The following is a 72,089-nucleotide window of genomic DNA, read 5'->3' on the forward strand; positions in this document are numbered from 1 at the left end:
GTGTGACATTCCCTGTTCATCACAAAGTGTTACTCACATTTGCACTCCCTGTTCATCACAAAGTGCTGCTCATATTTCAGTTTTCCCTGTTCATCACAAAGTACTCTATCTTGGTACTCACTGTTCATCACAAAGTGCCTTGATCTATCCTAGTCTTCCTAGAGGACCTACTTGAGTGTATCCTCTCAGCAGCTTATCCAATCGACAGCGTATGTTCATCACAGAACTGTCGATTTGACCTAAAAGACTAAAACCATGCATTTAAACACACAAACGCACTTTTTCAACACACACGCGCTTTTAACTCATAAATGCGCTTATAGACTGCATACACGCGCCTCTGCAACACAGACGCGCTTTATGAACACAAACGTGCCTATGCCAGACACAAACGCGACCAGGGAACACAGACGTCCCTACATGACATAAACGCTATTAAAAATCACAAACGCTGCTACATTTCACAAACGCGTCCGCATTCAACACAAACGCGGTTCCAGGCACAGACGCGCCTGGACCCGACACAGACGCGCCTGTTGGACACAGACGCGCCTGGCGCTGACACAGACGCGGTTGCGCGTTTTTGCACTTTTTAAATATCCTATTCCTAGCACATTTATTGCTCCTAAACATGCATTTATGACAAAACTCGAAATGCGTGAAAGTACGAGGAGGTTTTCGGGTACTTACCGGCTCTCCTGCATCGGCTGGTCGCTGGAATCGGCAGACACGGTCGAATCTATGAATGAATGCCATCGCTGCTGACTGCTGCTGCTCTTTTCTCGCTCTGCACTGTGATCTTCTCGGGGTGTGGATGACAATGAGGATGTCTTCTGCCCGTGGTCTATCTTATAGCCTACCCTAGCCCTGACCTTCATTTCCCGAGTCAGTATTCTGCATCCCGTGACTCTGTCACTCTATTCGCTCACCCATTCTCTCCCATCTTTCTTATCGAGAGATTGTCTGCAATCTTTTCAGACATTTTCATCCAATCTCTCGAGGGGGCATATAATTCCCATACTGGGGCAACTTTGTATCAGTTCATCTTATCTTCTTTGAAACAACGCGACAAGCCGCATTGTCTCAAAGAGGGGCAAAATGTAGACACCTAAAATTGTCTAGTCTAATTAAATAAATATTTTATTTATTTAATTATCTAAGCCTAATTCTTCTATTAATTAAATAAATCCTTATTTATTTAATTAATTCATTTAACCTCTTCTAGCCTTATTTCTCATTTAAATAAATACATTTATTTATTTAAATTATCCCTTTCCTAAATTAAATAAATATCTTATTTATTTAATTGATCCCACTTCTTCTATTAATTAAATAAATCTTTATTTATTTAATTAATTCATTATCTTTTTCTACACATGACACATGTCATTCATCTCTTAATTCATACACTACCTACCTCTTTCATTATTTTGCTATTTCTTTTACCTACCCTCTAATCCTAGCCGACCTCTCTTTTTACACCTCTCAATCTTAACCCTCCATTTCTTATTGTGTCTTCTATTTAAGGAGATGCTTTCTTCATTGTCAAACCCTAATGACACATGCTAATGACTGATTTTGGAGGACTTGGCTACACTACAATTCTACTTGCAACCACATTCCGTTCTTTATTGAGCTCTTGTGCATACAAAAATCTGAGAGCAAGCATATCAAACAAGATCAATGGAGATAGGAAGAATGGAGATCAAAACCCTAGTGGACATGTGATGGTATAATCTTTGTGATTTTGAGTTATTTGCATTGTCTTAGGTTATCTTCATATGTTATGGTGGATCTTTGTTCATTGTTAGGCTAGGGTTTGGTGGTTGAATCCATTTTAGTCTTTCAATATTGTTGTTTATTGCTATCCATTTTCACCATATACAACTATCTATGTTGACTATTTCAGTGAACAATATCTTTGTTTGGAAATGCATGTATGCACCGAATATGTAATGGATGGCTATATGGATTGTAGTAGAATGATTATGGTAGATTGATATCAGTTTTTCAGTTGGATGGGTGTCTATGATCAGTGTTGGTACAGTTTCAACAGTGTTTAGAGGAACGCATTGCATTCCTCATCTTGCTATTGCCTTGAGGTTTTTGTGGATCATTAGATATTGTTCCTAGTATATCATGCTTCTTTCGTGATGGAACACTTATATATATATATATATATATATATATATATATATATATATATAAGTAAATCACTGGATTGGTTTAGCACCCATTATATTAGATCAAAAAAAGTTTTACAGTGTAGTAGAGCAGAGCCTATTACAGTCTAAAAAATGAAAAACCCTTCCATTACGAGTTCAATTCCACCAGCTTCCAAAATGGAGAAAACTGACCATCTTAACACAATTCAGTTATAGACATATACCATACAAAAACATGACACATACTTATACCAAAGCAACAAACATACACTGCATTAATTTTTAACCAAATATCAAAATTGGTCCTCCTCCGAGGACCCTGAAAAATATCTAAGCACCTGACCATGGCTAGATGCCAACCTCTACATGCCCTCCAGCCGCTTCTTCTCTTTTCATCTCCAATTTCACTAGCCAGTCGTGTCTAGCTTGTTGAACTGTTAAGCAATTATGGCCACAGTTGGCATGGACCTCAGACCTGGCAATATCCTCCACATATCGGTCATTATTTTCAATCCATTCTTGTCCTCGGCCTAACATTAGAGCTCTCACTATCTCCATTGCATCATCTGCATCAAATTGAACTTCATCCAGGAACCCTTTTGTGGTCAAATAATCCCAATGCCATGCCTCCTCTTTAGGTTTTTTTATTATAGTCACGTACAAAAGGAAATTGATGCTTTGGTTGATTTCATTCCAACAAGCCTACAACACCTCTAGTTCCTGTGTAGTCACAACTCGATATCTTCATGTTTGGCTCAAGTAATATTTATGTGGGAAGGGAATGCACAAATTTGCATCCAAATTGTCCAATGTTGCATCCATATCACCCAGGAATGAGTGTTTGAAAACCATTTGGGTGAGCTTCTTTCCCCACCCCTTTGAGACACGGGCATATACAAACGCATGGCTAGGAAGAAAGCAAGGATATTAGATCTTACCCAGTATATGTGGTAGGCCAACATGGATTCCCTTCCCAGAATTGACTTCACAACATGCCTAATGTACTCACGATTGTTCTCCAAGACTTTGCCTAACTGTTTATCAAGATCTCACCAAAAAAATCCATCTATGGTTTTGTGGCTTCAAGGACGATGGGTGTATCCATCATGCCCAGTTCCAACGCAACGATATCAAGTTTGAGAGTGTAAGGCATATTCATCATAATTTAAAGAGTAGATATCGTGCCTAATACCACCCCAATTCAATGAAATTAATGTTTCATCAAAGCCCCTGTAACATCCCACATGCAAATGTTTTTTCAATGAGTCGAGGTATTAATTAGAAACACTCCCAAATTCCTTTTTAGTGAGTCGTGCAAATGAGTTGGTATTCATATTTCTTGCTTGGAATCCTCCTAAGTTACTCATGCCAACTCCTCACACTAGTGGGCATACAATATAATTAGATTTTTCAAACGTCTATATCTCAAATGAAGATGTCATAGTGTCTTGGCATCATACTAACACAGAGCCCCAACTAGCCAACCAAATCAACCAACCAACAATGCCATGTGGATAAGCTATCAGTTCTCACTGTCACCGCCAGCACATTGATTACATACAACTCTCTTTTCCAAATCATCTATCACAGTGTTGCCTTATATGTATATATGGCCAACCTTGAAATATTCTAGACCCTCAATTAGCTTTCTAATTTGAACAATCCATTTGTTGAGCCTCCAATTTGGTGTGTAATTTTGCCGAATTGCATTAAATGTGATCAGTGAATCACCCTCAAGATGAATTTTGATGGCATTTACCTCCCTTCCAAGCTCGAGGCCACACAAAGCATCACAAAATTCTGCTACATTGTTTGTCAATACCCCAATATGTTCAGAGCACTCTGCAATGGTTTCTCCATATTCATTTATCACTACATAACCAATCCCACAAGGGACAGGGTTCCCACTTTCCGCCCCATCAAAATTTACTTTAACCCATCCTAGTTTCGGAACACACCACTGCATCTTGTTCCTCAATTTCCTCTTCCAATTACAGTCTCTATCACCCACCATAGTGGGGATAATTAAACCTTTGAAGGTTTCGGCCATATTATCATCCCACATCGTGAATGCACTGTTCTTGGTGGATTTTGACTTAGCCAATGCATTTACAAGCTCGATAATAGAGTCCTCAATCTTCTTGATCAGCCTGTCTCTAACCATTGATTGCTCCTTAAATATTCTTTTGTTCTGCTCTTTCCACACCTCCCAAATAACAGTCAAAGGTATAACCTACCATAAACTTCCAAACACACACTTTGGATTTCTCATAGGCCACATACAGAATCAGTCTCTCAAGCATATAGGTGATGGAGTTTGAAGATTGAGTTTTTGTAGGAATAATTTCCAGTAGCTCTCTGTATACGGGCAATGTAGAAATAAATGGTTGGCATCTTCTTCATGATTTTTGCATAGGTACATCTACCAGGCCCAAGAATTCCTATTTTTGCCAATTCGTCCTAAGTTAGGATTCAATTTTGAATAGCCAACCATGAAAATGCCCCTACCTTAGGCAAAATAAATTTACCCCAGGCCACTATTGATCTTCCAAAATGGCCTTTTTTATTCAATAGCCCATCTTGACCTTATACTCCCCATATTTGATGCACACCACCCAATTTTATCATCCGCCCTTGTCCAAATGATGCACCTACCTCTAAGTAATTTGGTTAGCTCATCTTTCCATTCTTGTGGGGCATTGATTGCTTCCAAGGACTTCCAACACCATTTGTGCTTTTCATTGATATTGCCCACATAGCCATAGTCACAGAGTCTATTCCCCCAAGATCTTGGTGTTTCTTCCTTGATAATGTCTAAATGAGGGAAGGAGATGATTTTAGGATGCTTGTCCCATGACTCGTCCCAAACAGAAGCTCTCTGGCTGTTATTCACTTCCCATATAATATGTTTGGTAATGATGTCTCTACATTCCATAATGAAATTCCATAAAACTGATCCTCTAGGTGGGTTTTGTGTGTTAGGGATCCTAATCGGTTTATTCAAATACAAATATTTGATTTTCAGTATTTGTTCCCACCTCTGATCTCTAGACTAGACCACTTTTACCCCCATAGCTGAATTCATGATATGAAATTTCTTGAGGCTTACCCCTTTAGCTCCAAGAGGTTTACATATCTTATCCCATGACATCAAAGGAATTTTGTGATTACCTTTTGGCCTGTTCCAAAAGAAGCATCTCATTAGTTGAGTCGAGATGTCTTCCACAACCTTGAGGATCTTCATGCATGACATGGAGTAGATAGGAATAGTCGCTAGAACTACTTTTAACAGTAGTATCCTACTAGCCAATGATAACCATTTCCCTTTCCACAGTTCCAATTTTCTTTTGCAACTATTGATTAGTTTTTTTTTGAAACATTTTTTGTTATACCCATCAAATAATGGTATCCCTGAGTATCTTCCTAGGAGGTTGACAACTCTTAGTCGCAAAATTCTACCAATATCTCTTTGCAAACTAGGTTGAACATTCAGGAAGAAAACCTTCGGCTTCCTCCAGTTGATTGACTGTCTTGAGGCTTTGTTGTAGTTATCTAGTAGAGTTTTGATTCTTCTAGCTTCCCTTCTTCCCAAAAAGGATCATGTCATCTGCGAATTGTTTATGGATTACAGCATCCATCCCAGGTGTGATTTCTATGCCATGTCACTGCCCAGTTCTTCTGAGATGAGATATTGTCCTTCCTAAAGCTTCAACCATAATTATAAAAGGGAATGGGGATAAGGGGTATCCTTCTCGTATACCCCTAGATGACTCAAAAAAAACATGTGTCACACCATTGACAAGTACATAAAAGCTTTGAGTGGATATGCAATTGGTAATCCATTAAACCCACCTTTCTCCAAAGCCAAACTTCCTTACCACACTTAGTAGAAACTGTCTATCCACCAAATCATAAGCCTTAAGTATGTCCAATTTGGTCACCATACTAGGATGCCTAGTTTTCCTCACTGTGTGAATAGCCTCTTGAGCAATGATAATTCCTTTCACTATAGGTCTTCTTGGAGAAAATCCACTTTGCTCATCTGAGTTGATCTTCTTTAGCACTTTTTTCAAGCATTTGGCAATAATCTTAGTTACTATTTTATATGCCATGTTGCATAGTGCAATGGGCCTAAAGTCCCCTATACAACACACATCCTTCTTTTTAGTAACAAGTGCAATAAAGGTATGATTGAGAGTACCAATCATCATTGATCTCCTTCTAGACTCCTCCATTGCCTTGTGTAGATCATTACCAATGATGTCCCAAAAGGCCTGAAATTTTTTTTCAGGGAAGCCATCAGGCCCAAGAGCCTTGTCTGTACCAAGCTAGAAAGTGGCCTCCTTCACTTCTTCTAGGTTGACGGGTTTGAACAATTCCAAGTTGTCATCCTCACCAATTAGATTGGGGATGTGACTCAAGAAGTCCTCCCTTTCCATGTTGTGATTTTCTATAGCCTTATCCAAGATTGTTTGGAAGCAATGTATCACTTCTATATTTACCTCATCCAAAGATTGTGCTTTTGAACCATCTGCTCTTTCTACTTCTACGATTTTGTTCTTACCCCTATTGGCAATTGTTGTTCTGTAAAAATATTTGGTATGCTTGTCCCCCTGTTTTAACCAGATCTCTCTTGATTTTTGACGCAAGTATATTTCTTCCTTGGTCATTAGCTCAGTGAGCTCCACTTTCCGACTTTGCTCTTGTTCAAAGCCCTCTTTCACCATTCCTCTCTCAATGACTTTCATATTTAGAGCGTGTATCTCCTCTTCCATCCTGGTTTTTTCCTCAAATATGTTCTTAAACTAAATTTTGTTCCATGATTTTATCTTATTCTTGATACGTGTTAGCTTTTGGCTGAATAAATATAACCTATAATCGCCCCCCACACTAACCTCACTCCACCAAGAATTGATTAGTCTATGTAATTTAGCATCCCTTAGCCACATATTTTTGAATTTGAATGGGCTATCCCTCTTCGCCACCTGTGCATTCATGATCGGTTGAATCGGGAAATGATTTGAGCCAGTGAATGGCAATATTGTGGCCTAAAAGGTATCCCTCTAATGCTCCCAATTCCCATATAGCATGAGCCTGGAGGTGAGGAAAAGTGTTAGATCACCCAAATGCATAAAACAAACATGAAAACACCAAATAACTCAATAGACATGCAAATGAGGTGATTATACCTTCCTTCTCCTTCAAATTGAACCTTTGATGACGTGAAGACATTCCTTTATTCCACTTGTTTGGATTGGTTTTTGAATTGGGATGTGGAATGCTCTCCGTTACAACAACAACAAAGGATTTTTGATAGATTGGGATGATGGTGGGTGAAATTGGTTGTGTGGGATAATTTTGGTATAATAAGGGTATGATGGATGATTGATAAGCTCACTTGGACAACATAAGATTGATAACTTGGTGGATGCGTAAATGAGGGGAGAAGACCTCAATTTATAGATTTGAGGAGGACAAAATGGAAGGCCAAGATTGATTTGGAATGAAGGGTGGACATTGAAGGAAAGTGATGGAAAGTACTGAAAGAAAAAGGTGTGGAGATAAAGAGATTTGCCGTAAAGGCATTTCTTGTATCCACACTTCTCAAGGTGTATGGGGAAGAGATCCCTGGGCACATGGGATGAATAAAAAAGAATTAAAAATTCCTTGGGAAGGGAAAAGGGAATTAAAAATTCCCAAATAATGGATTGCATGGGATGAATAAAGGAGAAGAGGAATTAAAAGTTATGTGGGAAGAGAGGGTATGGGAATGTGCAAAGGATTTGAAATCCTTTGACATGACCAAAGTAGGTGCATTTAAGGTTAGGAAGGTGAGATGGAAGAGCCATTTATGGCAAAGAGTTGACTTGTTCTTAATCATGGTGATTAGGAATGTGCAAAGGATTAGAAGAATGATTAGGTGGACTAAATGAGTGTTAGAGTGCAAATGGGAAATTTTAGGAGGATGTGACACGAGGAGAGAGAATGAGTGGAGGAATATAAAACTAGAGAATAATGATAAGCATGATTAAGGAAGAATTAATTAGGCTAGATGGAAATTAGAGAAAGTGATTTGTAGGAATCACTTTAGGTTAAGTTGATTAATTAAAATCAATCAACTAAGTGGGATTTAGAAAAATCAATGATTTGGATGATTTTAGAATAATAGGGAAATAATTAATTTATTGACAAATTAATTATTGGACTATAGTGACAAAATTAATTAAATTCAATTTAATTGATTTTGAGAGGAATAAGGATAAATGTAATTTAATTAATTAATTATGTAGAAAAGCTAAATTAATTAAAATTTTAATTTAATTAATTTTGGACGTCTACATTTTGCCCCTCTTTTACGTAGCAACAAAATTGGCAATGGGTAAAAGACAGGAAAGATACCCAAGCATGAAGACACAGGCGATGCATGCCCCCTCGAGAATTTAATTGAAAAAATTAAATTTTTTTTGAGAGAATTCTTGAAAAAAAAAAAAAATAATGGAAGAAAAGGAAGAATAAAGGAGAATGCAGAAAGAAATTTGGATGGAAAAGGAGGAAGAATGGAGAAAAGGTGAAGGGAGGCCCTATATAACCCACATGGGGCCCAATAAGGGGTCATTGTCACACACACAGTTCAGAGAACTTATAGAGATCAAAGTGAAGGAGATTCATGGCCCACATTTCACACCACGAGCACCACATAGAGAAGGTCTGCCAATACCAGTGAATGGCCGAGTATGACCCACTAGTATGTACCTCGATCCTAGCTTTTGATTTTGGTAGGTTAGCATTTAATATTGGCATTAAATGAGGAAAAAACATGGGTGAGGCACAAACATCGATCATCGTTTCAGTGTTTCCAGGGGTGATTGTCGTTTGTGGAGATGATCGCCATCCGCGCAAATGAGTAACGTCTGCATAGACGCTGATCCAAGGATCAATGTCTTTGCTACGAGCAGTGAGGGAAGAGAGGAAAAAACTGGAGAACGACATCTCCACACTACAGATTGATGCCTAGGTGGTGGATTTTGCGTCTCCGCCTGGCCTGAATGCCATCTCCGCCATGGGAGAGGGGGAATGACTATGGAACGTCATCTTTGCACTGTAAAACAACACAAGGGATGCAGTTTTGGCATCTCCACTTGGGGAAACATTGTCTCCACATAGAAAGGGCTAAAATGGAGAATGAAAGGGTTAGTCAGGGTTACCCAACTTAGCAAAAATAATAATGGAACCAAGATACTCATGAATATAATCAATAAGTATCATATCCAATAAATAAATGAATTAGGATCACCATCAACTCAATCAATCTGTAACACATCTTCCAGAGCACCAAAGATTCTGATAATGCATCTTTCGGACCATTGAACATAAGAAATCAATCTCAGATAAATATGTTGAAATCAATGACAACCATTAATGACAACCATCAACATCACATTTTGTGACAAATTGTACCACCATGAATGATATTGAACCCCCAATAAATATGCTAGCAATGTGACATAGTGAGGAGAAACAAAATAGGAACTTAAATGTTATGTAGAGGGAATAAGATGAGAGTCCAACTTATTTTCATCAAGTATTTGAATGATACCAGTTACAATAAGCTGTTGAATTTTATATGCAAAATCATGACATTCATTGGTGGAATGGCTATGGATTTGATGATACTTACAAAAAGAAGGATTATGTTGATTTTTCTTACGATTCTAACTTTGAATTTTTAAAGGGAGAGTAATCAAAGTTCCCTTTAAGAAACTTATACAAAATACTCTCTTGTTGTGATGATAAGTTGCAAGACAACATGGATGTATTAAACAATGGGGGAGGGGATGTCGACAACGAAGGACTTTGGAAACCTAGACCTTCTTTGGAAAAGTGTGGTGTAGATTTTTCTTGATCTTCAAAACTTTGTTGTACACATCCTAAATAATGTCCATTGTATCCATGTTTAGAATTAGATATATGTGTTGAAACGTCTAGAGGAGAGGGTTCATTCTTAGTGTCAAAATCTAAAGAGCCCCCATCATCATCAAGACGTGTGTTGGAAGGAGAGGTGGGAATTGATTTAGAAGAAGCTTGGATAAATGACAAAAGGCTCCTTCAAGGCTTCATACTTAGATTCATAGATCTTATATCCATTAAAGGAAGGCATAAAGTCTAATGTACATCCCAATTCCTTGCTAAGGAAGCGTCATTGAAAATAGCTTGTGTTGTTTAAGGAATCATAGTATTAAATGGAGAAATGCATCCTACTTTTTCATGAACAAAATCATAAGAATTAGGATCAACCATGATTGCGTGAATTTCATTGTTATATATGAATTTGATTATGTGATGAAGAGTAGAAGGGATTGCTTACATAGCATGAATCCATGGTCTACCTAGAAGAGGGATATAATTAAGATGGTTGGGCATGACATGAATAGTAGTAGGTAAAGTCACGGGTCCTACTTTGATAGGTAATATGACTATATAAAGTGTCTCCCTAGGAAAATTATCAAAGCCATGAACACAAAGAGAATCAGGTTGAATAGAAGAACAATCCCAACTTATTTTATCTAATAAGTCAAAACAACAAATGTTAGGTGCTGACCCATTATCAATTAAGGTACCTCTTATGTTTTGTTCATAAACGTGAGGAGTAATTATAAGGGGATCGTCTCTATTGTTAACCACTACAAAAGGCAATTCATGTTGTGAGAATGTAATATTATTTGGTTTAGAAGAAGAATGAGGATCCACCTTTTGTAAGGATTCTTGGATCAACTTATGGTATGAAGGTGAAGTTTGAATCAAATCCCAAAGAGAGATCTTAGCTAAGATATCGTGGAATGTCTCAACAAGATTAGGTTCCTTGTCAACATGTTTCATAGGATGAGGAGGGAAAGGAAGGGAAGTGAGAAGAATGTTGGAATGCAGCTTGTTTTTTCTAAAGTTAGACACTTCAATACCATATTTTTTGCCAGTTTCCTTTCCATAACACCTCTTTCACATATGTAATTTGCAACTTTTAACATGTTAGGAGGTCTCTTTAGTTTGGTAGTATCAATCATAGAGTGATTTTGAGTTTGAGGAAATCTAGGTTTGCCATTATAACAGATGGAAAATTGGGAATCGGGGTTTTACTATGTAAATCCACTAAATAACACAATCATCCACATTACATTGAAATAGGGTTTAACCCAATATATCTAGTCTTAATCCCAATGGGAATGAGACTAAAATTTTAATTGGATTAACTAGGCTGGTTATGATTAGCCTCTTTCTTAAGTTGAATTGTAATGTAATTATGAAATTAAGGTAAAACCATGAAGAATTGAAGTAAATTGATAGAAATGGTAAGCTATAGATGTCCATTAAGCCACCAACTTGGATTTGGGAAAAAAGAGATGTTTAGAACCTAGTCTCAAAAGTTTGGCCTAATTTTTCAGGACCAGGTAGCACAGATCCACCCTTATCCTTTGAATTTTTTTATCGTTGAAAACTAAACTTGTTTGTCACTATTGACTCTACCAGATTTCTTGAGTACAGATCCACACTTGTTTCGTGCACATAGAAAGAAAGGGAAATATGTTGGAAATAGGGGTTTGCCTTAGGTCAAAACCTAGTTTTGGAATTAACCATGAAATTGAATTGACAAATGTAATGAAATATTGCAATAAAGTACTTTCCTTTTGAGGGAAATATTGAATCTGAATTATAATGCTTGAAACCACAATGTTTACCTTGATGAAGTTTTATTTGTCTTCACACAAAACATTTAAGGTTTCATGTAGGATGTCTTCATAAAACATTGATCATGAATGCCATATTCAATGCTTGAATTTGACTTCATTTTTACTTCAATGCATGATGAATGGCTGATTGCTCGCTCATTTGAATTTTTTAGAGTGTAGATTTTGATTTTGGTTCGTTAGATGATCGATTAGGTTTTAAATGAGAGGGGTAGACCTTCTTTTAAACTTGACTGTTGAAAATCAAATTGAATTTTTGCAACAGGCTGACACATGATCCAAATTCCTGCTCACTAATGATGACTGTTATGAAGGTTCAATTCGGGGCCCAATTAAGATGCACATGGCATGGTATGTTGTGGTCCTAATTTAGGACCAGAGCATGGTACGCCCTGGTCCCGATTTGGGGCCAAGGCATGGTACATCCTAGTCTTAGAAATTAGGACTTCAATTCAGGGGTAGCACTCCGAAGAAGATGAAAATGTAGAATAGATAGGTGGCGCGAGTAGAATTAGCATTGCAATCAAGCCTTGGAACCAGAACACCAAAGTGAGGCCTAGGTAAGGACAAAATTGTAGGTGAGTACAATTTAGGATGCTATAGCCATAGCTAGAAACATGAATAGTATTGACTTGATTAATCTCTTTGTTGTCCAAGGATTCATCATTAGGAGGGAATGTATGCTTGAATGTAGATGATTATACCTTCAATAGGCGATGCAATTCTCTTAGGATAAGTCCTCCATGTTTTGATATAATAACATGATAAAACACATAAAATCCATCATGAAATCATAGATGAAACGTAAATGGAAGATGCATTAATGTGGTTTGTTGCTCCTTGAATTAAATTTGCTCTTGAAGTGTTGCTCTTGAGTTGGAATATTAGCCTAATGATGAGATGTAGCTATATTGGTGAAATGAATTGAGTTAGATGCCTTATACAGGGATTTCACAATTAAAATAATCTCTAGTCAACTTATATTTGATATATTTTCACATGGAGTAATATTTTCATCCACTTGAAATTCAGAGAAAAAAGTGCAGGACCAGGTAGCTCCCATTGACTCGGTCCCGACAAATATTTTTCTGACTTTCTAAGAATGCAAGATAATGGGGTTCTAATGCTAATTCCAACTTAGTGGCTCAAACTACAATGATATTCAAAATATGCTTTGAAAGTTGAAATTGGGGTAAGATTACAACTAAATCAAAATGAAATGATCAAAAGGGGCAGACCTAAGATTAAGTGCCCAATTTATGGAATGATAATTGATTAAAAAGGACTTAGATTTAATTAAATTGATAATTAAATGCCAAAGGAAGTCCTATGATGCATAGAGGAAAGAGAAATACTATTAAAATAGGTGCTAGGAGAGTGTGAAATTGGACACACTAATAAAGGTGTATAATTTACAACGCTACACGGTTATTATTGCTCCAATTGGTATTTTATGGTTGATTACATATTGTAATTATCACAAGATTGTAATTGGGATTTATTGTAAAGGAAAATATCTATTTTGAAAAAAGCGAATAAGATGAATGTGGCATCCCATGAATAGTTTAGTGTACATAAGATTAGTTAAGTACTAGTTGTTTTTAGTTAGCAATAAGAAGGGAGCCTCCCCTTTTCGAGAGGAGAGATTTAATCTCATCGTATTGTGGCTGATATAACCATTTTGTAATCAGTCAGTTGATTACAAAATATTCACCCAACACATTGTAATTGGATTACATCATATATATTGTTGTAACTTGGTACATGGCATTGTCATAGAGATATCCAAGACCTAAATTATTTGGTGCAATAGTCTTGGGTGAAAGATGCAACATCTCACATGTACAAGACCAAGACTTGATTTATAGTTTGGCATGATTGATCACTTTGGCATTAGGATATTGGAGAATCACATTTACAATTTCTCAAGGACAAGCAATTTTGAGAAGGGGGATTCGTCATGTTCCCTTTTCTAAAAATAGTGCTTAGTAAATATAGTAAGTCCCCTTTGGCCAAAAATAGCAAGTCAACTCTAATGGGATACATTGGGAGAAAATATCTATTTAATGTATGTATTGCTCAAGATTAATTCATATCCCTTTGAAAAAAAAATATTAAATTTATTATTATCATAGTGGAGCTAACTCAGAAGGCATTGATTGTTATGACAGTTATGACAAATTTTATGTTAGGATGTCATAGTGGGAATTATATATTGTTTTTAGCCAAGAATCCAAATATGTTTATAGAAACTCTTTATGAGGCATGTTTTGAGAGAGAATAATTTGAAAATATCATTAATTAATATTTATTTTAGTCTCCTGGGTTGTGGGAATCGGTGTCCCAACTTTTATATAAGCCAAAAAGCCTTCATAGTGGAGTTTATGCTGTTTTTCCTTTCTTTGACAAAGTTTTAGGCTTATTGTTCTTCAGTTGCTGATAAACTAATGGAGATAGAGATTCTTTGAGCAAGACTCTCATGGTTTCTAAGAAATCTAAAATTGAGAGGTTGAGGGTTGCTAAGAGTAATCTCATTTAGAGGCTACCATTGTGCAAAATGGTTACAAGTTGTTTTTACAGTTTTAGTAGTTTGGTTGCAATGTGTGATTGAGAAGTTTGCAGTGTTTTCATTTATATTTCATTTTGTATATTTTATTTCATGATAAGTGGACATGGATTTGTTGTTTTTACCTATTCATGCCCTCTCCCTTGGTGCCAAGGTCTATTGCGCAAGTTTGGAGATTTCTCTTTGAGATTTGACAAGTTGTAGGCGAGGATTTGAAGTTGCAGTTTAGTTTTTGAGTGTTCTATTTGTTGTAGAAGATTTTGGAAGCCTTGAGGCCATGGATTATTAATATCTTGTTGTATATTTAATTATTTTATAATAATAAACCTTTGTGTGATTATTTGGAGTGATTTCCTAGAAGCTTGTGTAGTTTGCAACGTGTTTTGGCTTCATTCTGGCTCTCTATTTTGAGTATAGTTGCAACAGATTGTATGGATTGATTTCAAAAGAATATTTTAAATAAAATGATGTATTTTTTGTCTCAAATTTGTAGACAAACATTATTCTTCATTTTGAGAAGATGTTGCAAAATTGGGCTATCTCATCTTTGGTGCATTGTTTCAACAAAATAGTGAAATTTTTGTTAAATCAATTTATTGTAAAAGTAGTTTGCAAGTTTTTCATAGAAAGTCTTTAAAATTTTTTAGGTTTGACATTTTATTTGATAAGGGACATTACCCTGACACTAACCCTAACCCTAGCCCTAATTCTATCTTTAATCTTATCCATTACCATAATCCTACCCTAACACTAAACCTAATTATATCTTAAACCCTAACCCTAATTCATCCATTGTCTTAACCCTAAATTTACTCTAATTGTAATCCTTATCGTAATTCTATCTCTAACTCTAACTCTAATCCTATTACTAAATCATTCCTTAACCCTAAATGTAATCGTACTATTAACCCCGAGGTCATAACCCTATATCACTAATGCTAACCCTAACCCTTATTGTAACCCTAACCTTGACCATAATCCTAAACCTAATCTTAACCCTATCTCTAACTCTAATTCATTTATTGTCTTAATCACAATTCTATTTCTTACCCTAACCTTAACTATAATCCTAATCATAATTGCTTAATCTTAAATCGAACCTTATTTCTATCTCTAACCTTAACCCTCACCTTAACAACAACAACAACAATATTATTATTAACATAATATTATATAATTTAATATCTAGTAGATATTTTATAATAATAATATTATTTAGATTTAATTTTAAATTAACATTATATTATTTGAAATAATTATATTCCATATAATTTTTATTTATGAAAGAAATTTAATATTCAATAATATAATAGTATATAAATATATTCATTGGAAAATATAATACATAGATAAAAAAAATAAAAATAGATAGATAAAAAAAATTAATTTCTCACATAAAAATATAATATATTATATATATATAGATAGGTATTCTTCGAAATAATTTTGAAAAATATTTGCACTGAAATAAAATTGGCTTCACGTTCTCCTTAAACCTTTACTGTTTAAGTTAATAATAAACCTAGAGTTCTACTGTATAAGAAGTCCAAAAGTGCACATTATAAACCCTAATTTCTGTGTGGGGTGAAGGATAGATTAGGGCTCAAAGCAGCCGCAGAGGTTGTTGTCGAAGACAGGAGAGGCAAAGATGGTGCAGAGACTAACATACCGCAGGCGCCACAGCTACCATACTAAATCAAATCAAACACGGATTGTGAAAACCCCTGGTACAAAAACATCCTCGTGTTCTTGGTTTGACAGAGGGTTTAGAAATTTCCATTACTAGCATTGGGTCTATTTGTGTTTTTACATGTGTTGCTTTATGCTTATTTGTATAGGCGGGAAGTTAATCTACCAGACCGCCAAGAAGAGGGCCAGCGGACCCAAATGCCCGGTTACTGGCAAGAGGATTCAAGGGGTAAGATCCTTTTTACCTTCATTTTTTAGTTCTTTTCGCTTATTCTATCGCTTCCTGTAGGATTTTACTTTTCAGCGTAGAGTGAGGTAAACCGTGAAGGCAAATGCATTTCTACGGGCAGATCTGATTCGTGTATAGATGTTTTCGTAACCCACGAAATCAATTTTTAGAACGAATAAAAAACCATGACATTTCTTATTTTACAATTTTCTTCAAGGCCGTTTTTTCTATTATTTTGCAATTTTTATTAGCTGGATGTTTATAAGTAGTGCATCTGTTATGACGTGCTATATTGTGATTGTATTATTTTTGTTCGGTGAAATCTACCTAAGTAAGGTGCATATCATCTCGGTAGGAACTTTTACATTGCTGATTAATTTAAGAAGCTATCAGCCGGTTTATTTTGAACTCAAATCTTTAAGTTTTTGATGCGTTGATGCCTTACAGATTCCGCATCTCAGGCCTGCTGAATACAGGGTGAGCAGGTTGAAAAGGAGCAGGAGGACTGTTAGCAGAGCCTATGGCGGGGTTTTGACTGGTTCAGCCGTACGAGAAAGGTAAATTATCGCGGTTGTTGCAATATTTTTTCTATGTTATTATGTTTCTACTTTTTTCCTTGGCTAATATATTTTCTAATTGTTTAGATTCTTCATATTGTTTTCTCTATCACTCTCTTTGTAAACATCTCTTCTGAATGCTTTTTTCTCCCTTTAAAAGCTTTTATTGAATTCGGGCTTTAAAATAAATGATTTTAAATGATTCTGTTGGCAGTTTTCCTCAAGTTTTCCTGTAATGTTTGCTTTGTAGATCTTTCTTCATTTTAGTGATCGTTGTTTGATTGGATTTTTTCCCCTAATTTTTATTGGGTGATGATAATCATTTATTCCATAAAATCTTGATAAGAATTGCATCTAAGGGTAGCATTCTGTCAGATTTTGCTCGACTTGTACTTATTCTCGTCTAGTTAATCTGTCCATACGCAATATGATTATGGTGCCCATGTGATCACCGAGAGTGTGTTTAAGTTTGAATGGATTGTTAACTTGTGTATATTGGCCCTAAAGCTAGATCATATAGCCTTGAGAAATTTTTGGGGTTCAGGAATATTTGTAAGGTTGTATTTATTTTGGTAGAAGTAAATGTGTGTTGCAGTGCATTCCTATTCTGCATTTCTTAGTCTATAATTATTAATTTATTAGTGTTGTTGGTAGAGCACCTTGACATAATTGCTCTCTGTTTCAATGATATTGCAGGATCATCCGAGCCTTCCTTGTTGAGGAACAGAAAATTGTTAAGAAGGTTTTGAAGATCCAGAAGTCTAAGGAAAAGACTACTAAGAGTTAGAATTGGGGATGTTATAGAATAGCAAGTATAACATGCAATTTTCCCTAATCGAGATCAATTGTGGAAACCAAGTATTTTGGTAAATGTTGAGAAAAGCAGTTTGTTTTTGTTTTGCCTAATGAATGTATGGGTAGTTGTGATCATACTTATTATTCCCTTTACTCATGGAGGGCTTGAGCCTTCCTGTTAGTTTGAAGACCAACATGTTTTTGTTAATCATTTACATAACTATTTTTTTAATTTCAAGTGGGTTTGATGTGTTCCATGCTTCATGTTCAATTGCATACTGTTAAACGTTTAAAATTGCTAATTGATGTCTCAGAAATTTATCCTTATTAGCCTTTTGTGGTTTACATTTTCATTTTTCTGGAATATGATTTGCATTAAAAAATTGCAGAACTATAAATCAAATACAGCGAATTTGAGCATGAAACGAATCAAATAAATCACAAGCTGTAAATTGGAACAAGATTCAAAGCTCAGGCTTGAACTGTAGATAAATGGTTGGAGGGGGTTAATTGAGACAAAAGGTTCTAAGTGCATACAGAACTGTAGAGAAATGATTTAAGGAGCAGTTCAAAAGGCCAAACAGCCAATTCTAGTGTGATTGCGATGCTGAGTGAATGGACTTATCTGGGATTTACAAGCAAACCCAATAATAGAAAAAATAGTACACAAACGTGGCAGTCTAGAATTGATATAAATCTAGGATAATATATTTATATGTTAACTATATTTATGGCCAAAAAGGACACATCTTGGCGTATTATGCTTGAAACTTAGAAGCTGCTAGGGAGCAAAGGTGGTTTAATGATGAAACATTAGTAAAACAAATAAAACATTCACTACTTCGTAGGACATGACTATCCCTTAAATGCAAAGCGTAAAAAAAAAAGTGACTTCTAATGAGAATTTTAATGCCTACATTAGCTCGAGTGTACTCGAGCTTCACTTGCCTTTTGCAGCCCAAAGCTTCAGTCGATTTTGCACTAGTTAACCTTTATATGTGTGGATGCTGGAGTCCGTGGGAGTGTGATTCTGATGGCATAATTTGAGCCTTCATAATTTGTTTTACATTGTGATGGGGCACAGTTTGAATCTTCATAATTTGTTTCAGGAAATGCTATGCATTAATCTGTGTGGATAGGTATATGCATATATATTAAAGTGAATGGATGTTTATTTCACCACGCTCTTGGAGTAATATCTGATCTACATTACTTTCACTTGTATAAGCGTAACAGTCAACATGAGGCAACTGTTTCTTAATTTTTCTTCTTTTATTCTTGTAAGTAAACAGTTCTATCTAGTCTGAAGCATTTTAATTACCTGGATATTCTTTGAGCTTGGCTAAGTAGAGTCTTAGATAGGAGTAATATTTGTTATGAGGGATCAAACTGGGTCAAAATTAGCCCTTTTTGTATACAGGAAACATAATCTAAATGTTGATTTGTAGTTGTCACCTAACATGTGCAGGAGTACTGCTATTTTGTAATTTGTTGCATTCAATACTAACAGGTTTCCTTTTTTTTTACCGGACATCCCACTGATCTGAATTTTGAATTTTCCTTTTATGTTCCATCGTTGGAAATATAGTGATAGTTTTGGGTTCAAAGAAAATAGTGATATATGGTCATGGTCAACTTCAAAGCCATTTCACCTGATTATATTTACAGTACAGGGATCATTCATTATTGAATAATTTTATAGCTGTAAGAGGGTATTGTTCTTCCATCGTTGGAAATGTAGTGATAGTTTTGGGTTCAAAGAAAGTGATTTATTGTTAACTTGAAAACCATTTCACCTGATTATATATACAGTAAATGGGATAATTCGTTATTGAATAATTTTATAGGTGTTAGAGGAAAATTGTTCCATGATACTGTCTTGCTTGCTCGTCAGAATTGACTTGCATTTGGCAGGCAAATGTTATACTTAACAATTGCAGTTTAAATGATGCGTTTTTCTGAGACCAGCATAATTTAGTGATTTACCTTTTTTAAGATCATCAGAATTGACTGTATATGGCGGGTAAAAGTCTAATTCATTGGGAAGATGTGTATATTTAAACCTGCAGCAAGATGCATGTTACAAATGATACGCATCCGATGGTATATTGATTTTTTTGAGTAATCAAAACAGGTTTGACTTTTAGTATTTTTAATAGTGTATCTGATGGATCTTCGATGTAAAACAGTTGGGATATGATGCACATTAGAAACCCTAATTATTAGATGATAGGCTTTCTTTCAAGTGGACTTTGCCCACAATTCACCACCAGACCTTTTTCATGCCTCAAAACAACTGTACAATCATATTAAGGTCATCAGGAAGTTGTCGTGTATAAAGGTTGTAGTAAATTTCTCACCCGAAAGCTGTCTTACAGCTGTAAAAAAATGTATCAAATCTGCATTATACAAAAAATCTCATGTTGAGCTCAAGAATCTACTCCCTCAAGAAACCCAATATTTTTAGTTGTACTTTTCATTTATAGTTAATAGATTGAAGCATGGACGAGGCAGAATATACTCCAAATGACCTCTGGACCTGGTTTTCTTAGTCATTCTGACGATACATTGATTCTCTCTTAATCTATACCCCTTATTTCCATTCAATGGGATTTTTTGCGAGCAACCAAATGGATGCAGCAGTTATGGATCATATGGGTTTCTAATCAAAGAAAGAGGGCCACATATATAATGGGGTAGAATTTCTTTGAAACTCACCTCAAAAATGCAACTGTCAATGGGTATTAAATGACAGATGATTTTTTGTGTAGGGCTACATGTATGATTGGGTAGATAATCTTTGAAACCCACCTCAAAAACCCAATTGTTGTTAATGGGTATAAAATGACAGATGATAAATGTGGCTCTATGGCAAATCTCCAAATGGATGTGTTGATGAGAATGGATCTTGTGGGGCGTGCAAGCAAGCAAGAGGACTCTGAGCAGGGTGGGGTTGTTGAGCCAGGAGCAGCAGGGGATGATTGAGCATTATGTCCACATAAGAATGACAAGTCTTTGCAACACGCTTTCTAAGCTTGAATTTGTTGGGCACCGAATTTTAACTGATTTTGATAACTGTCATGCAAGCACTAAATGAGGTAAAAATAGGTTGTGTATTCAGGCATGCAAAAGACATGTAAGCCGAGGGGTGCTTTAAACACAGGAGGGGGAGATGATTGCGGCATGTGAGATCTTCACAGGTAACTATTAACAATTTCAGTAACCCTTTTTTAAAGCCCATAGCAAATGAAGATGAGTTTGTAGACAATCTCCGTATTCTTCGTGCTAACCCTATTGTGAATGCATGACACAATAATTTATCATGCAAGTAATCCAAGAAAGCAAGGGAGCTGCGAACAGAACAAGGTTGTGAAGCCAGGGAAAGCAGGAGATGATTGCTGCAGAGGGTCCTACCCAAGCAGCAATAACAATCATTATATCTTTTAATGTATTTCTGAGTCCAATATCTATATAAGCGAGTAGATGATTTTATAAATGTTGAAGATATTACTTCATGGTTTGTATAAGATTGAACTCTTTTGTCAAGAGGATTGTGAATTTGTACTGGACAATGGGCCCTCGTTGACGGGGGTAGCAGGCCTGCCTAATTTTAATCCCCAAAATCCTGGCCCATTCAAAAATTCAGTGTGGATGAATCTCCATCACCTTCCACTTGAGTTTTGGAACGAGGATTCCTTGATCAACATCTGTAAGGTTAGGAAGGTCTTGCAAATAGCATAAGCACCATTGAAATGAACAGTTGAAATTTTGCCGTCAACGTCTACCTTAAGGTGGATCTCAAACGGCTGGTTGCATCGGTTGATCTTCATTGTAAAGGAGTGAGTGGGACACAGGTCTTGGATTACAATGTGATACTTAAAAAATTTCAGAGCTTTTAGGCTTCGGGCACGATATGGGAAAGGCAAATCTGATATGGGAAAAGTCGGCAAATCTGATATGGGAAAAGTCTTCTGGGGATGATTGGGGCTAACAAATTAGTCACGGAAGGTTATGTAATTAAAGACACATGGGCACCTTGGGATAAAAGGAGGAAAAAATTAGAGTAAAAATTGCTTGCAGGACACCAAGGATAATCAGAGTTGTCTAATTGTGAAGAATCAAAATTTGATGGGTTAAAGGAAGGAGAAATCTAGAAGCTTGGTAGCAGTGGCAGTTCTCGAAAAAAACCTGTTTCTCTGTGAAATCAAATCTAATTGTTGATCTGTGTATGATGTTTCCTTGGTTCTATAATGACATGATTTTTCTGTTCTTATTACACATGGACGTGTATTGCTGTGTGATATAGAGGAACCGGCAAGAAGTGATGGGATTGCTACAAAGCTTTGGAGCTCTCTCTAAGTTCATAGGTTTATGAGACTACCTCCTAGTATGAAACTCTCGCACTGTTCCCAAGATCGGAAGATTGCCTTTAGAGACCAGAACTCTTTAAGATTTTCTCTGGTCATCTTGGGATTGCCTTAGTATGCAGTGATCAAATGTTCCCAAAATTATAGAAGATTCTTATAATGCATAATAGACTTGTAGGAGTTCATTGTGAACTTCCTATACCTGAGGAACAATTGTTGGATCAAAATATCTTCAGGAGAAAAAATGACAACAATAGCTTGCTTGATTATGGCTGCTTGCTTGTTTGATTGAATTGAATACACTGAGATGTCTTGTTTATAACACAAAATTGAGAGACAAAATTAAATAAGATTAAGACATGTCTTGATCTGATGCTATGAAACAACTCAAGTCTCAATTTCTTAAATGACCTAGGTAAATAAAATTAGTTATCTTTTAAATGAATAAAAGTAAATGCCAAAGATAATAGGCCATGGCTAAACTGGCTCCAAAAAGTGTTATTGCACGGTTTCCGCATAACCTTCGTGTTAGTCGAAAATAAAATTACAGATCCTTGATCGTGATCGGGAACAAGCTGCAGTTTTGATTTTTCAAAAAAGTCAATAACATGCATTTTCTTGAGCCAGTTTAGCTGCGTCCAAGATAATATAAGATCTTATGACAAGTAACACCTTCTAGAAAGATTTTCTAGGACTTTTTCTAATTTAAGTATGTGAATAGAACCCACTAATGAACTAGTTGGGTAAAAAATATTTTATTCACACCAATGTAAGTGTAACTTAGAGAGTCGTAGATTACTAGCATACCTATCTTTAGAGAAATGTAGATTAAGTTCGTTGAAAGATATCTTTGGTTGAAATATAAATTTACGAATTGTCATTTCATAAATGTAAAACTTTTCAAATAAATTTTTATGGTATCTATCACAATCACATTCATATCAAATTTAAAATTAAACAACATTAATTTATTCATTAAATTGATATATGTATTTATTTATTTATCTTTCATCATCTAATTTTTTAGGCTCTTCACATTTTTCATTTCTCCATTCTTATAAAATCCATCAATAAATGCAATGTAAGGAATGGTGTTTTGCACAAAAGCAATTCAACATAAATCATCTAGAAGTTCCAAAGCTTCCAACAAATCACCTTAAATCAATGACCTACTCAAATGTAATCTCACCACCTCTCCAAAAAAAGAACTCTACCACATGAACAACATCATTAGTCTTCTTACAAGGAATGAAATATGCCATCTTCGAGAATACATCCACCACCACAAAAACAAAATCATGTCCTTTCCGAGTCCTCAATAAACCAAGAACAAAATCTATACTAATATCCTCCCATGGCCTCTGTGGCACATGTAATCGCTGATATGGCCCTATATTTTGCCTTGTTCCTTTGCCATTTGACATACTCTACAACTTTGCATAAACTACTTAACATCTTGCTGCAATTGTGGTTGATAATAATGCTTATTGATAAGAGCAATGGTCTTATCTCGACCAAAGTGTCTAGCTAACCTTCACTTTGCTTCTCCTTAATTAAGGTCTCCATGGAACTCTTTGGAATGCATAATTGGCTTCCTCTAAATAACATTCCATCTTGGGTTATAAAATCCAACCACCTCATCTTATCTAAAAACATACTCCATGCAAGCTATCCAAGCCTCTCAAAAATTAAAATCCTCTAGATACAAACTCTTGAGTTGATGGAGCCCAACAAATTTGATATGCATCTCTCTACTCAAGGCATTTGCAACTCATATACTTTCCACTCCCGTGCTTCGAAAAATAGGTGCAACTCTACAAAAACTCAACCCATTTTAAATACCTTTGATTAATTTCCTTGACCATTTAAATATTGTAAAGGTTGATGATCAATAAAAAAATCAAACACTTTTGACAAAAGATAATGTCTCTACTTCTTTAAAGCATGAGCTATAACATGAAACTCTTGATCATAAACATAATATTTTCTCTTGGCACCATTCAACTTTTCATTGAAATAAGCAATGGGTCTACCTTTCCAACTCAAAACAGCTTCAATGTGATTGCCACTAGCATCACAATCTACATAAAATACCCTATTAATAATTAGAAGTGCCAAGATACACTGCTTTGTAATTCTTCTTATCAATAAATCGAAACTCTTTGATGCTCATATAGTCTCTTTTCTACACTCTCATTGTTTCAATTAGGGGTCTACAAATGCTATTGAAATTTCTATTAACTTTCTATTAAAACTACCCAAACCATGAAAATATCTCATCTTAGTAGCACTCCTTGGGGTAGGCCATTCAAGGATAACCTTTATTTTCCACTGGGTCCATAAGACTATCCATTGAGACAACAATCCCAAGTACTCTAACTCCATCCCAAAACTGCATTTCTTCAAGTTAATGAATAACCTTTCTTCTCTTAACTTCTCAAGGACCGTATGAATATGCATTATATGCTCCTCCAACGCTTTAATGAAAATTAGAATATCATCCAAGAAAACTATAACAAACTTACCGAAAAACTCTTTTAATACCTCATTCATGAGCCGCATGAATGTGTTCAGTGGATTGGTTAGCCCAAAATGCATGACTAACCACTCATACAAGCCCTCCTTTGTTTTGAAGGTTATTTTCCATTTATCTCCTTCTCTAATCTAGATTTGGTGATATCCACTTTTGAGATCTATCTTTGTGAAGTATTCAATTCCACTCAAACAATCTATAATGTCATCCATCTTCAGCAAGGGAAATTTATACTTTATAGTAATCTTATTGATAGCTTGGGAGTGTGCATACATCTTCCATTGTCTAATTTTCTTCGACGTTAGTAATGTAGGGACTCAAACTCTCTCAAATCAACCCCTTCCACAACAACTCTCACACTTTTTTGTTTAACTAGCCACTCTCAATTGGAGTCATTCTATAGGTTGCCTTATTCAACAAACTAGCTCCAAGGATCAGGTCCATTTGACGACTAATCTTTCTCATTGGTATTAAGCCATCAAGTACATTATGAGATACAATATCGTGAAACTTATCTAACAAATTTGCAACTTCCATATGTATATTTTGTACTTCTTCTTTGTTAGATTTAGAAATTAAAACAAAACACAAATACTATAGGCATACTTTTTATATCTTTGTTAGCTTTAGGAATTAAAACAAAACACAAACGCTCATGTTTCATGCCATCTAAAATTTTTCTTCCATCAACAAAACATATTCTTGCATATCTTTTCCTTTGTCTTCTTCAATGGATTCAACTTGTGTTGAACTCCATCCTTTATCAAAGAATAGGTATTTACATACTCATCATGTATTGCATGATGATCAAGCTTCCATGGTATCCCTAGGAAAATATATGACAAACATCCATAAGAATAATAGGATGTAGGTTTTGTCTATATTTTGTGTTGAAGATCTTTGTAGCACTGATCCTTTAGAAGAGTCATGATATAATGTTTGAAAAAAGTTCTCTCTTAGATTAAGTAGCTACCCCTCTAGCAAACAAAGCTTATGTCCCGATGTAAAAAGATTATTCTCTGAAGGTGTGCATAATGTTTCTTATGGATTTTGTCAAGGGTGTATTAGTGACAAGGGTCTTCTCGTAGTCTTTGGATTGAATTATGGAGCTCCACATTTTAGTTGAGGTTTATGGTGGTAGTGTCATTGTTGCAACTTAATTTGCATGAGTGGTATCACATTCTAGTTACTGCCTTTCATCTCAAACTCCGATAAGATTGGCTTTGACCATACATAGCATAATGCATATGGAAGGGAATTAATTTCTTTGAATTTAATGAGTGATGTTTGACATTAAAGCAAAATTTTACAATAAGATGCAATGTCTTTGTCTTGGCAAGGGTGCTCTGAGGTGGAAACCCCCATTAGGTTGATTGCCTTGAAGCACCAAATGGATTTCCTAGGTTTAATCTTCAATGCTAGGCTTAGTTCCATTTTTAAGGCAACCAAGAGGCTCAAAATTGTGGCAATTAGACTCATCTGTGGGTGGGAGTTTTGTGTTCGAAGGTAAGGTACAAGGCTAACTCTAACCTGGCCTCTTGTTTCATTACAATATTACTATATGCATGCTCAGATTGTGGTACCTGCAAAAGAGACACAAACAACACAAACACACCAATGAAACATTGCATTAGAGATTAAAATCAACAAAACAAGTTAGTCAATCAAAAACTCTCAAAATCATCTCATTGTCCTCTATCTCCAAGGATCCTTTAGATTCAAGGTGACTCTCAGCTTGGAAGAGCACTTGATCTTAGGATGACTACTCAAAGAACGAGAGATAGTGTATAATCAAAAATCTAAATGAATGCAACTAAGATCCTAGTGGTGATTTTGATATGGATATGAAACTATGATATTGAGATGGTGCAAGATGATGAGATTGATATGCAACTAAACTAGCATGAAAATGATATATTAAGATGATATTAGGCTAGCATGGAAATGAAACTAACATGATATGCAAAACATGAAAAATATAGGCTATGCTGCTACTAAATGATCTAATTACTACTTTCAAAGAGAGGCTAGAATGCTAAATGTTATGTGACTGTAGTGTAGATGCATAAAACTTGGATATGTGTAATAGGAAATGGGCTCTATTTATAGAAGAAATGATAAAATGGATGGTCAAGATTGAGTAATCTTAACAAGGGTCGGGATTAAAATTATCAATCCATGTGAGCTTTTCAATCCAATCTCATGTTGACAAGTGTCATCATGAGGAGGCCTGAGAGGATGTTAAGTAAGCATTAGATGTTTATTAAGCTTTGAGGGTTAACCTTAAGAGGATGAGCCATTGTATAAAGCTATTATCCAGGGATGAAGGCTATTGTCCAAGAGTTAAACTCTTGTGCAAAGTTGGAAGATGGCCAAAGGGACAACCATCATGGGCTAAGGTGATGTCTTGTAAGAGGCATTGAATGGTTTAGAAGACTTTGGGAGTTGATTTGTAAGAGCCTTACAAATTTGGGGAACTCAACAAGTTAGCTTGTTGAAAAAGGTTAAGTCTTCAACACATTTTGAAGACTTTCCCCAAATTTGGAGAAGTGACTCCCTCAATTTTAGGGATGTGACATGATTAGAGAACTTTAGGCTAGTTAAGTGGGAATTGAGGACTTCTAGAAGAATGATTAGGAGGTTAATGGAAAATGTAGGATAATGTAAGTGAAATAAATAGGAATTTTATTTAAAATAAAAGGATTTATTTGAACTAAAATTTATGCAACTTGCATTTGGAAAATGCAAGTGGGGGGAGTTATAAATAAATTTATGCAAGTGTGGTTGTAATTTGTAGGAAAATTTATGCAACTGGAATTTTCCATTAACCTCCTAATCATTCTTCTAGAACCTCTTAAATCTGATGGTATGATAGAAGAATAAGTATCCGGTAGATTACTGAGAGGGGCGGGGGGGGGGAGGGGGGGGTGAATCAGTAAATTGAAAAAATGATACAAACTTCCCAATCTCAATCTCAATCACACAAAGTAAACTTATCAAAGAAATAACTCTGTCAAGATAATATCTCATAAGAAAAACTGGTTGACTGTTATAGCAACTTAACAGTAAACAACATTAAACTTGTAAACATCCAAATGCTTTATCATATGTCAACATACTTCATTTCTCAATGCTTTAGGTTATCATGCCTTATCAGAATAGTTAAGTAGTTAATCAAATCAATCATAAGATCATAACCACAAAAACATTCACCACATGACACAAATATTTTTGACGTGGAAATCCAAATGGGAAAAACCACTGTGAGATGAGACTCACAAGATAACTATTTGAACTCTTCTAAAGTTTGCCCTGTTAGGAGCCAAGCCTGTTAAAGCTTTTACAAAAGTCCTATTAAGAACTGATCCTGTTAGGAATCACCCAGTTAAGGGATTGACTACAAATGCCTTGTTAGAAGCAAGTACCTTGTTAGGAGTAACCTCGGTAGAGGATTTGAGAATCCAAGCTAATGGATAACCTTGTTAGAGGATTTAAGAAGTAACCAAGCTTGTTAGAGCTTACACGGCTAGGGGATTTCAATTCTGTTGTAATTGTTGGAAGACAACAAGATTTTGCTTGATCTATCTGAATAGCACTTCACTTGCTTGATCATATCCTTTTAAGCTTCAATATGCCTTTACTCAAATTGCAGATTCATTATTTGGTTCGGCAACCACACACTCAACTGATTTATGCCAACACCTTTTACAAAACAACTTCATCGACCTTATAACAAATCAATTAGGTCGGTAACACAACAAAACCTAATTCTCTCATAGAGATTACAAACAAATCGGTTTAAGTATGACCATTGGATTTACATAGCAATCTGTACACATTATTCAAGAAAACTCCAACCGCTCCTTGATCACCACTTCATCGGACTTTGTAACTCATCACACGCTTTGCATTAGATGCAATACAATTTTCTCATTCCCTAGACAAAAAAACGCGCCACAACAATTTGAACTTGTCTTCATACAATGATCACACGTGTCGTCATCATTACCGCCCATCATCAGATCATAAACCAACATAACTAATTCAACAATCTTAATCTGTTAGGGTTTAACAAAACAACTGGTAGGGTTTACTGGTTACATTACATAGATAGGGTTTAACCTCTTATATCGGCTACCGGTTCAACTCACAAACTTACATACCGGTTTACAATATCTTCCACAAAGTTCTTCCTACCAGTTACAAGACAATATCAATAATAGCAACAATATCAACAATATCATTAATATCATTAATATCATTATCGGTTAATTGACATCAATGACAACATAACATATCATTAATGCAATCTTCATGCAAATGCCAACAAAATCTCCCTTAACTAGCCTAAATGTTGATATCAATTAAATGTTGAATTTAATTAATGACTAAAATAAAAGAAAATGTTACATTAATTAAATCTTAGTTTAATTAATAGGTGGATAAATGACAATTAAACAAATAATATTCATTTAATTAAGTGTGCAAGTTTTAAGCGTCTACACTATATATTAACCAATGGAAAGTGATAATCCTAACACTGGCTAAATTACTAGCGAGGGAAGAATACTTGGGTAGTGTTGAAGATGTCATTGTCTTTGCATAGCCTAGTGTTGGATCTCCTCATCCACGAGACCTCTATAAGCTGTTATAACCAGATGCTATGGTGGAAATAGTTCCTTTAGATCTTGAATGCCCATATCTTGATTGGCATAGGTATAAAGTAGAGCGTGGATGTGATTTTCTCAAAAAATTGCACTACTTTGAACCATTGAAAAATTGGGATTGGATAGGGACATTTTTTGATTTCATGAAGGAGGTTTTTGTAGGGTAATCCGAGGTGAAGGGATCTTTTTTGACAACTTTGTTCTCGATGCATTCTCATGTTCAGTGGAACACTGTTACTGTCATGGAGGCAATAAGAGAATCATTTCTGGCAAGAATGGCATAATACCTTAGTGTAGGGCTGGTTTTATCCTTTTTGTTGGGATCTATATTGTTTTGAAGTTTGGCCAAATACTGGATGTCGAAAGGGAAAACTATTGTAATGACCGACGAACTTCATTGGCCTCTTCTAATTTCAGGGTTTAGGGATGCATGCATGAAAATATTGATTGCGATGTTTCCCAAAACATCTTCATGTTTTTTATCAATACAATCTTATTTATATATAAAAAATTAATTAAACAAATATGTATTTAATTAAGGGTATTATGACATGATGAAAATAAAGATGAGATTAATTAAATAAATAATAATTATTTACCTAATTAATGGGTTAGAGTAGGCTAAAATTAGGCATGGTTAGGTAAGGACAATTTTAGGTGTCTACAACATGCAATTTTTGAAGTAAGGTTGGATTTAGAGATAATATTTGGATTGCTAACTTGAGGTTTGGTAAGGCCTTAATAAAACTTGATTACAAAGATGAATAATTAGCTTTAAGGTCTCGATTTTGACTATGCATTTGGTTTGGGTAGATCAATTGTATGGTTGGATTATCTAATTTGAATTAGGATGAATAAATGGTAGTTGATTAAGATTAACAATGATTTTTTTTATTTTGCATGATTTATCTTAGACTACTTATGGTTAAAGACTATCCTTTTTGTTTAGGTTTAAGATTATGATTTATTATTTAGATGGGTGGATTTGGGTTAAGATGATTGATAGATATGGATGAATTTGGAGTATAATTGGGATGATGAGATAAAGGCTTCAATCTTTGGTTTGTAAGAGGATTTTGGATTTTGATTTTGGTTCAAAGTTTAGATTTTGATTTTGAATGGTTGATAGTTGCAAAATTTTATTGTTTCAGATTTAAGAGGTGATTATGGATTTTAATAAGAAAACATAGAAATCACATGAATAAACTAGATTATTCAAGGAGTGTGAGTGACTACAAAACCACAAATATACCTTTTCTAGGGATAGAGTGTAGGGCCCATAATGAGGTACTTGTTCAACACACCCCAAGATTGAGAGGGGATAGGAGAGATAGTCTTGGATAAAACTTGTAACTTTGTAGCACAATTCAAATTCCAAAATCCTTAATTTGATCAATAGAAATGAAAGATAAAACAATGAACACCTTCACAAGAGAACACCAGATTTACATGGAAAACCTAAGAAGGGAAAAACCACAGTAAAAATTAACTCACAGTATATGAACAATATTACAATTTGTTTTAGGGCTCACTACATAAGGAAATTCACTGCTCATGGAAAGACTCGCAGGATGAGGTTCACTACCCCACGACAAGATACAAAGTACTTGCTAAGGAGACACACATCTCAAAGAAAGATACATGAATATATGAGTTACAATGATCAAGCCTTCAACATCACTACATCCAATAATCTCCTTGAAATGTAGCTGTTCTTGATTCACCACCTTAAGTAATCATTTGACAATTAAGCTTTGAAAATTTCACCACACTTTCACTGCCTCAAATTTGTAACTTTCTCAATCCACACAAATCCACACTAATTTAATTTTCTATATATATCATCCTCATCATCTCAAAAATATCATTTAGTTCAACAAGAACAAGGGACAAGGAGTGATCCCACTAGGTTGGCCACAAAACATGATTTCCATGAAAGAAGCCATATCCAAGAGATAAACAGGACCTAAAAACATCTTATTACATCTTCTAATGCAATCCCAAGAATCACACACACTAGTGCACATCCTCCCAAGTTGACAATAGGGTAACATGTAGATAAAAGTGTGTAGCATATAACTAGTTAGCCTAAAACACATCTACCAAATAAATTAGCTCAAAGTGAATCTATACAAGCCATAGTAGGACCCAAAAAAAACTAACACAAATTCCCATGTTGGTGCAAACCCTCGAGGATATAACACAAGCAAAAGAATAAGCTGCATTGGGTAAATAACTATAAATTACCTTGAAAACCAATTCCAGACACATTGCGACACCAAAGAGATCAACCGACATTATGCAAACCTAATAGAGACATTCCTAGAACATCCATCAACACTTTCAAACACATCTTTCATACTATCGAGCCAAGACAAGTTGACAAAATCAATTTGATACAAAGTTCTTCATTACTAGAATGTCAGGAAACATAGTCAGGAGATAGGACATTGAAAAACACAATTACAAAAAAGATACAACACAAACATTATAAGAATGTCCTCCAAGCTGTATCAATAGAAAAATAAATGTAGAGCAATGCACAACATTCTTTAGACCAGTCCTAACTAACCATCAAACTACCAACATACCGCCTTAACTAAAAACATCAGTGACAACACAAGGGACCTAAAAATATAGGAGTGCAACATCCACAAATCATATACATTATATCCAAAAGTGCAAGACCATAGTAACAAAAGTGAATGAATGGGGAGCATTCTTCTAGATTTTCTTCAACATACTTTTCTACATTCACACTCTTCATCAACTTTTGAAGGCCAAAACACCTTGTAGCACCATTTTATCACTTGAGAGAAACAAGAAAGATATCACAACAACTTGTAGAAAGTATAAGACCATAAAAACCATCAACAACACATTCATTTTATATAACATCACACTCCTAATCATCATCTTAATACTAATCCTCAACCTAATACTTCTAATCCTCATCTAAATATGATATCATCATGATAACATCTACGCAACTACTATTACTCTCCACCACTATCATAATCCATCTTCTCATCATCAACAACACCATAGCAAGTATATAAATGAACACTAAGAAAGGTGAACATCCACAACAAGGAACACCTTTAATGATCAACCATCTACACATTCATATGAATCCACAACACCTTATTAGCACCTAGTCATAAATAACAATAACTCCAACAATCTCCATCATAATAGTACACACAATTACACCATGTGACAAAAATCACCATACCATCAATGACACCACACAAACTGCGGGATGACATTAATGACAACACTTTGTCATCAATGACAACAACTTCAAACAATCTCCCCATAGCCTGACAATCAAAAATCAACATAAAGCATATCATCAAATATCAAGAATGACAATACACAAACTAAGGATTGACATCAATGACAACACCTATTCATCAACAACAATAAATGCCAACAATCTCTCCCTTTGTCATTGATGGCAATACTCACACAACACAATACTTTTTCTCCCTCAATTATCTTAACTATTCTCTCCCCCACTGATATCAAGGATAAAAGGCAATGCTCTCTATTGAACTCTACACTTTCTCTTTATTGATAGAGTAGTCTTTTGTATCCTTCGGCTTTCTCTCCCCCTTTCTTGTCATTCATCTGGACTCACATAATTGTACTTACTTTTTCCGATTAGTCATGCTTGCCCCCCTTACACCTGCTTATTTTGTCAACAACAACTAACCAAATATCTCATTGACTTAAGGGGTAAACCACAATAATCCATGAGACAAAAGATAGTCCTTAAATTTCCTATTAGATAAATGCACCAACATATGCATCTAGTTTGAAGGAGGGGAAATAACCCCTAGTTTCTACCTGAGATACCCAAATGTATCTTTTGAAAGAGCCTTTGTCAAAATGTTTACAACCTAATCCTTTGTAGGAACATACTCCAATCTAACTTCTTTCTCTGTAACCTTCTCTCTTAGGAAATGATACTAGATAGGGATATGCTGATCCGTTGAATGTATTGCTGAATTCTTTGAAATGTTTATACCACTTGTATTATCACACATGATAGGAATAGGCTCACCATATACCACCTTGATATCCTTTAAAGTTCCACAACACTTGGGTGCAACAAAACGTTGTAGCAATGTGCTCAACTTCTACTGTTGATAAAGATACTAGAATCTTGCTTCTTAGTAAACCAAGAGACCAATGTTGTTGATAAAGATATTGAATCTTGGTTCTTACTAAATCAAGAGACCAATCTATCTCTCAAGAAAAATTCACTACCTCTAGTACTTAATCTATCATCCACACAACTAGCCCAATCAACATCTGTATAAGCCTTCAAAGAGAAGTCATTACCCTTTTTGTACCACAAACCTTGGTTCAGAGTCTCCTTCAAATACTTACATATCCTTTTCTCAATCTTCTTATGAGATTTATTTAGATTAACTTGATATCTTGGAACCAAACACACTCCATGCATAATATCAAGAACAAAAGTAGTGATCTTACAATAGTGGGTTACACTTTTTAGCCAACTTTGACAATGAAATAAACATTTTGAAAAAAAACTTCACATTCAGACACCTATTATTGCTAAACCATAAGGAATTTGTAGATGATGTAAACTAGTGATTTGCATCGTTTTGTATGTAGATTCTAAATATATATATTTTAAATTTTTTTTGGATTAAATTTGTATCCATTTTTCTATCTTCCTCGAAAACTAGTTTTTAACAGTAAACAACATTTTTAAAGAGTGATACTCATTTCATACCTTTTTCTATATTAGATATAAATGTGATTCTTTCAAAAATAGCTTTTTAACATCAATATATAATGTTTGTAATTGGTTTCATAACATTATGTTCAGTATTTCATATTTTATTAAGTTTTGAAATTGAGTTAACTACAATTTTGACATAGGTTCATTCGGTAGCTCATAACTTGCTATGTATGTATCAAAATTTAATTTAATTTATTTTGTTGGAAAGAGGAATTCAATACCTATTACGTAGACATTTTTTAGGATTTTTTTTTCACTAATTTACTATTTTTCCATAAGCATTGAACATAAAACTTGATTTTGGGTGAGACACCTATGTTTAGTTAAACTAAAAAAAAAATCACAATAAACTCAATATATATATTAAAATTATAATCTCAAGTTTCGAATCAATTAAATACAACAATCCTCTAATCATATACCTATAATAAGTGTGATCAACTCTCAAAGAGTCATCATCATTTCTCAAGTGACAACCAATAGCCATAAGGGGTACTCACTAGTTTAGAATCCTCCATACCAAACTTTTTTGACATCACTTTAACATACTTATCTTGAGAAATAAAAATACCATCATCTAAATGAACAACTTGAAGTCCAAGGAAGAATGATAACTCACCAATCATAGACATCTCAAATTATTTCTAAATCTCTTCTGCAAACTTCTTGCACACACCATCATCTCCACCAAAGATAATGTTATCAACATATACAACAACTAACAAAAACTTATCTTTCTCAACCTTAATAAAAAAATTGCTATCTATAATACCTTTCTTAAGTAAGAACTTATCCAACCTTTTATACCAAGCCCTAGGGGCTTGTTTGAGACCATACAAAGTCTTTTTCAATTTGCGAAACATGTCCAAATCCGTTGACAATTGAAACCCATTAGGTTTCTCTATGTAGAATTATTCCTCTAAATCACCATTCAAGAAGGCTGACTTGACATCCATTTGAAAAAACTTAAAGCTTTCATGCACTAAAAATGCAAGAAACATTGTGATTTCTTCCATTCTAGCTACCAGAGAAAAAGTCTCCTCAAAATATACCCCTTCCACTTGTGAATATCATTTGAAAACCAATCTTTATTTGTTCCATGCCATTTCTCATTCATCAATCAACCTATTTTGGAACACCCCCTTTGCTCCGATGATATTTTTATCTGTAGGTCTAGGGACTAATTCCCATGTCTATTTCTTCTCAATCCGATTGATCTCTTTTTCCATTGCTTTCAACCATCCTTTTATCTTTTCTAGCATCAACAAAGGTCTTAGGATATACTTTTGAAAGGAGACAAAGGTTCACTTGCTCACTTACCTTTGCAAGTCTTCTTTTGGTCTGCACAACTTCATCCTTATTACCAATGATCTGATCTTCCTCCTCCTCCTTCTTCTTCTTCTTCATTTCTTCTTATGTAACATTTTTTGCCAAAAATTCTAAAATACTTAACTATTGTAGATCTTCAATGCCATAGCTCAAAAGGGGTCTTATAATTTTTGACCCACAATTGCATTATATTTAGAATATCGATAGAAGTATAGATTGCTTCCTTCCAATATACATTAGGAAGATTAACATCTTTTAACATGCTCTTGCCATCTCTTGGACTATTATGTTCTTTCTTTCTACTACCCCAATTTATTGAGGTGTCCTAAAAGCATACATATGTCTTTGATACCATGATCCTCACAAAAATTTTCAAACTCATTTGAAGTAAATTCACCACCTCTATTAGATCTCAAACATTTGATCTTAGCATCTATATCATTCTCAACCATAGATTTAAAATCTTTAAAATTATCTATGACTTTTACTTTTTCTCTAAAAATTGTAAACCATGTCATTCTAGAATAATCATCAATCTGCAACATAAAGTAACTTTCACTATTGAGTCCTTTTGTCCTAATTGGTACACATAAATCAATATTTATCAGCTCTAATGGTTTAGTGGTATAGTACTCCTTGTTCTTGAACCTTGTACTTGTTTGCTTTCCTATCTGACATTCCTTGCATAAGGTGTTTGTAGATTGACGATCTTTCAAATATCTCTCACTCCATGTGAAGAGCCGATCATTACAATGTTGTCAAAGTTGATGTGACCCATCCTTTTCGTAATAGATGGAAATTTAGGGCTTCACAAGTTATGCTTTGTAAAATAGGAAATGACCTAACTTTCACATGCATCACATTAAAAGGAAAGTAAACTCAATAGATCCAACCTCAATTTTATTAGGAAGAGGGCTGGATAATAATTGGATTCTATTCATTTTTTTGAGTTGAAAATACATTTGAAAGGATGTAAATTGAATGCCAAATCTAGGGTAGGAAGGTACATGCATGAACTAGCAACTTAGACCAATTATGCTACCTAATAATGAAATAGAAAATTTAGGACATGTATGGGAATGAAAGGGAAATTCAAAAGTGCACTTTTTCCTACTAATTGAGTTTAAATTGATGTAATGATGGTGCTCTGGGAATATCCCTATCTAAAAAATTGAATTTCTAAATACAAGACTGAAACTAGGTCTTTGAGACACTATGAACACTCTGAGTCAAATTTGAACCTATTTTGGGAGGACTATGACACCTGAAACATTATATTCTAGGACCACGGTACCCCAAGAGCCTTAGTCCAATTACTTTTGACGAAATTTGGGTGGTGCTTCACTTCTAGGTCTTGATTGCTTTTGGATACTTGTAGCTGCTATGGATAGGGGTTTGCCTAGGTCAAACCTCAGGTTTGGAATTAACCCTAATTGAAATAGAAATTGAACTTGAATTGAATTGGAAAATCTTGCCTTTTGAGGGCAAGGCTAGATCTTAAATTGAAATGCTTGAATGTAGATTATTATACCTTCAATAGGTGATGCAATGCTCTTAGGATAAGTCCTCCATGTGTTCATGCAATAACATGATAAATCACATAAAATCCATCATGAAATCATAAAACTAAATGGAAGATGTCTTGATGTAGTTTGCTGCTCCTTAATTATATTTGCTCTTGAAATGTTACTCTAGAGTTAGAATATTATCCTAATGATGAGATGTAGCTAGGTGTTGAAATGAATTGAGAGAGATGCCTTATATAGGAATTTCATAATTGAAACCACCTTTAGGCTGACTTAGATTTGATATATTTTCACAGGGAATGGGATTTGAATTAGATAAGACTGCTAATTTATCCTCCTGAAATGCGGGGAAAAAAATGCGAGACCAGGAGGGTAGGGTACTATATCCCAACAATATTTTTTTAAATTTCTATGAATGAAAGATAACAAGGTTCTAATGCTAATTCAAACTCGGTGGCTCAAACCATAATGCATAGTGTAGACACCTAAAAATGGTCAACGCTTGCGAGGTCATACTTTAACATTTGCGCATTGCCTCATTTTAGGTTTTTGCGTCGCATTAACATTTCTCCTATGTCACGCACTTGGTCTTTATCATTTGCAAACATTGAGTCATTCTTCTACATTCTTCAATCATCTCGTCCTCGAATTTGGTCTTGTCAACAACATTATCCAGTCATGATTTTGATCGATTTTATCTTATTGCATCAATGAGCATGCTTATTTGTCATCATTCTGGACATCGTCAATCCTAATTAGGGTTTTGTCCTCTTATCAATCTTATCATCAATCTTATCATCATCAATCCTTCAACCTTGTCATTTTAACGATCGATTTGTCATCGATCGTTGTCATGTTCAATCTTGTCATTTTGCGATCGATTTGTCATCGATCGTGGTTATTTTCAATCTTGTCATCTTGCAATCCATTTTGTTGTCGATCCTTGTCCACTTGTCAATTTTGTCATTTTGCGACCGATTTGTCATCGATCGTTGTCTGTCTCAATTGTGTCAATTTGGATCAATTTGTCATTGTTCCTCCTTAATTGGCGCATTTTCTCAATCATTTTGTCGCATTGGTCATTTATCAAAATCAAATCATGACATTAATTATCTTCAATCAGGACCTAATTGTCATTTTCACATTTCTAATTCGTCTTCTAGGGTTTTATGATTTAGTCATTTAACCTAATTCGCCATTTCTTCCTCTAGGATTACTAAATTACTTGTTAATCCTAAGTCTTCTTATTACAATTAAATCTTTATTTAATTGGCTAATTATTCCTCTTTGTGAATTGATTAATAAATGAAAAATTATTAATTAATTCACTAATTCCTAAATCCTATTTTTCATCAATTTCTAATTCCAATTTCCTAATTTTCATCAATTTCATTTTCCTAATTTTTCAAATTTCTAATTTCTTTTCCCTCCTATTTCATCTCCTAATTCCATGGGAGTGGCATGTCAATTTGTCATGAAATTGTCATAATTGATAATCAATCAATTTTGACATAGAATGTGTCATAATTTGTCATCAAATTGTCAATCAATCAAATTGTGCATGGAAAGTGCATAATTTGTCATAATTTGTCATATTGATTTGCAATTTCCATTTGAATTGCATCATGCCAATTTTGTGATTTCTCCAATTTCTCTATAAATTGGATAATTTTTCTTCAATCACCCCCTTCAATTACTTCTTGAAATCCGAATTGCTGTCAAACTATCAAATTTTAGTTCTAGTACTCTTGAGCTTTTTGCTTTCAATTGTGAGAGCACTTGTAGGTGAGATCCACAAAACTATTGAAGAGGAAAGAACAACAATGGAGCCGCATGGAAGGAGTATTCAATCTTGAGTCTGGTTTGCATAATGTTTTCTTTTGAATGCTTCATTTTCATACCTTCATTGAATGTGCATTGTGATTAGGTTCATTGCAATGAGTATTTCTTTGATTGAGCTATCATGTTTAACATTTTGATTGATCTACTTATCTTTTGATGAATCCTAATTTCTATGCCACACATAGAAATGTGAAATATGCTTTGAAAGTTGAAATTGGGTAAGATTAAGACTAAATCAAGATAAAATAATAAAAAGGGAATGTGAATTGATTAAAAAGGACTTAGGTTTAATTAAATGCCTAATGAAGTCCTACAATACACAGAGGAAAGGGAAATACTAAAATAGGTGCTAGGAGAATGTGAATTTGGTCACACTAATAAAGGCGTACAATTTATGATGCTACCCAAAATGTAAGATGGTGAAATTAGGGTTTCATCAATTAGGATAGTAAAACCACCAATTTGACAAGATCAACCCTACATTTGAAAGAGGATGTAAAACCAATAGATCTAGACACAATTCAATTAGAAAAGAGAGCTGAGATGCTGATTAGATTTACTTGTTTATTGTTTCCCCTTTTAGAGAGTTGAAATTGGATTTGAAGTTGTACAAGTTATAGGTTTTTTTTAATAGAATTGAACCAAAATAGTAATAATAGAATGTTCCATATTTCAAACAAAGCCACAAATGAAGATTTGAGAAGAGAAAGTGAATTAGAACTTGTAGTTAAAAAACATGACCAAATTGTTGAGACCAAGAGGGTAGGGCACCTTGGTCTTGCAACTTCTAAGCAAACAAGCAAGATTTTTTTGGATCAAGGAGACACACAAATTACACTATTGGAAGATCGAGACAAATTCTCATGACAAGGGCTATGGGAGTTACCCGGTCCTTTGCCTTTTCATGCCTATAAAAGATGAACCTATTCATTTTTGTCTATTATGTAGGGATCTTTGATTGCAACACCTAAATCAATTTCCTGCACACATAGAGAGAGAAAATGGTTGTGAATAGGAGTTTGCCTTGGGTAAACCCCAGTTTATGAATTAACCTTGAAATGGAAATGGAAATGGAATTGAATTGTAGTACAATAGTTTCCTTTTGAGGGAAAGGCTAGATCTGAATTTGAATGCTTGAATGTAGATGATTATACCTTCAATAGATGATGCGACCCATCCTTTTGTGCCATAGCCTACATTCACTAGTCTAAGACATTAGACAACTTCTTTTTTTAGCCTCTTTCTGATGATAAACATTTCCATCAATTCTTATTCCTTCAACAACTCTCCCTGACCTTCCTTTTTTAACTTCACAACCTTTGTCATGAAATGTGAGTTTATATCCTTTGCTAGACATTTGACTTACACTAAGAGAACATCCTTGGTCTTTTTCTTTCCATCAATTGTCAGTGTTCCTTTTCCACAAATTTGGGTAGACTCTTCGCTACCAAACTTAATTGATCCACCATTCCACATCTTTAGATTGATAAACTTATCTGTATCACTAGTCATGTGATTGGAACAACCATTATTAGTCATCCAATAATTTGGTTCCTCTTTAGCATGAAGACAATCCATACAATCATTGATTTTTCATTGTATTACTAGTCTATAAGGTACTAGTCTCCTTATATTTTTCAACATTACTCATTTTATCACCAACTTTCATAGCCATAAATAATGTTTAGTCATTTGAATTATCACAATCCTTATCCTCATATGAATATCTACTTTATGTGTAATAGCAACTTCTTTTGCACTTCTCTCTTCTATTTCTATCTTCTCCTCTCTTATTGCTATCTTCATTGAAAGTAAATTTAGAAGCCAAATGACCAATTCTTCCATAACTGAAACATTTGAAAGGTAACTTACCTTTGTATTTGTTGATGCTTTTCTTCAGTCTTCGCACAAATTTTTCTTCAACTTCATCAAATCCATCAAACTAATTAGTACACCCACCTTCTTCCTTTTTAATAGCTATGAATGCATCTTCTCTTTTAGGGGCATCTTTACCATACTCTCTCATATCAAAAGAAGCCAAAGCACCATATAGTTGATCCATTAGATATTTATCCAAGTCCTTACTTTCCTCAATAACATAAGCCTTATGACTATAAGATTTAGGAAGAGATCTAAGTACATGTTTAACAACTTCATCTTCTTTCCTTTAATCATGAAGACCCCCAATGCCATTTACTACCTCATTAACCTAGAGCATATAGCTAGCAATATCTTCATCTGCAGACATCCTCACATTCTCAATATTGCATTTAAGTTTTTGCAACTTGATTTGTTTTACCTTATCATGTCCTTCATAAACGATATTAATTTTTCCCTCATTTCTTTAGCTGTACCATGGTGCATCACCTTCACAAGTTTTGATTATGCTAATTCACTCATGATTGTATTTATCTCTTTTCCATTTTTCTCATACAACTTAATATTAGTTGCATCTGTAGGAGGAGTAGGGGGATATGTATAACCATCTTTGTCTGAGTTCTAAACTTAAAACACTAAATAGGTTAAATATCCTTCCATTCTAACTTTCCAAAAGGCGAAGTTTGTTCCATCAAACTTAGGTGCCTTGTGAACTCCATATTGTTCCATCTCAAACTTTTCCTCAAGCGGTTAATATTCCTTAGAAGAACTTGGCTTTGATACCAATTGTTGAACACACCCCAAGACTGAGATGGGGGGTGAATTGGTCTTGGACAAAACTTAAAACTTTATAGCAAAATTCAAATTCCCAAATCTTTAATCTGATCAACAACAATGAAAGATAAATCAATGACCACACATGCACAAGAGAACACCAAATTTACATGGAAAAACCAAGAAGGGAAAAACCACGATGAGAGTTAATTCACACTATATGAACAATATTACAATTTATTTTAAGGCTCACTACCCAAGGAAGCTCATTGCTGCCATAAGGACTTGCAAGTTGAGGTGCACTACATTAGGGCAAGATACAAATGACATGATGAAGAGACATACTATCTTTGAGAAAGATACATGAATATATGAGTTACAATGAACAAGCCTTCAACATCATTGCATCCAACAATCTCCTTAAAATGTAGCCTCTCTTGACTCACTACCTTAAGCAACCATTTGGCAATCAAGCTCCAAAATTTTTACCTCACACTTTCACTACCTCAAATTCACATCTTTCTCAATCCACACAACTTTGATCTTCAATATATATCATCGTCATCATCTCAAAAACATCAATTAGGTTAGCTGGAACAAGGGACAAAGAGTGATCCCACTAGGTCGACCATAAAACATAATTGTGGTGAAAGCCAATCCCAGAGATAGAGAGGACCTAAAAACATCTAATTATATCTTCTAATTCAGTTCCAAATATCACACACATTGATGCAAATCCTCCCAAGTCAGCAACAAGGTAACATGTGGATAAAACTGTGTAGCACATAACTAGTCAGACCAAAATACATTGAATTAGCTCAATGTGGATCCCCACAAGCCACTGTATGACCCAAAAATAACTCAACACAAAATCCAATGCTGGTGCAAACCCCCAAGGATATAGCACAAGCAAAAGAACAAGCCTTATCATCAAGATAATTATAAATTGCATTGAAAATTAACTCTAGACACAATGCAACACCAAATAGATCAACTAACATCATGTGAAACACATAAAGACATTTATATAATATCCATAAACACTTCCAAATACATATTTCATACTATCAAGCCAAAACAAGATAAAAAAATCACTTTAATACGAAACTTTCTTCATTATCAGAATGCCACGAAATATATTCATGATATAGGACATTGACAAACACACTTGCATAACACTTTATCACTTAAAATTTGAACTAGGACACAACACAAACATTATAAGCATGTTCTCCAAGCCATGAAAATATAAAAATCAATGCATAGTATTCTTTGGAGCAGTCCTAACCAACCATTAAAATATCAACATACTACCTTAACCGAAAACATCAGTTGCAACACTAGGAACCTAAAAAGATAGGATTGCGTCGTCCACAACATATAGATTATATCTAGAACCGCAAGACCATAGCACCAAATGTGAAGGAATGTGGAGCATTCTTCTAAACCATCTTCAACATACTTTCTTGTATTCACACTCAACTTCCAAAGGCTAAACATCTTGTAGCACTATTTTCTCGCTTAGGAGTATCAATAAAGACATCACAATAGCTTTTAAAGAGTATAAGACCATCAACACCAACAAAAACATATTCATTTTATCATCATGATTCTAATCCTCAACTTAATGCTTCTAATCATCATCTAAATATGATATCATCATGATAACATCTCTGCAACATACTTTCTTGTATTCACACTCAACTTCCAAAGACTAGTTTATCACTTAGGAGCAACAATAAAGACATCACAATAGCTTTTAAAGAGTATAAGACCATCAAAACCAACAACAATATATTCATTTTATCATCATGATTCAAATCCTCATCTTAATGCTTCTAATCCTCATCTAAATATGATATCATCATGATAACGTCTCTGCAACTACTATTACACTATCACTATCATAACCCATCATCACATCATCAACAACATCATACCAATTATGCACATCAACACCAAGAAGGTGTACATCCACAACAAGGAACATCTTCAATCATTAACCATATACACTTTCATTTGAGTCCACAACACCTTATTAGCACCTAGTCATCAGTGACAAAAATTCCAACAATCTCCATCATAGTAGTGCACACAACTACACCATGTGAAAACAATCACCATATCATCAATGACACCCCACAAGATGAGGGTTACATTAATGCCAACACTTAGTCATCAATGAAAAAACTGCAAACAATTTGCCCATACTTTGACAAACAACACAAACATAGCATATCATCAAATATCATCAATGACAACACCTAGTCATCAATGACAACAACTGCCAATAGTACTAAGCATTTTTTATCACCCAAGATTGCTCAGTGACATAAGGGAAGAATAAACATGGTCTACAAAACTATTTTTAGAGCCACAAAGTGTGTAACATTTTGGGCCTAACCATTTATTGGAGAACTATGACCAAACATACTCGATAGGTCCTATGTAGGATATGCAAGATTACAAGGGGATGTCCTCAATATAGCCAAAGGTACGTGAGGCTAAATTTCATGAAATGAGAGGGTATATCTAATGGATTGGTGTGAGATTATAAACCACTTTCAACCTTGACTTTGTAAGATATAAAGCTCTCACAAGCTTAGCTGATAATGATAGATGTACTCTGAATGGAAGAGATTTTTTAATTCTCTCCCAGATTTAGAGATGCTACTAGAACATGAGGGTTTAGGTCATCCCCTTAGTGATGAAATCCAATTATTTTTTATGTCTAAGGTCACCATTCATTGTGAGGAAAGAGCATACTTACCAAGTATCTTATAAGGATTCAAACAATGTTCTTTTCTTATAAAATTTAAATGTGCAAACTTTAGTAGTGAAAAAAGATAACTTCTTAGATGATCAAATCTCTAACAATGGGTTAGTAGCTTAATATAAGCCTTCAACAAGCAACAAGATATAAGGAGAAGGGGTTAGTATACAAAGATAAATAGTTAAATGCTACACCCTCAAGAAGATGATAAGTTTTTGGGTACATAACAAATACATGTAGCTAGAGAGAGAGAAATATTGAAGCCAAAACAAAGGTATTGAGATAGATACAAAAGTACCAAAAGATAGATTTTACACTTAAGAGAGATTATGTATAAACACATCAAAGGATGGATACAAATGTATCGATTGTGATGAAAAAATGCCAAAGGAGAACTCACGTGTTGAACTATGTAACTTGCACATTAGAACACAAATGCCCATTTTTCATAAGTGGATACTGAGTAATGATGATGAGAAAGAAGATTAAGAAGCCTGGAAGCTAGAAGAAGTCATAAAATATGGGATAATGAGGCTCAAAAGTTTAGAAAAGAGAATTATAGCACTGAGAAGTAGAGGTGCCAAATTGGGGAACACAAACACCATGTAAGACCAAACATGCTAATTTATGGAGTAAATACACCAAATTGCCATTAAGGTTAGAAAGCATGTGAAAATCTATAAGGCATAGTTTAGATCTATAAGTAAATGACTATGGAAGCATAAAACATAGACTATAAAGATAAACCCTTATACAAACAAGCCCAAATATGTCAAATGTTACAAAGCGGAAGAAAATAATATTAGGGCCATCAAAGTATTGTGTTTCTAAAACATTAACAAACACACCAATCTAAAGATAGGTGAGCTAATTTGTGATAGTTGTGCCAATCTATTATAGGTGCAACAATTTTTGATATGTATTCTAATACGTAAAATATCAAGATCAAAAGTTGGGACATGTCTACCAAATTGAGATTGTATCAAATCAAAAGCTTATAATAGAAAACTTCAAAAAACATAAGAAAAACTTGAATTAGGGGTATGGGTCCCATCAAACATGGTAAAATATGATGAATGAAAGTGTAGAATATAAAATAAAGAATCAAAGCATAAATTTAAATCCATTCTACCCTTAATTGACACCTCAAGCTAAGCTAAGAAATCACACAATAAGATAAAAGAAACAAGAACTCTTTTACCCACAACTCTTTGTTGCACATAGAATATGTGTGTAAATGGATTTGTGATTGAAAGGTGATGACATATAATTGCTTAAATTTACAAAATGACTTTGTACTTCACGAGCCTATGAAAATAGCATATACGAGGTATTATTTATGAATTTGATGGATGCTAGATCAAGAGTTGAGATTGGTTTGAAGGATCAAAGATTGGGATCGATTAAGAGTATTGAGAGGAGAAACCTCCAAATGTCACATTATCATCGGTGCACTTGAAGAGATCCAAGATTAAAGAGATTTGGGTGGTCAAGGTTCTCTTGAGAAACAATGAAGAGTAAATTTTTTAAAAGGACCATTTTAGTAATTTAAAAGTCTTTTTTTGTACATGTGGATTTAAGATTTTCTTGATAAAATTGATAGATGAGATTCTATGAGATGAATTTGTGGCCCAATGAGAATAATGAGCCATGCACAAGTTTGTCCATGACTTAAGCATGTTTAAACATGTGCAAGTGAATTTAATACTTAATTACTTGGTTTTAGTCAATCATTAATCTGAGGGCAATTAAATAAATACGTTGTATCTATTTAATTTTTGGATGGATGAACTTAATCAAACAAGTGTTGAACTTTTTTAATTAAAGGTGGATTGTAGAGGAAAGTGCTAAAATGCTTAATTAATTAATTCATTAATTAAATATACTTAATCAATACTAGGAAGATGATTAAAAAGGTTATTTATTATTTTTTACTTAATTTTAGAAGGGGACAAATTGGGATAATTTATGTGTGGTTAAGATGTGGATGATTTACTTATCTACATTACATGTACTTGTCAAACTTTCATATATACGATGGTTTGATTAATTCCCATGGATTATGACATACATCATATGAGATATTTATCGTTTTATTATAAAATTATGTTAAAATTTCTATTTTTTTCTTGGGGTATGTTACATTTGGCTAAAATCCTAATGCGTGTGGGAATGAACCTAGATTTTTACATTCAAATTCAAACTTCAGCTTTCTTGCCCCTTTCTACTAGCCATTATGACCAATTTAACACATGTTTGTGCAACTAGTTGCTTTGTCATGGTATTTAAGACATGCAATGCACCATTAATTCATATGCTAAATTTGGGAATAAAAAGAAAGTTTATAGGACACTTCAGTTTTTTAAAAGGACAAAAAAAATACATATAAATATAGGCCATTTTGCATGTTCGTGAATGTTGTCTTCTATATTATTTATCATCATTAAGTTGGCTTGCTTAAGGGTTAAACTTAAGAGAGTATGATTACCAATTGAGTCAATAACCTCCTCAATGGTGTCCCAAGATACCAACTTAATACATTTAGCTATCAATAAAACTAAGGTGAGCTTGTTTATTGAAGCACCCTCTATCAAATTGTTCACACACAATACAATTTAATTATGTACATTTGATTGAGTCTACTTTGCTTGGTAAGAAATTTTGCTCTTGCTTAGAATTTAACACATCCATCATATCAAGAGTATTGATTTTTAGATGGTGACAAATGAATTTGACATGAAATTGACAATCTTTTATGTAATTGATTTCTTCAACTAAGCACCCTAATTTCTCACATTTAGATGAATATTTATTACAAATATTAATTCCACTCAAATTTAATATACATAATTTATTTATGTAATACAATTATTTTCATTATAAATTTAAATGAATTACATGTTAAAGTAGGGCTAAATTTGATCGTCGACTCACCTTCCAGATGATTTTTTTTTGATGAAAATGATCCGAAGTTGCCCTTTAAATGTTCAGATTAAACAAGGAAACATCATAGTACAAACGGCCATTAAATATATGCGGAGCTCGGGTTCGTCATAGAGATCAATAAAGCCACGGTATATTTTGGCCTTTGTTTAAATTTTCGCGTCAATTCGTTTGATTCTTTGCTACGATTGTTCGGGCGATCAATTGAAAGCTTCAGATATCAGGCTGCTCTTCATTTCTCAAAACAAGTAAGTTAGAAACCTGTTTAACCTTTTTTTTGTTTGTTCTATACATGAAAACCTCATTCTGTTACACAAGCAATATTGATATCTTAATGATTTACGCTCAAAACAGATTCCAATGATTTTTCTAAACTGTTAAAGAGAAGAGAGTAAAGTTTAAAGATTGTTTACGGTTTGGGGTTAGAAAAAGCAAAGTAGGGGTTTGAATAAAGCTTAATTATGAGTTCAAGCAAATAATTCTTTGAATGTGAAAGGAAAAAGCTAAGGGTTTGAATGAGGATCGAAAAGAATCTGGATTTCCAGTGATATTTACTGCTGAAGTAACTAGTTAATGTTTTGAGTGATAATTTTCTTCGAAGCGGAAATGAGATAATTGGTTGAAATGATGCCAGTTTTATAGTTAGGGTTTCTTTCTTTTTTAATTTTCTCGAATTTTTAGCATTCACAGTTTGATGATTACTTTTTGTTGAATGATCAATTGTTTAGTGAAGTTCCAATAAGTTTCCTCTGATGAATTCATAGTCCTGATTCCACCTTTTGTGCATTTATAGATGAACTGTGTAACAGAAGCCTAAAGGGGAAGATCGTAATGGTGGGATATATATCAGTTAGGGTTTGGAAGAAAATTCAAGAAGTTAAAACTTAGGGTTTTTCCTCTATCAGTTTTTTAATTTGTTCTTCCAAGCAGGAGGAAGCGCTTCCAATTTGGCAGTTTATGTGAAGGGAAAGCGAAACATGCTTTGGTGGCCCATTTAATAGATTTTATCAGCTGGGGTTTGAAAGTAAAATTTAGCAGCGAAAACATACAAAATATTTGTTCATTCAATTCCTAAGTTTTGGTAATTTACACGAAGAAGAAGGATTTGTGCTTCAATAGCCCATTTAACAAGATCATAGTTGCAATAACGAGGTTTGACATGGTTTTCCTTTCTGGCCTGGATAAAGATTTTCATGGCTCAGTGGGTTTTATCTCGAATTCAACATCTTTGGCCTTTTGCAAGCAAGAAGACTGATGATTTAAAAGTTTCAGATGGTCTTGTTGGTGCTCTACTGGTTCCTGAATCAACAAAACAGTTTGTCTTTGCTCTTCGTGATCCCGATTCTCTATCTGTTGTTTACTTATTGGCTGCTGAGTCCTTGTCAGAACGGTCTGCATCAGATGCTGAATTCTTGGTTAAGGCTGTCAAACCAAAGGTTGTGATTGGACAGATAGGTCCTTCATCTTTGGATGATGTGCGGGCAGAGGAAAGTAATTTGAGTTCAGACAACGCTTGTTCTGTCCCAACTTCATTGCTTGGAGTGGTTAAATGCTGCTTTTTGGAGAAGATAAATTGGAGCAAATATGAGAGTAGGGCTGGTTCACAAGTCTTGCAAACAATTTTTGGAACAGGCTTTTATGGTCATGTTTTGTCTGCAAAACAAGCAGCAATAGAAAATAATTCTCTATTCCTTTTCCTTGAAACTCCATATAGAAATGGTCAAGCCAATAAACTAGATGCTGTTGAGAGTGAACAGCCTTCCAACCAGAATGGACAACATACTAGTGCCTTGACATCTTTTGCAGAGATCTCTCAGAGCAGTGCCTTTTTTGGGCAAGTGAAGGCATTGCAAGGAGATGTGGTTTTAAATGTACCTATGGGATATAAGAGGTATCCTATGTCAGACTCCCTTCACTCATCTGTAAAAGCCTTAGCTTCATCCGTGGCCTTGTCTTTGCAAAATTCATTAACGTTGGATCAAGAATCACAGGCTGTTTCAAATGCAAGATCTGATTCTTCTACTGCACCATCTGGGCGTGATGCAGATGATCAAATTCCTTCTTTTGCACATTCTTTCTATTCGTTACTGGTTGATTTGCACGAGATGTTTAACAATCTTCCTGCTGTAGATAAGGCTTTAGGTTGTGCAAGGAAAATGCTGGGTGATGTGGAACAAGGGAAAGAGATAGATTGCCAAGTATTATCTCAAGTCAACAAGTTTAGGATTGCAGTGGAGGGGCTCAGAGTTGCTCTGAATTCAGCAGCACGCACTCCCATCAAGGAGGAAGAAAAGAACCTTAAAAATGCCAACTTTGATGACCTTCCTTATGAAGAGAAGTGCCATGTACTTTTTGCTCAAGCTCTGAGAAGACAGGCTCGGCAGTCTGACACAGTAGTTGCTATTGTTGATGCTAGTAGCTTGTCTGGAATCAGAAAGTATTGGACAAGTCCTGTTCCTGAAGCAATAGCAGACTTAGCGGAGGAGTGTTTTATATCTGGTTATTCTGATGATGATGCTAATGGGGATGATTCGGAGAGCAGGAGGAGGCTAGTGGACAAACCTGTTATAGCAGTAGGTGCAGGAGCAGCAACTGTTTTAGGTGTATCATCTTTTTCAAAAATTGTGCCTGTTTCATCTTTCATGAAGATTGTCACTCTTAAAGTTCCAGCTATCATGAAACTTGGGCTATTGCAGACAAAGAGATCTGCAGCTGCTATAATGGGTAACATTTTTACTCCAGCAAAATTCCTTGTTCCAGTGTCAAAAAGTGCGATCCCTGGGAAGTTAGTTTATGGTTATGGAGTTAATGCTTCTGCTACTGTGAAAACAGCAGCTGCAGCAGAGAAACTGAGACTAGCAACTCACAGTATTATCGCTTCTGCTGAAAGGTCGAGCTTGTCAGCAATGAGGACAGCCTTTTATGGTATCATGCGGAAAAGAGTGGGCAGGGCATCTGGAGCTAGTCCATGGATAACCTTTGGGGGCAGCATTTTGACTTGTGCAGGCCTTTTAGCATATGGAGATGGAATAGAGTGTGCTGCAGAGTTAGCTCCTGCAATGCCCACAATAGCACGTTTAGGACGTGGTCTTGAAAATCTGCACCATGCATCCCAAACTCTACGTCAGATGGATTCTGCACGTGCATGGGAAAAAATTTACACTTCATTAGATAGCCTTCAGAGGGGAAAGTGATCTGTTCAAGCACATTCCAGCATCAGAATGAAATAAGGCTTAATCTGAACTTCAACACCTACATTTTGTGGTGAGAGGCACAACTTAATTCAATTCATGGATCTGTGGGACGTAAAAGCTAAATAGAAAACACACAAGTATAATAAACTGGCATTCCAAGGGCAGTCACAGAAAGTTTGCAAAATGAATTAATATAGTGTTTCTTCAATCAAAAAAAATCTAACAGGATTGTTATTGCTGGGAGGTAGCAAGACACCGTTAAAATATGCTTTAACTTCAAGCTACACAATATTTCTGGCAATTTGTGCTTTCTCTGCAAGTTTTGGCTGAATTTTTGTTTGATCTGCAAGGAACATTCTTTTTGATCTTGCTGGAGTTTAATTTTGCAGGATTTGTTCCAATTCAGTTAATGAATCTGTAATTGTGGTACCAGATGTTTCATTTATGCAATATTAGTTTGCATCTTGAGAACGGCTGATATGGGAAATGTTAGGTTTAGCACCTAATATTTGAACTGATAATGTGGAGAATATAAGGATTAGCACCTAATATTCTGGTTTATTAGACGTGAACTACGCAATCTGCTTTCTCATGAGGATCAAGTACAAAAGATGAAGTGGAGAAATTGGAGACGTAAGCACGAGTTACAACTGTAAATGATGGTTCAATCCGGTCATCCAAACTACCAAGTAGATATTAACGAGTGTTATGTGTGTATCTGCACCTACACGATTTAGGAGGATTTGCTCGCTAAAGTTGATGGTGTTCGAGATGGATGTATTTTTATCCAGTGGTAAACAAAGATATTCATCATAGTTGCCAGGAGATTGGTACTTTTATTGGTTCAGCAGATGGGTATTGATGTCTCTCTCTCTCTCTCTCTATATATATATATATTTAATGCCCTTATCTGGAAAAAGACATCAAGCTTATGTTGTGAAACAAAAATGAAGTTTTTTCAACTAATCATTTTGCAGCTAACAGTAGTGTGTCTGAAGTCTACATATCTAGAATAATTGGATGCCCTGATTGAGACACCACCTTTTGAATTCTAGTGAACTACAATATCATAAAGTTCATTAAAAATCACAGTGCAATTAACTATGAAACTGCTATGAACATCTAAGCCCCTTCAAAAAATGAACAGTTTCAATTATCACGAAAATGACCATAATAAAGCATTTCAACAATAGTCCATCAGGGGCATTTTTGCTACTTCTGTAGCATTTTTGTTGTAAAGGGCCCAGACTTTTGTTTCCTTTTTATTTTTTATTGTTCTTCCGAGGTTGTGGCCTTGCTGTGTAAAAGGGTTGGGACCATAATTTCCCATTTTATCTTATGAAAAACAGTAGTCCATCAGGGACATAACCCCTCACAAAATTGTCAAGCATAAAAACCTGTCATGAAAAAAGATAGAGAACTGAACACGAACCTTGGCATTAATTGTAGGAGGCAATACCCATGTCTTACTTGTCAGGGATCATTACCATAGGACGACATCCTGATTGAGGAGCTAACTAGGGTTCCTCCACATTCATCAGATTTTCTGTGAAAGGACCTCCTCATTCACCAAAAATTCAACGAGAGAATTAGAGAACAGATGTTGAAGGAAGCTGGCTATTTTTTCACATGTATACCCATGCTAGACATTTAAAACCAATAAATTTTAGTTTGTTTGCTTTGGGTGAGAAGAGCTTCTATGGTTCATTGAGTACGATCACCTACGTAATCCTGGGCTTCCATTCTTAGGTTTTTTAGCCTTTGATTTCGGACATCTCCAGTTCCCTGACTATCCAAAGTTTGGTTTTCATATCCTTCTTGTAGTTTGAGATTGGTGGTATTTTTGGTAGAGCTTAATTATGTCTTCTTGCTCCATGAGGTCTTGAAGGCCAAAATATTGCTCTTCAGAAAAAGCTTGTTGGAAGTGATCCTCATCCTTTGAAAAATGGTTCCTGGAAACTTATTTTTTGTTCGAGAAGGCCACCAAAGGGGTAAGGGCCTTACCCCACGGAGTATTTACATGAATCGAGCTAGTTCCAACAACCACATCACAAAAGGAGGGGTGTAAGGACCGATCTATGAAGATCCCATGAAGATCCCATGATTTCACCAAACAAAGTCATCATCTTGGCTGCCTTCTTTTTGAATCTATTTTTTGAGGTTAACAGCTTGGAAGCCAATAGCCAACTCGGCAAAGCAACCAGTAATATTATGTTCTATTTGGTATCATTTGAAGCAATGCTCAGAATTCATAATTTATATATTGTATCCACGAGCCATGAGAGGAATTAATTTTGACGATGTGCATGATAGGCTTTGAGATGTCAATCAATCAAAGCATGAACTCTAGAAAATCTTCTATCTTAATTGTAGGTCTCTCATCCAATTTGACAGATTTACCAACTTGATTGATCAATTTTTGAATTAGTATAAGCACAATCAAATTGGAATATTGGTTATGCTCACATTAGTAGGATCGAACAGAGGTGTCCACAGTATCAGAAATAATACTGATTTCTTGAAAAACTAGGGACTATGATCTATAGAACATACCCACCATCATCAAAATATCGGAATTTGACAAGAGAGAAACCATGATCTAACAGTTCCACTGAAGGAGTCTCCTGGTTGCTTGATTTCTGTCTACATCAAGCTAAGAAATTTTCAACATTGAGGTGTTTTCCCACATTTATTGAAATAATAGATTTGGAACCTAATTTCTTAAATATTTCATTAATATATCTGTTAGAAATGTGAAGATCAATAAGATTTGCTTCCAATGCAATCTTTGTATTCCAAAAATAAGTGCAATAAAAGATTTTAGAATAGAGGGGCGAGGAGGCCTAGGAATCAGTGAAATATTTTCCCCTCACACACTAGAAGTTGAGGTTTACTGTGCTACCTTAGAATAATCTTTAAACCCAATATCTGAAAGAGCAACCCTGATTTTTGCAAAATTTGTTGCAGCTATGGAAAGGATTTGAAGCGCTTTTACAAGCACTGAAAACCTTAGTTAACAAGTTAAATGACACTTAGTCATTTAAGTTCGTCTTATTTATTGCCACGGCCAGGGAAGGTGGCAAACCCCCCACCCCTTTGCTTTGGCCTTCTTCTGGTCGACGATTGTGCATGGGGTTCCATACTTGAGTAGATCAAATTGCTTATCTCTACCAAAGAATGCAAATTGCTAAAAGCCTCCTTTTGCTGTTCATTGATGCAAATTGCTAAAAGCCTCCTTTTGCTGTTCACTGTTCACCCCCATCTGTAGTATGCCATTCACTCAATTTGCTCCTCTCTGCAATATAGATACATAACTATATAGGTGTAATGTCCCCACTTTCCTAGCTGATCACTCGGGAGTCATTTATCTGTTAACCATCTCCGCAGGTGAATTTATTGGACATGAGATGATTTTGGTTGCAAAGGCTTCACACTCAGCCAATTTTGGCTCTGGGGTGTTATATTTTGAGTTACTTTATGTCATTATATTACAAAGGTGCTTTTACCTTAAGTGACAATATTACATTAAAAGTGACTTTATAAAAGATGTTTATAAAGTGTAACTTAAAATCATAAAGTGAATCCCCAACTTGCATGCCTACCTAGGCCTGAAATAATATTATTAAAAGTGGGCCATTTTGGAATGAGAAGTTAACCCACAAGCTGGGCGTGGGGTCTTGAGGAGAAAGATTCCAATGGAATCTTAGAATCTCTCCCTAGGGTTGTGTTGTGACCATTTCACACATCGTCCCATTTGAAATGGGGACTCCCTCTTTTTTGCTTGCTTTGCCTGCTTTTCGCTTTTTGCTTTTTAGGGTTTTGGTAGTTTGTCAGTTGTCTGGATTTAGGGTCAAGCCTTAGGGTTCCTTTTCTGTCTTTTCAGGACAGAATCCAGTCAGTCTTGAGAGCTTTTTGAGCTTCCTTTTCTAGGATGCAATTTTGAATGAAATGAATTCGTCAGAATGGTCTATTTTCAATTGGAATTTTGAGTGCAGAGTCTTAATTTGTCTAAGTGTTGATGACGAAATGCGAATTTTATTCAATTGAGTAATTTTGACCAAATTTTGAGTTTTTTGATATTTGATCCTGGGCACGGGGAATGATTTGTTTTTGCCTTGTGAAGTGATTAAACTCCCGAAAGCATGATATTTTGGCCTGTAGGAGCAAAATTGCTCCTGTCCCTCAGTGAAGGACCGGAGCTCGTTTTCAAAAATCTCACTATCTCTGCAGGATCAAGATGATTTTTCAAGTGGAAGTGGTAAAGAAAGGCGTGATCTTTCCGTTGAATATAAATTGAAGAATTTCACGAACACGGAAATGCCCCAGGAGTCAAAATCGCTCCTGTCCCTCAGTGAAGGACCGGAGCTCAAAATCAAATATTGCTTTGTCCTTGCAGGATTTTAACAACTTGACGATTTGAAGAGGTCCAAGGAAGTACATTTTACCAGATGAATATAATTTGAAGGCACAAACATGAAGAAAAATGCACTAGAATGCAAAATCGCTCCTGTCCTTCAGTCAGGGACCAGGGCGAAATCCATTGTAGCTCCCGTCCCTCTCCCAGGGACCAGAGCGAAATTCTTCATAAGGCATGTTTTAGGCGAAGATCAAGCAAGTTTTAAGTTTGAAGGCAAGAAAGGAGGTGAATTGAACCCGTTGAAGACAAATTGAAGATTATAAAACATCAACAAGGGACCCAAATGCCCAAGTTTGCTCCTGTCCCTCAGTCAGGGACCAGAGCGATTTTTATCTTAGATGAATTTCTTGCCAAGTTACAATGAATTCCAAGCCATGGATGAATGAAAAGGTACATTACGAATCCGTTGAAGATAGATTTTGACGTTGGCAAAGTGAGATGGAGCCTACAAGAGCAAGATCGCTCCTGTCCCTCAGCCAGGGACCAGGGCGATATGATGGTTATATTGCCTTTTCTTCAAGTTCAAACCACTCCAAGTCAAGGTGAAGGGTGGCAAGGACGTTTTGAAACGTCTCAATGAAGAACGAAGTATCCAAGGTCGCCAATGTTGAAGGAATTACACCAAGACACCCAGTTCACTCCTGTCCTTCAGGCAGGGACCAGAGCGAAATTTTCATGAGGGCTTAGATTTTGAAAGTTGATCGCGTATCAAGTGGCCAAGAAGGATCAAAGGACTTCATTTTACACGATGAAAGATATGGCAAGTTGATGAAAACAAGCATGAGCCTAAGACATTGAAGATCGCTCCTGTCCCTCAGTCAGGGACCAGGGCGATATCTACTATACTTGCCAATTCATTCAAAATTTATGCCAAGTCAAGATTGTACATGGTTGCGCAAGATCTAAGGTATGTTAGGAATATGATATACAAAGGTTTCAAACGTCAAAGGACTACCAATTGAGCCAAGGAAGCTATATCGCTCCTGTCCCTCAGTCAGGGACCAGGGCGATTTTCATTAAAACACTCATGTTCCTTCAAAAAATCATGACAATACAAAAGTACACGGGATTGAGGACGCCATTTGGAAGGTGATGATCAAAGAACAAAGATTGGAAGATAGCGAATTTTGGCTAGAACTTCAGGATCGCTCCTGTCCCTCTCCAAGGGACCAGAGCGATATTTACTAAATCACTTGTTATCCTCCGAAGATCATGTCAAAACAAAGTTGCAAAGGGTTTAAAACGTCGTTTGAAAGGTAATGAACAAGGAGTTAAAATCAAGAACGAAGAATTTCAAGTAAGAACACCAGGATCGCTCCTGTCCCTCACCAAGGGACCAGGGCGATAATCTTCCAAACATCGAATATGCCATGTAGAAGTCAAGTGAAACAAGCGTAGAATGAAGAAGTGATGTTATTTTTCGCCTTATGATGGAGATTGGTGATTTAAAAAGAAAGACCAAGGAGAAAACATCTAGTTCGCTCCTGTCCCTGTCCAAGGGACCAGGGCGATAATGGTCATAAAGGGCACTCGTTCACACAAGCAAGTTACCCAAGTTTGAAATTCCTAGCAAAAATGCCAATTCCAACGTAAGGATGGAAATTTTAAACGTCAAAAGTGCAAGAATCAAGACCAAGTTGATGGATCGCTCCTGTCCCTCAGTCAGGGACCAGGGCGATGAGGTTTGTATTTTTTTTCATTTCCAAGTCTTAGCGCAAAAAATACATTTTTTGAATTTTCATTAAATGCTAGGAAAATCGATATTTAATTGAAAGCATTTAAAATATTGCGCTTGATCATTAATTAATTATTTTTGCCTTGTAAAAAAATCGAATTAATTAATTAATAAACGATGGCATTTAATAATTAATTATTAATTATTAATTTAATCAAATAAAGCGCTTGGGTTTATTTTATCAAGGTCGGCCTTTATTATTTATTTAAAAATCGTTTTAATTGCCTCATTTTATAAAAGTCGGCCTAGAGGTGAATATGAAGGTGAGCGCTTATAAAGGGAGGTGAAGATTTTCATTTTCACATTATCGTTTTACCTTCTTCATTCAAGTGCGATTTGGAATATACAAAGGAAGGCGCATTATCATCAAAGGAGTGCGAACTTGGAGTTTGAATTAAGGCGAACTTGCCTAAGACCACGTCAAAGACATCTCCAAGGGTGGCAATATTGATAAGGGGGACGTTTATTTGAAGATCACGTGGAAAAGGCCATCTAATTTCGTTAATTTTGCCTAGGCGAATTCCTCTATTTTGCATTTTAGAGTTAGCTCTCTAGTGAGGTATGGCGATATGGTTTTATTGTTTTGATTTTAAATGTTGATCGTCATAGCTTAAGTTTTGAATTTTGAAATTTTGAATTCCACTAGCTTAATCATTTTTTAGGAAATGATAACTCAGAGACTTATCTTGATGTTTCCTAAAATTTATTCTCTAATCTATGTTATTCATTGTAAAATCTAGTTCTTATTATGAAATGTTGTGTAGGTATGGCGACCTCGAAGGCGGGAGCATCCACCAGTCGTCCAACTCTCATGAAGGAAGATCAAAAGACCGAAGAAGTGGAGACGAAGATCGTGTCGAAGTGGAGCAACATTGGAGATACCAACTTGGGCAACTTCAGCACGAAGAAGTTTCGAGAGGTCCCTTACATTGGCAAGCCATCACCTGTCGCCCGGAGAATAATCGAGAGTGGCATCATTAAAGCGGCCGGCTTCCCTCCAGCAGTTCAGTGCCATGAGTTGATGATCGAGTGTGCTCGTCATTATGATCCTCAGTCCAGAACGATCGTGTCCAATGAAGGAAACACTTTGGCGTATCTTTCAGAGGAAGCTATAAGTGAGGCTTTCCATCTTCCAGAGCACAGAGACATGATATACAAGAGCATAGAAGGAGTCAGGTCAATGTACGAAGATGATCCAGATGCTTGTCTAAGCATTATCAACAAGAACTGGTTACTCAAGAGTCGTCCTCGCCTGAGCAAGATCCCGAACACACCACACAGGATTGATTTCCAGGAGTACAGAGATTTGATCACAATGCTCAACCGAGTTACAGGAGCCCCTCACGCCTTCTATTTTGAGAAGTGGATGTTCTACTTCATCCAGGTGATTGTTCAAGGGAAAGGAACAATACATTGGGCTAGAATGATTAGCCATTGCTTAGACGTACAGTTGAGGAGACTCAAGGCTACCAAGTCCTTCCACATGAGTTCGTACGTCATCTATGCCTTGATCAGGAGTTTTGAGTACGCAGGACTACCTCACAGAGGAGTGATTGGAAGAGGACCCGGTGAGGTCAGAGTTTGTGATTCCTATGTCCACTTGCATCATCCGCCAGGAAGCAACTACAAGCTAGTTAATGACACCTTTACGATGAACATCACAAGGACGTTGCAAGGTGGGATTCACAACAGATTATCTCAGGATGCACAGGAATTAATAAAGAGGTATGGTGCTTGGTTTATCTAGTTTCCGAAGTTCACTTATATTAGAATGCATGGATGTCCTTTACATCCATACATGTTGTCGAGATATCCAACAGACAGAATTGTGTTACTTGAAGTAACAAGACAGTTGGCAGCATATGTGAAGGCATTCAGACACAGACATGGGAATGGAGTTCCAGTACCTATCATTTTGGGCAATTCAGTTGAGGTATGTCCTAATGCTTTAGCTATGGATGACGCTGAGAAGGAGTTAGCCTTGTATTCTTTTTCATCTTTTGCTTTGAGAGAAAGCTTTGATCCACATGGACATTTAGAGGAGACAGTCGGCAGGAAGTTTAAGCATGAGTACCAAATTGAAGATTTTATGATAAATCTCTTAGATGATCTTGAAGTGAAACGAAAAATGCATTCTAGATTGCCTTTGGATTTCATCAGGAAATGCAGGATTTACAGAGTGGCCAACCAAGCACAGGACAGTGGCAGACATATCCAGTCATCCTATGATCGAGAGAGTAAATCAGTAAGGTTAGATTGGAATGAGCCCGAGGTCGTGGATTTAGATGCTTTGATGGCTCTAGTCTTGTCTTGTACTCGCAGATGGGTTGACGTACAACATCAGAAGTTGAGAGAGCAAGGCGTAGCTATGACTTTCACTTTGGAAGAGAAACCAGCCGAAGGTGGAGCTAGTGTGAGCGAAGGAAATCCTAATCCTAGAAATTCAGGTGAAGGTAACCTTCGATGTGTGAGTGAAGGCAATCTCCATCCAAGAGGTTCGAAGAGGAAAGAAAGATCAGAAAAGAAGGAATCTTCCAAGAGGAAGCAAGGGGCTAATCGAGATCGTTCATCCGGTACATCTTCTAGACCAGAGAAGAGAACACTTCAAGTGGAAGAATCCATGGAGTCTATGGTACAGAATGATAGGCAGGAAGAAGGACAAGCACCGCAAGGGTCACCAGATGGATCTCTCCAAGATTATGAGTTAGATGAAGATAGAGAAGGCAACGAAATAACATCTCCTCCCAGAGAAGAAGGAGTAGTGCATAAGGAAATTCAAGTTCAAGAGACAAGATCGGCCATACCAGATTGGTTGAAGGAAAGATTAACCAAGGTGATCGTGATAGAGGACGAAGATAATGTAATCGATTTAGAGAGCCTTGTTGGATGTTCTCACGAAGTAACAGAGAAGAGAAAGGCTACCAAGATGTCCAAGATGATTAGAGATGATACTGGATCCAGAAAACTGCAGATAGCTACACCGACAGTAGACAAATATGAAGGTGAGATCTTAGCAGAGGAATATGATATACAGACTTTTGAGCTAGGACCATCCACAGCAGAGCAGACACTAGATGATGCTACTGATTCATTTGAGGCATTGAAAGACAAGCTTAGAGAAGAAATGGAGAAGAATAGAAAGCTTGAGAGAGAGGTCGGTGCATGGAGGACATATTTCAGTCATCTCAATGAGCCTTTGGGACGTCAGGATCCAGCTAGATCACCAGTGCAGGCACTTCCCCTTCAATCAATTAATGAGGCAGAAAGATTCAGGAATATGGTCCAGCGTACGAGTACTTGGATGGATAAATCTCATACAGTTGCCGTAGAATTTGTAACAAGGATGATGAAGACTATTCATCAAGCTATCCAGGTTCTTGAGATAATCCACAATTTGATGATAACAGTAGCTGCATTTGCTCATACCAAAGATGTTATCATTCCTGTCTTGAAAGTAATTAGACACACATCAAGGAAGGTCTTAGCGCAAGAAAAGATCATGGATGGAGGACCTCACAGTTTGCTTCAGTGGTCAACCTTACTCCATATGAAGAGTGTTTTCTTTGAGGACATCAGTACTAGATGTAGCCAAGTTGAGGAGGTGATCAATCCGATCCAGGACAGAGTATTTGAGGTACTACGTACTATTCTTGGCAGGAGGATCGAGGTTGAGACAGATGTGGATATGCAGGAATTAGAGGATAGAATCAAGGTCATCTTTTGCAAGGACGCTAATGTCACAGACGAGCAATATGATCAGATGTTTGCCACCATGCTCCTGATTGAAAGAACAAAGGAACTTGAATCTTCATGGGACGCAGCTCTTCTAGATGCATTCGATCAGGTCATCCACTTGGAAGAAAGTATGAAGAATCTTCCCGAGATTCCAATTGCTGAAATTGAAAGAATCGTATCAAGATTCATTGCATATGCTAAAAAGGAACATTGGAAAGGGAATAAGATTCTAGATGAAAGGTTGTTATAGATGACATGGCACCTTAATTGTCATTGGTTTATGTCTCCTAGGTTTTTGTGCCAAATTTAATATTTGGCTATGCATTTAATATTGTTCAGTAAAAGGGAGGCCATTTGTAACAAACCCTAATTAGGGTTTAGGTGTCATGATCTTGACCGTTGATCTACTTTCAATCTAGACCATTCATTGTAATTGAGGATGCTATTTATACCCTCATTTTCATTTCATTTGTAATAGATAATAGTTAAGAGATTAGAGAGTTTGATGTATTAGAGAGATTAGAGTTAGAAATAATTTACTTTTGTAGCAAGATTGAGTTTGAGGAAAGGAATTCAAGCAATTGTTGTACATGATGACTTTGAAATCAATGAAATATTGAAGTTATGGTGTTTTGTTGCAACTTTCTTGGTTATCTTCATGGTTGTTCAATTTACTTGAATCATGCTCAATCAAAGTAGTGTGTTAAATTGAAGGATAAAGTGTGAGACTTGATCTTTGGTAGGATTCGTAATCCAAACCACTAGCTTCTTGCTGATTGTAGGAACGCCTTGCGTGGTCGACTGGAGATATTTGAATCACTTAACCCTCAATCATTATTGTATCTTGGATATGTACCTTCGTGGTAGTGTCTTTGATCTTTGATGCGTTGAAAATCATTTGTTACCTTAGAAGATCGCATCAATTTCAATTAAGTTGTTATTTTATGGCGAAATTGAAGTTGGTAGAATCTTGCCAAGTCTTGTCTACATGAAGTCATTCTTAGGGTTAGATTAGATTAGACTTCTTGCAAAACCCTATCATTTTTTTTTTTTTTTTTTTTTTGAGAGCTTCTTTAGTTTAGTAAGACTTTCAGAGTGTAAGGCCCCTTGAGGACACAGCAAATCACATCATACCACTGGTGCTTATCCACACGTAGAGACCCTACTAACCAGAACATTGGAGTCATCCTAACTGATCCTTCATGCGAATCTTCAGTAGTTAGCGACTTTATTCAAGAGAGGATAAGATGCCTTTAGGTATTTTATTCTGTGTATGATGGTGTACAAAATACACGTCAACAGGTTGGTGCCAAGGCTTGGAGAGGCTTAAAGCAACTTGTGAGCTCCCATTTCAGTATTCTTGGATTCATTTTTACATTCTTTTCAGCATTGAAAGTTTTGCAACAGCAAGTCACGGTTGGATTTCAGGTTGGGAACAAAAACTCTCAATCTTCTTCGTGTTTGGACGAAAACCCACTCACTTGCAACATTGAAGGATCCTCTTTCATTTGGAGGAGATATCACATTTACAACAGGTCTGAGACATCATTAGCAGATCTGAACATTTTGGAGGATATTTCAAGCAAAATAAGGGCTAAATATTGTTGGTCGTACCATCTATAGTAGGGCCGTACCATCCATTCATGGCCTGTGAGGTCAAATAAATATTTTGGAGGGTTTTAGCTTCACAATTTGTTTCAGAACTCATTGTTGATTATAAACGTTAGCAAATCCAAGGGTTATTTAGGAGAATTGGCACAAATGTGGTCTACACAAGCGTTTCATTGAGGAGAATTGTCAGCATTTGGGAACCTAACCTGGCGACCAAAGGATTTGCATTGTACATTCATAATTTGTTTTTGGTAATTATTATTAAGACAAATAAAGCTCATTGGTGCCATTGGTGGCAATAGAAAGCATTTGTATTGGCCAATTCATCAGGTCAAGCAATAAAATCACTCCTACCAGGCTAGCGTTGGACCCCTGGTATGCGAGTTTGGCCTTGAATGCTAGAATTTGTTCATTCTTTGAATTTTCATTATTTGCTGCAATTAAATCAGAATTCTAAGTTCTGGTTTTAGTCAATTATTAGTTTGTATTTTGCATTTCTGTATCACTTTGCATCACTCATTGAACAAGCAAAAACCTCAAAATCATCAAAATTCATCAAAAAACCCCAAAAATGCATTCAATGGTCAAAGATTTGAAGTCAAACCAAAACCATTAGATTGGGCCGAATTCCTAGTTGGCATATTACAATAGGCATCTACATGTGTATAATATTTGTATACATGCATATGTATTGTACATAAATATATAGACACATACAAAACTAATACTATGTATAGATATGTATGTATAATATATGCATGCATACATATATACTTACATATATATAAATGCTTGCTTGCACATTATATGTACATGTATAAACACACATTTTGCCCAAGTAGGAGCTCAAAGAAAACAAATAGTAGATGGGCACATCCGAAATGGATCCACATCCCATGGCAACCTAAAGTTAAATTTTGATGGGGCCTTGGGGGTGGGTTTCATTATTCATGGTACCGATGGTTATGTGTGCTAGATGATACAAACAATTGTTGATATTGGAGAGTGAATAGATTTGCTCTACATTCTAATAAATGGATCACAAAGATCTTTAAATACATAGAATCATGAGAGGTGTTTCTTGCATGAGACATGACTAGAGATATTTATTTAGTGTGATAAATGTAGTTTATTTTTAACACTTACCCCTTCCTCACCTCAACCTCATAAACTTTATTTTATCACACATGATGGGGGCCTCCTCTAAAAAATAGGATTATTTGCTTACCCATTTACAAGTGAAGAACATTTGACACCAATACCTTATCAAAATTATACAAACTTATCCTTGTTCAAATCTATAGTTAAAAATTCTGCAAACTGCTCATTGGTTGGTTTATAAACTAGTTCAGTTTCCTTACTGAGAACATTCTCACGAATAAAGTGATGGTGTAGTTCAATATGGCTTGTGCTAGCATGAAACACTAGATTCTTAGACATCTTCAACACACTTTAATTATAACAATATATAATTGTTGGATCAAGTTGTGAATGTTGAAGATTCTCAAGGAGTCTTCTAAGCCATATCGATTCACAAGTTACAACAACTGCCTTGTACTCTACATTAGTGGATGACAAAGCAACATTAAGTTGCTTCTTATAATTCCACGAGACAAAGTAGATCCAAGAATGAAGCAATAACCAAAGGTTCAATTTCTAGAGCAAAAAAAACCAATAAGTTTGAAATCTACATTTTTCAAATACTCCAATCTAAATTTTTATGTTCCTTGAAGATATCTAAAAACACACTTTGCAGCTAAGTAGTGACTTTGTTTGGGATGAGCGGTAATTGAGATAAGAATCCAACTGCATAAGATATGTCTAGATGAGTAGTAGTTAAGTAAATCAAATTTCCTATCAAACTCCTATACAATGTTTCATTAATTGATTTTACCATTTGGGTCTTTGGTCAACTTAGTGCTTGTCTCCATTGGTGTTAATGAAGCTTTACAGTCTTGCATTTTGAATCATGTGAGAATTGTATATATATAAAGAAACATTTTTAAAGGTGTTTGCCACACTTAATTCCAAGAAAGTAATGAAGTAATCCAAGATCAGACATCTCAAAATGGATCTTTATATCTTCTTTCACATCTTGTATTAGTGATTGATTATTCTCCGTAATGAGCAAATCATCAACATATAACACAATGAATGGTATGTTGTCAAAATTCTTAATGTATAGATTTGGATCAGCATCAAATTTTGGGAATCCTCTTTGAAGAAAGTACTTATCAATTTTTTAGTACCAAGCTCGTGAGGCTTGTTTAAAACCATATAGTGCCTTTTTTAATCGACACACCATATGTCCCTTTCCTTTTTCAACAAATCCAGGAGGTTGTGAGACATATACCTTCTCTATCAATTTTCCGTTCAGGAATGCACTTTTTACATCCATTTGGTGAATTTCCCAGCTATGATGGGAAGCAAGTGCTATCAACATTCTAATGTGACCATCTTTGTGATTGGAGCAAAGGTTTCCTCGTAATCAACACCTTCAATTTGTTTATAGCCTTTGGCTACCAATCCAGCTCTGTGTTTGTCAATTGAACCATCATATTTAAACTTGATTTTGAATACCCATTTACAATCAATGACCTTCTTTCCAATAATTGAAGGAACCATCTCCCATGTTTGGTTTTGATGAATTGAATTTATCTCTTGATTTATAACATATTTCCATTTTTCACCTTTTATTGATTCATCAAATGTGCTTGGTTCATGAGCATTTAGGACACTTCACATTAATGCATAATTGACCTCATAGTCTTGCAACCCGTTATGTTTTTCCCTAGCTCATTTGGATATCCTTAGAGGAAAATTAGATTGTGGAGTGGACATTATGCTTGAATTTAGCTCATCAATTTCTTTTCCTTCTTCTCTAGATTCAATAGGATTTTCTGATTATAATTCATTTTTGGGTAAGTATGATGATGTGCACTATAATCTGTCTTTTAATAAATCATCATGACGAAGGGCTGGAAGGTGACACTCTTCTTTAAATTTGACATCTCTAGAGATGTGAAGTTTGTTTGTCTTAGTATCATACAATTGATAGGCTTTACTAGAGTCATCATAACCTACAAGGATACATTTCTTACTCTTATCATAAAATTTTCTTCTCTTCTCTTGTGGAATATGCCTATAGGCAATGCTCCCAAAAGCTCTTAAATGTTGAATTGTTTGTTTCCTTCCTGTCCATGCTTCTTCTAGAGAGATTCCTTCTAAACTATTAGTCAAACTTCAATTGATCAAATAAGTTTTTGTATATACTGCTTCTCCCCTATATTTACTATCAATTACAAGCCTTGAGCATGGACTTAGCTTTTTCTTGAAGTGGCCTATTCATTCTTTCAGCTACTCCATTTTGTTGTGGAGTATATGCAGCTGAGAATTGCCTCTTAATTCCTTTGTGTAAAAAAAATGACAAATTCACTTGAAGCATATTGCCACCTTGTTACATCCCACTTATGCCCTAGTTTTTATGCTACATTTACGTCATGTTATTTGTGCCTTAGTTGTTTTACACTATATTTATGCGAAGTTATTCGTACCCTAGATGTTTCATGTTATAATTGAGTGATGTTATTTGTGCTCAATACAATAAAATTATGTTTCACAACTTTTAAATTGATGTTTTGATATTTAACATGATGACATTTAAGATGTTTTACTTTTGTTGATAATTTTTAGATGTCAGAGTTATGACATGATTTCAGGCTAACTATTTGAATTGGCCAAGTGTGTGCAGGAGTTTGTCGTCCTTTGAGAAGGGAGGGGAAGTATCATCAGGTTGAGAGGTAATGAAAGAGAGAGCTCATGTCATCTGAAAACCCTACCATAAGTTGAGTCAAGTTGCCTTTCTTTGACCATGTTTTCGTCGACTTGTTGTATCAGGTAACCCTATTTTGGTTTGAATAGGTGTTTAAGGTTTCTTCGCTCTTGTTTTGAAATAGGTATTTCAAGCTAAATTATTATTATTATTAGTAATAATGTTCTTTTATTCTATTTTAAAGAAAATCGTAATTGACACATGCTTATATATATTTGTGTGTGTGTGTGTGTGTATAGTAAATGAATACATGTATATGTAAGTACGTATATGTAAGTATTTCAGACATAAATAATACATACGTATACATGCTTTCATAGACATGTATACATGGAGTATATGTGTGTGTGTGTGTACACACACACACACACACATATATGTACACACACACACATGTATAATTTAATGCTATTCCCATGCAACGTAAAGTCTTTTAATAAAAAATACTTTGGCCCGATTTTTATTATGGTTATGATATGATAACCATATTTGGGAGGCTTTGATTCATATCATGAGATTATGTTATTCAACTAAGAGGGGTAAAAATTTATTCCAACAACAAATAGATACAAACAAGCAAAGAGCCCAGCAGAAAGAGCACTACAGGGTCCTGTCACTGTCAACTAACTGGTCAAGCATATGAGCCATATCAGGAGACAATTGCCCCTTATCCAAAATATTCCAATCTTTCATTTGAACCGATGCCCATTTGACCAAACAATCAACAACCCCATTCCACTCCCTAGGAATGTGAGTGAAGGTAACAAAATCCAACGAACACAACTGCATAATCTGTCAGATAATCAAAGCTAAGTGCCAGCTAACATCCCCAAGCTCTTGCTTGGTTAACAAAGTCACCACAACTTGAGAATCAGACTCACAAATAATCTTACACCATCCAAGAGCACAACAACGTTGAACAACATACAAGATAGCAAGAGCCTCCATCAAATTGTTAGTATGAAAGCTCTTATAAATAGAAAAAGTAAACTAGACACCACCAAAACTATCCCGATCAACTCCACCAATACCAACTTGCCCAAGATTTCCCTGAGATGAATCATCTGTGTTAAGTTTAATAACTCCAGGAGGAAGGGGGGACTAGTGACCCTCACAATCGATCCGTTGTGCAAGATGTCCACTTCTCCTCCTTCTATGATGACCAACAATCATCGAAGCATCTCCCTGAAGAGGTAAAGTCAGACGATTGTAAATAACAACCTTCCTTGGATCCACACCTCCAGTCAAATCACACTTAGCCAAAATAGTTTCCCAAAGAGAATGAATAATTTTCCACCACAGGTGTATAGCATCCATCCTGAAAAATCCTCCAATTCCTTTCCAGCCACACCTGCCAAATGAGAAAAGAAGGACCAAGAGCCCAAGCCACCTGAAGAAAAGAGGTCGTAGCAAGAGGTTTACCCCAACGAGCCCAAAACCCATGCTAGCAAGTCTGACCCCAAACACTCCACCAAAAGTGTCAGATTTCCTTAGCAAAGGAGCACTGAAAGAAAAGATGAGAGACAAACTCCTCACTATTGCCACATATGATGCACATCGAAGGGCCCTAAAAACCCCTCTTGCACAAATTATCCTAGGTAAGACAGGGGTTGTGAACGACTAGCCACAAGAAAAAAATGCACTTAGGCTAGGAAAATTTACTCCAAACTTACTTCCACCAAGACACCTCAATATCTCCAAAGAATTGTCTATTAAGCTCTAAGTATCCTGGACAAATATAATTTTTACCAGATAAATCACCCCCCAGGCGAGAGCATCCAGTCCCACCAAGGAGCTGCACTCCCTAGAAGCCAGAATCTAAGTGAGCTTAATCCTATCCCTCTCTGAACCACCTGGCGGCCAAACAGAAGAATCCTTCCATCAACCCACAACCAAACCTAAATCTTGAACCATCTTATAATGCATAACCTTATCCCACCCAGTTGCTAAAAAAAAATCACATAGGTCTTGCAAAAGCGGATACATGGACAAAAGAGGGGGATAACCATCCCACGAGTCTGTCCAAAAGAGAGCCTTAGAGCCCCCATTGAAAATCTTGAAAAGGCCCCTCTTAACCAACTAAGCTCCAGTTTTCAAAGTGTTCTAGATCATGGAGCCCCTACCCTCTAAAGGATACTGAGAAACATCAAAAGAGTCAACACCTGGTAAATACTAATGAGAAAGAATATGAGCCCAAAGATGATCCTGATTAGTACACCAACACTGGTATAATTTTGCTGCAAGAGCCTGTCCATTCAAGATGGCAGAGCAAAGGCCAAGACCGCCCTCCTACTTAGGCTAACAAACAGAGGCCCACTTAAGGAGACTCCATTTAGAGGTTTGCAAATTACCACTCCACAAAAACTGGCACAAGAGAGAATCAAATTCCTTCTGAAAATACATAGGGGCTGCCTAAACCAAACTGCAATAAATAGGAAGAGCCTAAATCATTGACTGAATAAGGGTCACCCGAGCAGTAGTAGAAAGCAACTAATGGGTCCAATTGTTAACCTTTCGAGGCAACTTGTCAAGCAAGTCCTGCCAAAATAGACGAGGCTTCCTACCAACAACAATAGGGATGCCCAAATAAAGCAGGGGAAGAGACCCAATTTGAAATATCAAGATGTTAGCAATCCTCCTCTGAATAGGCTCCAGAGTATTGAAAAAATAGTTTGAGGATTTATGCTCATTGATTTTCTGACCTGAATCAGCTAAATAAATATCCAAAGTTCGTCTAAAGGACTCAGCTTCCTAAAGTTGAGCGATCCCTATAAGAGTAGTATCATCCACAAACTGGAGATGAGAAAGCTTTGGCACTCCATTACCCCAACTCCAACCACAAATCAGGCCCTGGGAAACTCGAGTCTTAATAAAACGGCCAAGGCCCTCAACCATAATGATAAATAAATAAGGAGAAAGAGGAACCCCTTGGCAAAGACCCCTGGAGGCTCCAAATAACTCAAAAGGCTCCCCATTTAGAAGAACAAAGAAGGATGAAGATGACACACAACTCATAATCCAGCTAACCCATTTTGAACTAAAGCCAAAGCCAAGAAGAACTTTTTGTAAAAATTGCCACTTATCTCTATCATAGGCTTTATCCATATCCAACTTGATGAACATAGATTTCTCCCTAGAAACAACCATAGAGTGAATGGCTTCAGAGGCAACAACCACCTTGTCTAGAATTTTTCTTCCAGCCACAAACCCCCCTGTTTAGTCAAGATCATAGTGGGTAGTCAAGGTTTAAGCCTCTCAACAATCAACTTAGTAATAATTTTGTAGACCACATTACATAAGGCAATAGGCCGAAAGAAATCCAGCTGATTAGCACCCTCCTTTTTGGGGATAAGAACAAGAAAGGTAGAATTAAGGGCCCTAAGCAATTGTTTGCTAACATAAGATTCCCAGACCACCTCTAATAAATCCATCTTAACAATATCCTAGAATTCCTGAAAAAATACCACTGGAAACCCATTAGGACCGAGAGCCTTACGCATCCCAAAAACCACCTCTTCCAACTCAAACAAAGATATTGGATGTATAAGGGAATCATTCACCATACTGGTAACAATAGAAGGAATGCAAGCAAGGATCATAATCTCCTCATTTCCAGTAGGAGGAGAGTCATTAGAGAAAAGAGCAGAATAGTATCTTCTAGCTTCATGAGACATAGCTTGCATAGTAGATACCTAAATTCCATCTGAATTAACCAAAGAGGATATATAGCTCTTATTCCAACGGGCGTGCACAAATTTATGGAAAAAGACAGTATTCCTGTCCCCTTCCTAAAGCCACTCAACCCGGTCCTTCTGTTTCCAAAATATCTCCTCCTTAAGTTCCCACTCCTCCAAATCTCTAACAGCCTGGGATTCCGCTCTACCTAAATCCTCTAAAAAACCAAGATCTCGAATTTGACGAGTGATAACATCCAGATGTTCTTGAGCCCACCTCTTCATATAATAAAGATTACCAAAGCATAGTCTATTCCATTTCTTAAGCTGCCATTTAACATATTGCAATTTCTTGACAAAAGAGTACATAGCAGTGCCATAGGCAAGGCCACCATCTGTCCACCACAGTACCATTAAGTCATGAGATTGTGTTATTATTTAATTAAGTACCATATAATTTAATAATGTCTTGAGAACAAAAACCATTGGTCGAGTACTTGGTTTGGTTATAGTAAGGCAAGACATTATAGTTTTTTCAACTTGATAAAAACACATACTATCATCAGACTTAAGGGGAACAAAATATCTTTGTATTATAGAATCACCGTAGTGGCAAGGTGAAAATGACGACATGACTTCCAATGTGATTGAAATTCACTCAAATTGAAATTGTAATGGGGCCGAAATTGAGAAAACCATTTTTTAAAACAGGGTAATAAAAGATCATTTTGAAATCCAAGAGATTCATTATTGTTTCTTTCATCTCTGGACGAAAGAATAAAAAAGAGAAACACACAAAACAAAAACATAATTTGAAGCTCTTGGGAAATAAAATACGACTTATTTGGGTTTGGGACAACATAGTTGGAGACTAACTGGAAAGTGGCACCCTGTTCAAACTTGTTTGTGGCAACCATCAGAGAATGCATGGGGCTGCTCAGTTTGCAAGAAAAGGCACAACAACTTGTACTACACTTTGTTTACCAGGTCATGTACTTAAACCAAGCCTAGTAAGGCTTTGAGCTATTATTCTTTCTTTTGAGTTTCAAATTATGTTTCTAAGGGTTAAAAGAAAGTATTGAAATACAACCAGTATTCTTTTAGTTGACTGAGAATTGTTCATGATACAAGTAGGAAAGATGAATTTCATAAATGTACTGTATTAAGTACGACTGGGAGTCCATACCCTTGACAAAAGAAATTGCACAATATATGCAGTAATGCTGTGGTTTTTAATAATGTGATAAAATAAATTATACTGTACAACTGTGTTGGGTTCATAAAGAAAGAAAGAATTAATAAACCTTGCTATTATTTGCAATAGAATTGTGGTTAATTCTTCAATTTAGATTGATAAGTATATGCATATAATGCTCACTTATTTATCATAAGCTTATTTCAAAACTAGGTTTAAATCTGCAACACACCCTCTTGATTTTAGGGTGTATTTCTACCTTAGGTATACTCGTGAAAGTAGTAGAAGAGCTATAAAGACGACAGAATCATTTCCAACCATTAAGTAATACAAGAAGTAGAAATTACGACTCGACTATGAAGATGCTCTCACGTTGAGACTAACCTTCAAATGGACGAGATTGTTAAGTTACACTTAGCTTAGGAAAAGATGGACGGGCAAGAGTAGAATAACAATACTAAAAAATGCAATTACCATATTATTTATAACAAAACTCTTAGATATTGTAGTGACAGTAGAGTAATGTCATGCATTATAAAATTATAAATATTTAAGGTGTACATGAGAATTGGCAACTCATTAGCTCTGTCTTTTGCAACTAAGGCAATATTAAAAATTACATCTATGTCACAATAAATAGAGGAACAAATTAGGTAGCTACTTAAAGGATTATTGTTTGTCTACTTAAATTCCTATTCTACTCATGTGTGGCAATTAGTGGCTAAGTTGTGATAATGGTCAACCAAAACTTTAAATTCTAAAACAAAACCTATACCCTGGAACCTTAAGTTGCAGTCGAGTAGGGTGGAACTTTGACTTCATGCATTAGCGTGATTGCAACCAATATAAAACCTTTGGCCAAGGTGGCGTTCAAGTCAAAGAGCGTTAGTCAGTTCAATAGTTCATATATACACCCCAGTCATAGGTCATACTAGTTAGGGGTATCCTTTAGTGTATGACCGACTAGGGAGCTATGTAGGATTATACATCAGTCTTAGATGGCATGAGTTCAATTTCCTGTTACCTCCTTGCGAAGGATCGGGCCAATCTAGTTGGATATGGCATGAGGGACTAGTAAGTCCGTGGTTGGGCGGAAAAGCACCTTGATGATACTTTCCCTTCCCAAATAATTGGTAAAGTTATATATAGCAGATTTGGTGAGCATTTGGAAGAATGTAATCTACTCATTTAATTTGAAATGTTAGAATTTTCATTTACTTCAATTATTTTTGCTCATAGTAGAGATCTCTGCTCTATTCAAGTTTTAGTTTTAAGTTCAAGTTTCCTTGCAGTTAATTATTGTAGTTCTATATATAAATTGCAACTTTTTCCTTTCTTTTTTGCATCAAAGTTGTAATTTAATTTGCATAGATGAATGCATGTTACATATGGTATCAGAGCATCGGGTTTGACATTGAACCTAGGGCTCATCACAAAAACAACTTAAGATAGATAAGTGCAATGAAACATTTTGGTATTTATACCGGGATGTGAATTCACACTACAAAGCGAAAACGAGCTAGAGATCTGGTCTACTCTCCGCTAT

The 72,089-nt window shown here is 35.7% G+C and overlaps 2 protein-coding genes across 3 annotated transcripts; both read left to right on the plus strand.

Moving 5' to 3' along the window:
• The first annotated feature begins 15,923 nt into the window (after positions 1–15,923).
• On the plus strand, positions 15,924–17,996 carry LOC131053471 (large ribosomal subunit protein eL34). The gene is made up of 4 exons (XM_057988084.2): positions 15,924–16,198; positions 16,310–16,389; positions 16,837–16,946; positions 17,643–17,996. Exons 1-4 carry the CDS (start codon positions 16,120–16,122, stop codon positions 17,731–17,733), a joined length of 360 nt encoding a protein of 119 aa, XP_057844067.1. The 5' UTR covers positions 15,924–16,119; the 3' UTR covers positions 17,734–17,996.
• Positions 17,997–47,118: 29,122 nt separating this feature from the next.
• LOC131053466 (uncharacterized) lies at positions 47,119–51,325 on the plus strand. Of its 2 annotated transcripts, none has more exons than XM_057988077.2 (2): positions 47,119–47,398; positions 47,944–51,325. In XM_057988077.2, exon 2 carries the CDS (start codon positions 48,344–48,346, stop codon positions 50,342–50,344), a length of 2,001 nt encoding a protein of 666 aa, XP_057844060.1. In that variant the 5' UTR covers positions 47,119–47,398; positions 47,944–48,343; the 3' UTR covers positions 50,345–51,325. The 2 variants fall into 2 exon arrangements, with proteins under 2 accessions (XP_057844060.1, XP_057844061.1); XM_057988078.2 differs by having other exon boundaries at positions 48,081–51,325.
• The last annotated feature ends 20,764 nt before the right edge of the window (positions 51,326–72,089 follow it).

Source organism: Cryptomeria japonica, chromosome 4 (genome assembly GCF_030272615.1).
Source record: "Cryptomeria japonica chromosome 4, Sugi_1.0, whole genome shotgun sequence".
NCBI classification, from domain to species: Eukaryota; Viridiplantae; Streptophyta; class Pinopsida; order Cupressales; family Cupressaceae; genus Cryptomeria; species Cryptomeria japonica.

What these genes read in the sequence shown, in the direction of transcription:
- LOC131053471 (XM_057988084.2), top strand. Translation starts at nt 16,120, where the DNA reads ATGGTGCAGAGACTAACATACCGCAGGCGCCACAGCTACCATACTAAA. An exon ending in ACGGATTGTGAAAACCCCTG is followed by an intron (nt 16,199 to 16,309) that starts GTACAAAAACAT and finishes TTATTTGTATAG; the next exon opens with GCGGGAAGTTAATCTACCAG. An exon ending in CTGGCAAGAGGATTCAAGGG is followed by an intron (nt 16,390 to 16,836) that starts GTAAGATCCTTT and finishes GATGCCTTACAG; the next exon opens with ATTCCGCATCTCAGGCCTGC.
- LOC131053466 (XM_057988077.2), top strand. Translation starts at nt 48,344, where the DNA reads ATGGCTCAGTGGGTTTTATCTCGAATTCAACATCTTTGGCCTTTTGCA.